The 71876-nt window shown below is 42.0% G+C and overlaps 1 protein-coding gene and 2 long non-coding RNA genes across 3 annotated transcripts in view; all 3 read left to right on the top strand.

Annotated features, from left to right (window-relative positions):
• Positions 1–7540, top strand: part of LOC125085869 (uncharacterized) — a 9291-nt gene extending 1751 nt beyond the window's left edge. Inside the window, exons 2-7 of the long non-coding RNA XR_007123024.1 lie at positions 358–711; positions 1087–1170; positions 2628–2736; positions 3379–3421; positions 5890–6030; positions 7479–7540. This is a non-coding gene — a long non-coding RNA (uncharacterized LOC125085869). The remainder of the gene's footprint in view (positions 1–357; positions 712–1086; positions 1171–2627; positions 2737–3378; positions 3422–5889; positions 6031–7478) is intronic.
• A 6017-nt stretch (positions 7541–13557) lies between these two features.
• Positions 13558–22170, top strand: LOC125085568 (cilia- and flagella-associated protein 251-like). Its single transcript, XM_047704050.1, has 4 exons — positions 13558–13695; positions 13959–14039; positions 20207–20284; positions 21924–22170. The coding sequence occupies exons 1-4, from the start codon at positions 13558–13560 to the stop codon at positions 22014–22016; spliced, it is 390 nt and encodes a 129-aa protein (XP_047560006.1). The 3' UTR covers positions 22017–22170.
• Positions 22171–31634: 9464 nt separating this feature from the next.
• LOC125085870 (uncharacterized) lies at positions 31635–38444 on the top strand. The gene is made up of 3 exons (XR_007123025.1): positions 31635–31646; positions 32496–32497; positions 38025–38444. It is a non-coding gene; the product is annotated as an uncharacterized LOC125085870 (long non-coding RNA).
• The last annotated feature ends 33432 nt before the right edge of the window (positions 38445–71876 follow it).

The raw sequence follows: 71876 nt of genomic DNA, 5'->3' as shown, positions 1-71876 counted from the left end.
TATTTTTTTTAATTATTATTATTTGTTAAGATTTTACTTATTTCTTTGACAGAGAGAGTGAGAGAGAGCACAATCAGGGGGAGAGCAGGAGAGGGAGAAGCAGACGCCCCACTGAGGAGGCAACCCAATGTGGGGCTCCATCCTAGACCTCAGGATCATGACGTGAGCCAAAGGCAAACACTTAACCAACTGAGCCCCCTAGGCGCCCCTCAGGTACCTTTTTGAAACAGTTCATAGTTCCAGTGTGAGAGGAACACTAAGGCTGGCTGAGTAGGAACAGAAAGAAAAGTAAAGGAGGGAATGAAGCAGCTATACACTGTATTTGGAATCACAATCTTCTTTTATTTCTTTTTTAAGAGAATCCTTGGCGAGTGAAAGGATGCGTTAGAATCAGAGCATTTAGAAACAAATGAGCCTTTAAGAGACTTGAGCTCAAGAGGAAAATTTCTTGATTTGGATCAAAGCGGTTCCGAGGAATCAGAGATTAGTTTCCCTGAAACACACCCCTCAAGCGAGCTTGGGGAGAAAATCGACCAGATGCCTTAGGATGAACTGGGATGGGAAAGGAGAGAGGAAAAAAGATGATCAGACTTAAGTGAGCAAGGAGAGGAAGAATTCCAGTCCAAAGCAGAGATCCCGGAGAAATCACTGGTGTCTACCAGTGAGGACATATTGTTTCGAAAGGATGACCGCACCAACGTGTATCCTTTGGTAAGGGAGTGTAACATGGTTTTTAGTGTCCTCTAGTGTTTTAAAAGCATTGTGAAATAAGGGGATTTTATGCATATGGAAGAAAAAATACCACCAGAAATATCCTTTTGAACTAATAATAGACTCGTATGTTTTAAAGTTCAGTTCAGCGCTCTGGAGGGACATGTGTGACAAGAGTGCTGCCTCTGGGCCTGACATCTGGGTCCGACAGTGTTGCTCCCCAGGCAGGAAATTCCAGACATAGGGTGCCCTATCTTGTGGGAGACTCAAGGACAATCTCTACCTCTCCTCCCCATCCCCCTTCTTTCTCACTTCCTCCTCCTGCTCCTCTATTCCTTTCCCCTTTCCCTCCTCTCCTCACCTCTTCTGCCTTAGATGGCTTGATACCTCTTCACAAGCTCCTAAAACCATTGCGGGCTCCTAAAACTGCACGTTCGGAGATGGACCAGATAGCAAAAGGTATGGAAAAAGTGAAAGCCACTGAGAAAGTCACCAGGAGGTCGACTGGCATCTGCCTTTGCCGCACAAATATTGCCATTTACCAAGAGAATAAGAGGAGGAGAGTTTTTTTCCTTCCTCCTCTATGTGCCACTGAAAATTGCTTCCTAGGATTCATCTCTATTTTTCCCTGTAGATTCTGCCTTTGGAAGATTTGTAAGCGATTGGATTCACATTAAGTGTTTAATGTAGTTCCTGACACACAGTGAGCGCTGGACGGGTGTTCACATCTAGATGATGATAGTGGTGGTGGTGGCAAGGATGGTAGTGATGATGAGGATGATGGCAAACTCCTAGTGGGAGATACAGACAAATGGCAGCCTCATTTCTGTAGACTGGGTTTACTTTGAGCAGTGGAGTTCAAGGTCAAAACTTGGGCTTGTCCAGTCTGAAAGATAGAACAAGTTTTAGAGACCGTGAAGACTTTTGGCTTGTTTAGCCAGCTAGCACGACATCCGGGGATATTGCTAATGAGAGCAAGTGTCCTGCATGCCAGGGGTTTGGGTCCCCTGTTAGCCTTGGGCTCACTGCAGAACTCAACTCTTCTAGACCACCTCCCTCTGCAAATTTGTTTAGCTCCTTGAGGACACCTTCTTTCTGTTCCTTTCTGTTCCCGTTCCTGTATCGGTTTTCTCTCTCTCTCCCTCTCTCTCTCTTTTTTTTAAATTTATTTATTTGACACACAGAGAGAGAGAGATCACAAGTAAGCAAAGTGGCAGGCAGGGAGAGAGGGGGGAGCAGGCTCCCTGCTGAGCGGAGAGCCTGATGTGGGACTCTAGGACCGTGGCATCATGACGTGAGCCAAAGGCAGAGGCTTAACCCACCGAGTCACCCAGGTGCCCCCCCCTTTTTTTCTTCCTGTTAAAAATAATAGGTGCTCTTTAAAAAAAAAAAAATTTAAAGCAGAGGCACCTGGGTGGCTCAGTTGGTTAAGTGTCTGAGTCTTGATTTCGGCTGGGGTTGTGACTGTGATCTCAGGGTTGTGAGCTTGAGCCCCGCATGGGGCTCTGCACTGGGCATGGAGCCTGCTTGGGATTCTCTCTGCCTCTCTCCCTCTGGCCCTCCCTGCTCTAAAAATAAATAAGGTAAAATTAAAAAAAAATTCAGGCAGATTCCTCTTTTCGCACAGACCACGCCTAATCCATTTCCTGAAAGTGACTACCATTCCAGTTTCGTATAACTGTATATCTTTCCAGACCTTTTCCTGGGCATCTACGGACACATCTGTGTGTGTGAGCACACACAGGACACATGCTACATTTTGTTTTCTTTACCAGTCAGATCTTCTGCATGACCACTTAGTATGTCTCAGAGGGTTTTCTGTATCAGGGTGTGTAGAACCACTTCCTAATTTAAATTCAACCAATGCCCTGTTATGGATGGCTGTTTTCGTTACTTCTGATTTTTTCTCACCAAAGGGGCTTCAACAAGTGTGTTCCTGCCTCTCTCTCTGCCTGCAGCATCCCCCTTTCCCTTTGGAGTCCCCTGCCTTACCCCAGAGGCCTGGAATAATTCAGAGTGCTCCTGGTAAGTAGGCATAACCATTGATACCGACTTCCACCAAGAAAACAAGGTGTCATGCATTTATGAGAAGGAATCTTTCATGATTGTCAAATGCAGTGAAATCTGCTTTGGACCATAGCGTTTTGTGTTCATGTTTGGAAGGTTGCTGTAAGAGCCGGCTAGCTCCATGACCATTCACCACGAACAGTAACACTAGTGCCCAGCATCAGCTGATACCGTGTGCTTTCAATGAGTGTGAGCGCTGCTGGAGCAAGGAGGTCCCGTTAATACTGAGTGAGTCAGTTACTAAAAGTTAGCCATCACTTTAGATGCTACCACATTCAATTAATTGGCCTCGGTTAATTTTTTAAATGGAATGTTTTTATTTTAAGTAATCTCTGCACCCAGCGAGGGGCTGGAACACTCCGAGATCAAGAGGCATAAGCTTTACTGATTGAGCCAGCCACACTCCCCTAAAAGGACTATTTTTTGGAGCAGTTTAGATTGATAGCAAATGAAATGAAAAGTACAGAGTTCCCATATACTCCCTTGTGCCCCCCACCAGGTTCCCCTTTTGTTAATATCTTTATTAGTGGGGGACATTTGTTAGAGGTGATGAGCCCATGTTGACCGTTATTATTAACTAACGTCCATATTTTACTATAGGGTTCACAATTGGGGGTGTGACATTCTCTGGGCTTTGGCTAAGGTATGATGAAGTATATCCACCATTGTAGTGTCCTAAAGACTTGTGTCATTGCCTTCAAATCCCTCGTGCCCCACCCTCCATCCCTGCCTTCACCCCCTCACTCCCCGGCCACCATTTCCCCCCCCCCCCATCTTCATAGTTTTGCTTTTCCAGAATATCATGTTGTTGAAATCATACAATGTGAAGTCCTTTTTTTTTTTTTTTAAAGATTTTAGTTATTTATTTGTCAGAGAGAGAGAGAGAGAAAACACGTGTCAGGGGAGGGGCAGAGAGAGAGAGAGAGTGAGAAGCAGACTCCTGGCTGAGCAGGGGGCCCAATGCAAGGCTCGATCCTGGGACTCTGAGATCATGACCTGAGCAGAAGGGAGACACTTAACCAACTGAGCCACCCAGGTGTCCCCACTGTGAAGTCTCCTAAGGTTGGCTCTTTCACTTAGCAAAATGTCTTTAAGATTTCTCCATTTTTCCTGGCTTGCTAGTTCATTACTTTTTATTTCTGAATAATACTCTTTTATATGAATCCATAGCTTTTATAAACTGTTTTAATCACTTCCGTGATTTTTATAAATGACTTTGCACACAAAAATATGCATAAGTAAACTACTATTGAATTAAAAGTAATAGTCAGATTTATAATACCTCAAATTTTTCATTTCAGAACATTTTTATCTTGGATTTATTCCTGGGAATATGGAATTTTTAATCATGCTTAGGGAATTTTGTATCTTTGTGCTTTATTCTTCCAGGGGAAATGGTATATGAGGACCAAATACAAATATTCCCAGCTGAATAATTGCCTTTCTTATGAAGTTCCTCAGTGACTATACTGTAACTTCCCCTTCCATATATTTTCATGAAGTAAATTGAATTTCACAATATTAAGTGCTCATTATGTGTCAGGTACTGAACAGTCTAGGTTCTGGGGATTAGGAGGATAGGACGTTCTTTCTGTTTACTGTTGACTTTCTTTTCTTTTTAAAGCAAGGTATAATACACATACCATTAAATTTACCTTCTTAAAATTTAAAATTGTGGCAAAATGCACATAAAGTAAAATTTAGCATCTTCAAAAAAAAAAAAGATTTTATTTATATATTTGACAGAGAGAGAGGCAGAGAGAGAGGGAACACAAGCAAGGGGAGTGGGAGAGGGAGAAGCAGGCTTCCCAAGGAGCAGGGAGCCTGGCATAGGGGTCGATCCCAGGATCCTGGGATCATGACCTGAGCTGAAGGCAGACACCCAATGACTGAGCCACCCAGGCACACCTCATCTTTCTTTTAAATATTTATTTATTTATTTGAGAGAGGGGGGGTGGGGAAGGGCAGAGGAGAGTCTTAAGCAGACTATTTCTGGAGCCCAATGTCGGGCTGGATGACACAACCCTCAGATCATGACCTGAGCCTAAGCCAAGAGTAAGTTGCTGATTGAACTGTGCCACCCAGGCACCCCTAAAATTTGCAATCTTCACCATTTTGAAGTGTACAGTGTTGTAGTATGTACATTTACATTGTGGTGCAACCAACGCCTGGAACTCATCTCATGAAATGGAAACTCCCTACCCATTGAACAACTCCCTGTCCCCAGCCCTGCCCCTGGCAACCACCATTCCACTTTCTGTCTCTACGGATCTGACTCTTCTTGGGACCATGTCCGTGGAATCCTACCATATTTGTCTTTCTGTGACCGGTGGATTTCACTTCTGTGATGTCACCAAGGCCCATCCATGTCGTAGAGCATCGGGTCTCCTTCCTGTGGAAGCCTGAACAACACTCACATGTTGTTCATCCCTTCATCCATCATGGGACACTTGGCTTCCTTTTACCTTCTGGTTCCTGTGAAGTATGCTGCTCTACACATGGGCGTGTGAATGTCTCCTTGAGAGCCTGCTTCCAGTTCTTTGAGCTAGGTATCCAGAAGTGTCATTGTTGCATGATACGGTAATTCTGCTTTCAGTGTTTGGAGAGCTCTCCCTGGGGTTTTCCACAGCAGCTACACGATTTCACATTCCCACCACGAGTGCCCAGTGGCTCCAATTTCTTTCTTCACATCCTCATAAAATTGACCCATTTAAAGCGTACCATCCATTACTTTTTAGCATGTTCACAAGGTTGTGCAGCTGTCTCCACTGTCTAGTTCCAGAACATTTTCATCCCCCACAAAAGAAATCCATATCCCCTAGCCGTCACTCCCCGACCACCTTCCCCAGGCCCCCAGCAGCCACTGGGCTCCTTTCTACCTCTATGGTTTAGACTGACCCTATACTGTGTGTGGCCCGTTTTACTCAGCGTCATGGATTCGAGGGTCCTCCATGCCCTAGAATGCGGTTGAGGATGTTCTTGAAGGGATTTCCCTCACTTTGGACTGATGATGTGAAATCCTTCCCCTCCAGAGACAGCACCAGGGTGCCTAGCATCACAGTCTGGGCTCCGTGCACTCAGTGTCTTGCTGGTCTTGACTTTGTCTTCCAGACCATGACTTGGTCTTTCAGATAGAACAGTTCTCTTCTTGTTTACTACATTTGAGATGAAAACCAGCGAGTTCTTCTGTACATCTGTGCTGACACTGCGTTCATCTACGATGTCTTCAAGAATACTCAGCACCATCTTCAGGTGTGCAAGTTTTTGTTGTTGCTTTTTAAGATTTTATTAATTTATTTGTTTGTTTGTTTGTTTGTTTATTTATTTATTTAAGAGAGCAAGCAAGAGAGAGCAATAGGGAGAAGCAGACTCCCCTGCTCAGCGGGAAGCCTGACGTGGGGCTCGATCCCAGGACCCTGAGATTAAAGCCTTAGCTGAAGGCAGACGCTTAACTGGCTGAGCTGCCCAAGAGCTCCCGGACATATATTTTAATAAGGACCTTCCTTAAGTCAATGCCTAGGTCAAAAACATCACAGAGCGTTTCCCAAAAGCCTAGTCCGTACTCAGGGATCTATGCCATGTAGGTGCAGAATTTGCTCTCTAGATGTCCAGAAACACACAAGCCCAGCAAGCAGCCCTTCTTGGAGCTTAGTTGAATGTGCAGCACTGAGCACAGTGCTGATGGGTGGGAGAGGGGGTAGTTTGTGTCTGCAGGGCAAAGAAGGAGCAGCAGGCAGAGGGGCTGAGAAATAGGGACCATGCCAGGCAGGTGTCCAGCCTCCTGCAGAGTCAGATAGCTGGGAGTGGCCTTGACTATCCATCCATCTATCCATTCATTACTTTGTTCATTTTTTCCATAGGTATTTATCAGAACCTCTTTGTTTCAGATTCTGGGCATATAGTCATGAACAAAAACATGGAGCTTATAGTCTCATAAATACACAATTATGAATTAGAACAAACACTCCAAAGGAAATGTGGGCTGCTGCAGGAGAGAGATCAGGAGTGAGAGATGGCCCTTCAGTTGGTTGCACTGGCAAACATGCCCTTTGTGCTGAGATCTGACTGACTGAGGAGAATGAACCACCCAGGGGCAGTTTGCGGAGGAGCAGTCCAGACCCAGGGAGCTCCAGGTTTGCAGGCCTGCCCATGGGGCCCAGAAAGAAGGCTGGTATGGCTGACACGGAGTGAGCAAGGGAAGAGGAAGGAGGGAGGAAATGGGCTATTTCCTGACAGGGAGCACTAGTATCTTGTTTGTTTCCAGAAGGTTCCTGAGTTACTGGGAAAGGATTGTGGTGGTATGGGAATGAAAGCAGAGAGACCAGCAGAGAGGCTTTTGCTCCAGATCTACTCAGTGGCCTGAGTGGACACTGTTTAAGGGAGATGAGGCCAGCGGGGCTTCAGGCGGGCTGGAGGTGGGGCAGAACCCCAACATTTATTCCCCACCTGGGTTCACAGTTGGGCACATGCCTAGATCTGTAGGGAGCCCTTGTCCTTGTGGGGAGCGTGGCTTGCCCTTCAGGGGTTTTGAGGGAGAGAAAATTGGTAAACCACTGGTTATGGAGAAATGCCAGGGAAAGGCCATAGGAGTGGAATTTTCAGCCTGATGAACCTGGAAGGGGAGCTTAGTTCTCTCTGTGGGGCTCCAGCCTCTCTGGCCATCCTGAATGTTTCAGAGCATTTTCTCTGCATTTCTGCAGGGCCACACTAATGTGATCTCCTGCCTCTGCATCGGGGAAGACAGGCAGTGGATTGCCACGGCCAACAAGGGGCCCGACTGCCTGATAATCACATGGGACTCCTTCACAGGGTAGGCATGGCACAAGCCTCTTTTTCCCTACTCAGTGTAGCGTATCTGCAACAAATGAGAAATGCTGGTCTGGGCATGCAGAAGGCAGCGGTGGGATGCCGGGGGAGGGTCAAGCAGCCTGGGGAGGCTGGCCATCCTGTTGCCTTGAGGTCCGGTCAAGTAATATTACCTTCATGAATTTCCCCAGTTACAATTCTTGGCCCTTTAGGCCGAGAAACTTGGTTTGGCGATGTCCCAGGGTAGATGAGGGAGGTTAACACTAACCCAGCTTGGAGGTCCAGAGAAGTGAAGTGATTTTCCCCATCTACAAAAAAAGAGGCTAATCATACCCACTGTTTTCATTTCCTTGGGCTGCTCTAAGAAATTACCACACCCTGGGGCGCCTGAGGGACAGAGCAGGTTAAAACCTCTGCCTTTGGTTCAGGTCATGACCCCAGAGTCCTGGGATCCAGCCCTGCATCTGGCTCTCTGCTCAGCAGGAATCTTGCTTTCCTCTCTCTCTCTGCCTGCCTCTCTGCCTACTTGTGTGATCTGTGTCCATCAAATAAATAATTTAAATCTTTAAAAAAAATTACCACATGCTGAGAGGCTTAAAATAACAGAAAGTTACTCCCTCACAGTTCATGAGGCTGGAAGTCTGAAATTAGGGTGCCCTAAGGGGTGGTTCCTTCTGGGGCTCTGAGGGAGAACCTGCTCCAGGCCTCTCTCCCAGCTGCTGGTGGTGGCTGGTAGCCCTTGGTGTTCCTTGGCTGGTAGACTAATCACTTTATCTCTGCCTCTGTCTTCACATGGCATTGTGCCCTGTGTGTCTCTTTGTGTCTGCGCTTCTATGAGTTCCACAGTCATTGGATTTATGATCCATCCTAATCCACCCTTATCTGAACTATTGCATCTGCAAGGACCATATTCCCATGTAATGCTCACATCCTGAGGCTCTGGGTGGACCTGACTTCTGAGGAGGCCCTCAACATACTACACTTACCTTACGGGACTGTCATGAAGACCAGTAGCACACAGTACGTGGCCCATGATAGATGTTCATGTGTGTTTTCTTTCTTCATTCCTGGTCCTAGAGGCAGAGTGCAGTGCTAGATTAATTGATAAGATTGTAAGGCCCTGGTTGAATTGTGGGGTTGGTGACATGGGGGTGGATGAGTCCAGTTGGGGACGAGTAGTAAGAAGTTGTTTAAAGCTCTTGGGTGTTCTGGAAAGTTAGGTTGAATGTTCTAAGATACAGGTCCCCCAGGTTACTGGTATACATCCTAGGGCCCTGTTACTTAATCCTCGTCCTCAACTTACTAGACATCTCAGTGGCATTTGACACTTGTCATTTCCTTGGCTTCTTTGATACCACGTCGCCTTGGTTTTCATCTGCCTTCTGAGACTCTGCTTCCTCTGGCCCAAGACGGTGAGGAGGATGCGGTTGGTCCTTTTCTCCGGCCAGGAGGGAGCAGACCTGGGGTGGTAATCACACCATCTTCATCTCCCTAACCACCTCATAATTCCTCTTTTCATGGATGAGGAAGCGGCTGGAGAACATTCCACCTGGATGTCCCGTGGATATCTCCTGCTAAAATGTCCCCAAGCCCTGTTGCATCTCCTCCCAGAGGCTTTCTAAAGCCACCTCTGCTGCCCCTGCCCACCCACTTCTGCCTGGCTAGCCTCCTCCTCTGCAGCTTCACTCTGCAACCCAACCTCCAGGATGATACATGATACACATATACATATACACATATACATATACACATATACACAGGATGATACATGATACACATAACATGAAATTGACCATCTTCACATTTTTAGAAAAGATTTCTTTATCATTTATTTAAGAGCAAGAGAGTGTGAGTAGGGGAAGGGTAGAGGGAGAGGGAGGGAGAGTCCTCAAGCAGACTCCTCGCTGAGTGCAGAGCCCAACATGGGGCTCGAACCCAGGACCCTGAGATCATGACCTGCACTGAAACCAGGAGCCAGCCGCTCTACCAACTGAGACACCCAGGTGTCCCATTGTAAAAATATATCTTTTTTTTTTTTTAATTTGACAGAGAGATCACAAGCAGGCAGAGAGGCAGGCAGAGAGAGAGGAGGAAGCAGGCTCCCCGAGAGAGCAGAGAGCCTGATGCGGGGCTCGATCCCAGGACTCCGAGATCATGATCTGAGCCGAAGGCAGCGGCTTAACCCACTGAGCCACCCAGGCGCCCCAAAAATATATCTTTTTTAATTTAAAGATTTTATCTGCTGGAGGCAGAGGCTTTAACCCGCTAAGCCACCCAGGTGCCCCAAATTATGATTTTTAAATGTCTAATTTGGTGGCATTAATTAAATTCACAATGTTGTGTGACCATCGGCACTATTTCTGGAACATTTTCATCACCCCAAACAGAAACTCTGTGACAGTGAGCTTCCTATTCTCCTTCCTTTTTGCCCCTCATCAACTTTCTGTCTCTATAGGTTTGCCTGTCATCATTTTATGTCTGTGAATCATATGTAGCTTTTTATGTCTGGTTTTTCTATCAGAATAACGTTTTCAGAGTTCTCCCGTGCTGTGGCATCAGTCAGTGCTTCCTTTGTTTTCAAGATTCTATCACATGGATATACTGACTCTGCTTATCTACTCATCTGTTGATTTTTAATAATCTTTTAATTGAAAGCTAAGGTCTCCTTTGGCCACCATCTCCAATCTTCGCCCTCTTCCTGGAGGTAGTTAATTTGGTGTGTTTCCTTCCAGAACATTTGCTGTTTTCCTAAGTACAGATACATGGACATCAGCGTGTAGCATCGTATGGTTGTTTTCCACAGCATTTTGTGTGACCTTTTCCCAAAGGCAAAATCTGTTTGTGTTACTCCCCTGCTGAACACCCTTCAGAGGCTCCCTCTTGCCGACCCAGCCTGAGATAGAGGGAAAAACGCATCTTGCATCCTAGTCATGGGAACTCGTCCCCCAAAAAGTGGAATTCCCCTTCCGTGTGCCTGGCTGTCATCTGTGGCTGTCACATGCTTCCAGCTGCAAGTAGTGGGATATCCAACTTACACATGAGGGAAAGTTGTTCTATCCCGTGTCAGAGTCCACAGGCAGGAAGGGTGGGTGCCTCACGTGTATCTCCTCTCTGAAACTGTTGTTGATATCTCCCCTTCCCCAGGTGCGGCTGGCCCCCTAAAAAGGCTTTATTCTTTGCTTTTTTCTTTTCATTTTTCTAAGATTTTATTTATTTATTTGACAAAGTAGAGAGCACAAGTAGGCAGAGAGGCAGGCAGAGAGAAAGGGGGAAGCAGACTCCCAGCTGAGCAGGGATCCTGATGTGGGGCTCGATCCCAGGACACTGGGATCATGACCCAAGCTGAAGGCTTAACTGACTGAGCCACCCAGGCGCCCCTCTTTGATTTTCTCTTGCTTATAAAGCTGTCTCCCCGACTAGACTAGGGGTGACTCTGGCAGTGATTTTTTTTTCTTTTTAATTGCAAAGTAAAGTGCATCTTTGGTTAACAATTCAGTATGTCAATGTGAGTTTTATGATATAGTAACTGATGAATTTGGGACCCAGAAAAGATTAGTTGGTTTTAGAATTAATATTCACTTTATTAAAGTTATAAACTAAGAACCATAGCTTTCCCTTAAGTTTTTTATTCAACTTATAAACCTTACTCCTTTTATAAATCTAGCAGATTTTTATAATTGCCTTTAAGGGGGTTTTGATTAATGTTTGGCCCAACTCACAAATTTGATTATTAATTCCTTTTAAACATTTTTAAACTGCACTTAGAAATTGAATGTATTTGGTTTTATCTCTAAGTTCTTTGGTCGTCTGATTAAAAAATAAACCCTTCACCCATACTTAGAGAATTATTGTAAATCTAATTAATTAGACATAACTATGGCAAATCTTAAGTTCTCATAAGTATTCTAATAGTGTTTATAAACCAGTGTGCTTTGAATGTAAAATCACAAGTCTGAATCAATGACAGGCTTTAAATTAGAGTCACAAATTTAATCCATCAGAGGCTCTGATATGTTAAATTCTTTTAAACACCACCCATTCCTACACAAAATAAACAGATTCTCTTCCACCATTATGTTTACAGAACAGGTCCAGCTGACATCACTGGCTCTCTGTTTAATTCTGGAAAGCCACAGGGATAAGATGCTTTTCCCCACTAAGGACATCACGTTGTCATTCACAGCAATGTTAGGACTGCCTTCTCTCAGGAGGATGAAGTCTTCTCCGGTGACAGAGAATGAGCCAGGTCCTCAGCTGGGGCACAGATTTGGTCCCAACCAGTTGGGGCACCGGAGTGACCTACGAGGCCTGCTGATATTTCCTGGAACAAGGGCTCTGTAATGAAAAACAATGTGGAACCACCAGCCCGTGGTCCTGGATTAGGACATCCTACCACCGGCCTTCACTCCCCTGACCCCCGTGCTGCTGCCCACTCACATCACCACAGCCTTGCTTCTGTTGTGTTTCTCTGGCTCGCTTAGATATTAAAGTATCTCATTTAATTCTGCATGTGACAAGGTTTTTCCTGCTTCTTAGGGTTCTACAGTCTTGCCAGTGACCCGGTATAGTAGTGAATGAGGGAAGAAAAAATGAGTCCTTCCTTACCCAAACATATCTCCAGAGTCACCCTTGTTTAGTTTAGAATCTGTTCCTCTAGACTCTTCTGTGCACAGAAATATGTGTGCTCTCTCTCCCTCATGCAGGATGAAGCTAACTACACTGTTTGGCAATTTGCTTTTTTCACAAAATTTTGGTCACCTTCCACATCGGCCTCATTCTTTTTTTTTTTTTAATGATTTTATTAATTATTTTGCAGAGAGAGAGAGAGAGAGCATAAGTAGGCAGAGGGACAGGCAGAGGGAGAGGTAGAAGCATGCTCTGCACCCAGCAGGGAGCCTGATACAGGACTTGATCCCAGAACCTGAGCTGGAGGCAGCCCCTTAACCAACTGAGCCACCCAGGCACCCCTGCCTCAATCTTTTTGCAAGTAGCCTAGTTTTTCATTATATGGTTATGTCATAATTTTTTTTTAACAGTCCCCACATCCGTGGATATTTCTGTTTCGAGATTTTTTTGCCATTAAAGCAGTGCCATGATGAACATGATTTTATATTTATCTCTGTTTAATTTCACTATTATTTTTCTGGGAAAAAAAACTGTAGAAGAGGAATTGTTCAGTCCTAAGGTGTGTGCATTTAAAATTTTGACAGATGCAGCTAAGTTGCTGTCTAGAAAGCCTGTGCTTATTTTCATTCCCACTTAGGTGGGAGGGCGCTCATTTTCCGGAGAGCTGGGGTATTGTCCTAGGCATCTTCTTTTCCTTATTTGCATCCTTCATGCCTGGCCCAGAATCAGCGCTCAATAGTGGGTGACAGTCAACTTCAAGAAGAGAACAAACAGCACGTTTGCATAATGCTGAGTTAGTTTTATTATATTTTAAAATGAGGTAAAATTCGCATGAGGTAAAATTCGCCATCATGAAGCCTGCAATTCAGTGGCCTTGAGCGTGTTTACAATGTTGTGCCATCGCTGCTTGTATCTAGTTCCAACTGCTGTTTTAAAGTCATCTCTATGCCCAACATGGGGCGGGAACTCACAAACCTGAGGTCAGGAGTCACATGCTCCTCCAGCTGAGCCCCCTGGGTGGCCCTAGTTCCAAAACCCCAAAGAGAAAACCTAAAGCCATCAGTAATCCCTCCCATTCCCCCTGACAGCCCCTGACATGCCAGTCCGTCCCTGTGGATTTTCTAATTCTGGACACTTCATATCAATGAGCTCGAACAACGTGTGGGCTTTGTGTCAGGTTTCTCTACTTCACCTGATGTTTTGGGGGGTCCACCCCTGATACAGCAGGGGCCTGCACTTCCTTCCTTTGTATGGGTGCACTGCAGTCTGTTGTATGGATGGACCACATTTGTTTCCTCCATAGCTTTTGAAGCGAGTCCCTCTGGGGAGCAAGGTAGACCTCCACAAATGGGTGTTACTGGTCCTGTTTTGCAGCATTCCTGTGCACACAATATTGACAGCTGCCCAGAAGGCAATGGCATCGGGACCATAGCCATCACCTGGGATGCCAAATATCTGGCAACCATCTCCGATGCTGAAATCCAGGTATGGGGCATGTGGAAGCGGCCTCAGTGGGCTGGCCGGCCTGTCAAGTGGGTCCTGGTGAGCAGCTCTGCTCGGGCCACGTAGTGATGTGATGCTCTCAGGGAAGGACTGGACCCCATGGTCCCTCGTTGGGGGTTCTCTTCCTGGGGTTTAGCTCATGGTGCCATGTTCCCGAGCCAAAGTTACATAGCTACCACGAGAGGTGTGTTTGTCAACAGCCTTCAGGAACCTTCTCATTCTCCTCTATCTGCTGTCACTCACAGGACGTTTGCATCTGGAGGTGGACCTTAGCCGTGGAAATGCCAACATGTACCCTCAACCTCCTCAAAGAGTATGGTGTTCAGGTGAGCTCAGTTTGAGTGTGCAAAGCTAGTTTACAGTCACACCGAGCCCAGGTCCAAACCTACTTTTGGTTTTGCTGGCGTTCAGTTATGGTACACTAGCGCTTGTAAAAACAAAAACAAAAACAAACAAACAACAACAACAACAACAAAACACGGCCATATCCTTGATCTCATTTTACTCTTCTTGATAGTGAGCAATATTTTTTCGAGCATGTATTATGTGCCAGGTTCTGCTACGTTTGTTACAGCAAGTATCTCCCGCAGTCCATGCAAATGTGCTGGGAAGGAGTTCTTTAGTAACACAATGGACAGCTACTGTTAAGTACTAGGTAATTTCTCTGAAGTCATGGGCCAGCGGCCTTTCCTGTTCTAGACATGCTCTTAATTGCTCCTGAGACCCAGAAATTATTAGTCTCAGTTTGCCTGAAGTGACTTGCCAAGGACACCCACCAAGTCTACTCTTCCATTCTATGTCGTCTTACTCATCCTTGCACCCTTCGCTCACCATACGGCTGCTCAATCCCTACAATATGCCAGACAGTGCAAAGTGCTCACCTCGGTGCAGGACCCTGAACCCAGTCAGAGGGCCTGGGTGACTGGGCTCAGCCGGGCACATGTCATGCTGCAGCTTCATGTCCATGTCTCTCCTTCTGGACCCCATCATCCCTCTAGGTCTCTGCAAAAAATTTCCTCACAGCTTTTATAAGCTGAGCTGATACAGTAGCCACTGGCCATAGTGAGTTTTTCTGCTGCTTCAAGAAACCACTCTGGGACTTTTTAGAGCTTGTGTTGAATCTGTGGACTGCTTGGGGCAGTTGTCCTCTTAACAATCCATGAGCACAGTAGCACCTGTGTGGCTCAGTGGGTAAAAGCCTCTGAGCTTCGGGGCGCCTGGGTGGCTCAGTGGGTTAAAGCCTCTGCCTTCGGCTCAGGTCATGATCCCAGGGTCCTGGGATTGAGCCCTGCATCGGGCTTTCTGCACAGTGGGGAGCCTGGTTCCTCCTCTCTCTCTCTGCCTGCCTCTCTGCCTACCTGTGATCTCTGTTGGAATAAATGGATAGAATCTTAAAAAAAAAAAAAAGCCTCTGAGCTTCTGCTCAGGCCGTGATCCTAGGGTCCTGGGATCGAGCCCTGCATCAGGCTCTCTGCTCAGCCTGCCTCTCTTCCTACTTGTGATCTCTGTCAAATAAATAAATAAAATCTTTAAAAGCAAGCAAACAAACAAAAAAACAAAAGAATCCATGGGCACAGGCTGTCTTTCCATTCTCTTACATCTTCTTGAGTTTCCTTCAGCAGTGTCCTTTGCAGCAAACAAACCCTCCACCGAAGGTTTATTCCTAGGGTTTTTATGCTATCATAAGTGGATTGGTGTTCTTCATTCCCTCCGTGGGTTTTCATTGCTAGTCTACAGAAACACAACTGCTATGTGTAGGATTTTGTGTCATGAAACTTTGCTGAATACATGTGGCTACTTGGACTTAAGTCAGTTAGAGTTAGATAAAACTAGAGATTCAGGGGCGCCTGGGTGGCTCAGTGGGTTAATCCACTGCCTTTGGCTCCGGTCATGATTCCAGGGTCCTGGGATCGGGCCCCGCATGGGGCTCTCTGCTCAGCAGGGAGCCTACTTCTCCACTCTCTCTGCCTGCCTCTCTGTCCACTATGTGATCTCTGTCTGTCAATTAAATAAATAAAATCTTTAAAACAAAGCAAAAACAAACAAACAAACAAAACTACAGATTCATTTCCGTGGCGTCACTACATTTCAAGTACTCCCCAGTCACCTGTGACCAGTGGCTGCCAGGTTAGACAGAACAGATGAACCAACATCTCGGTCCCGAGGAATGTGCTGTGGACAGCGCTGCAAGGCCCCAAGTCTGGATGGCTTCTGCCATCTTCTGCCTGCTCTGCATTCCTGCCCGCCCAGCAGGACTGAGCCCTTCGATTTGGGCTTGAGTCACAAAGGGTGAGCGAGCTCTCAGCACAGCCCAGCTTTCTAGTAGGCTGGCTATTTCGTTTCTAGAGTGAACTGTCTCACACCTTCTCTTCATCCCTCCCCATCCCTTCCTCTTCCTCTTGGCTGATGACCTCTCTCATTTTGTGTTGAGAGAATGGGGGCCATCGGATACAAACGCTGGCCTGTTCTCACTCCCAGCCTACAACCTGCTTCATCCTCACCACCGTCTCTTGCCCCTCTGCGTGTAGGAGCGGCCAGTGCCCGAGATGCCACTCCTCTCGGGCACCCGAGGCGCCACTCCTCTCGGGCACCCGAGGCCCTCTCCTGCAACAATCTGCTCTCCCTCCGCTAGGTGGCTATACCCTGGGCAGACACACATGCGTTCATTTCCCCTGTCTCTGGGGGACACCACTCATGGCACGTCTCCTTCCAGCTCTGGCTCTCTGTGCCTCCTCACAGTTACATATCTCTGAGGTGCCGTCTGTGCCTGCTTTCTGACTTCATCATGTCTCATTTATTCTTTTGTGCCCAAAATATTTTATCTCTTTATATTTTCATTGCTAAAGGAGGCATACATCCAAAATGTGTACATTTTAAAGCATGAAACAAAAGGCACCTGTGTGTTTACTGCCCGATCAAGAAAGAACATCACCCAAACCCTAGAAATCCCTTTGTCCTCCTTCCACAATCCCATCTCCAAGTTAACTAGGGTTAACTAGTTAACTAGTGTCCCAGATTTTGTGTTACACATTCCCATGCTTTCCTGTATACTTTTGTCTAGCAAGTATCTCTCAGTACTTTCCTTTTTTTGTTGTTGTTGTTTTTTTCTGAGTGAGAGAGAGAGAATGTGAGCAGGGAGGGGCAGGTGGAGAGGGAGAGAGAGACTCTCAAACAGACTCCATGCCGAGTGCAGAGCCTGATGTGGAGCTCGAACCCAGGACTCTGAGATTCTGACCTGAGTCAAAATCAAGAGTCGGATGCTTAACCAACTGATACACCCTGGTCCCCGCCACCACTTTTTTAAAGTAGGCTCCACAGCCAGAATGGGGCTGGAACTCAGGACCCTGAGATCAGGAGCTGTGGGCTCTACTGGCTGAGCCAGCCAGGCTCCCCTCCCTCAGCACTATTCTATTTTGTTTTCCTGTTTTGTTTGGTGCATATCGGGAATCATAATTGCTTCATTTTGTCTGCCTTCTTTCTGAGATTCATCCATTTTGATTACTGAGCTATGATTCACTATTTTCATGCTGATCTAGTCTCTTCTACTCTGAGTATAATATAGCTTATTTATCTATCCTACTGATGATGAACATTTTGGTTCTTCTGATCTGTCTTCCACCTACCCACAGCTCTACCAAGTCTGTGCTTATCACAGTCACTGGCATTTCCAAGTGAAGTGAGCACTATTACATCGGCATGAGCACCGTTCCCAGTGGGTGCTGAAGACACCTTCTCTGGGCTCACAACCTTCCCTGGGCTCCTCTGTGGTTTTGTCCTCTTTGATTGCACACTTTCTAAATGCTGGCCATCCTCAGGGTTGAGTTGTGGAAGCTCCTCTTATGGCGACACCTTCTTCCTGGGTGTTCTCATCCATTCCCGTGACTTTTAAGTCCTGTGCACTCCCAAGATGCACCCGAAATCCTTCCTCCCATCTCCATTTCCACGGCCACCACAGCTCCCTGCATAACTACAACATCCTTCCAGCTGAGCTGTGTACACTCTTGTCCCAGTCCTTCCTGCCTTCCTGCAGCAGCCAGAGCAACAGTTCTTAAGTGAGCTGGACAGATCCTATCACTCTCTTACTTAAAGTCTTTGAGTGGCTTCCCTTGGTGATGGGGATAACACTAAGCTTCCCTTCCATCCATCTTCCAGCATCTACCCTCCTGTTAATTAATGTCTGTCCATTTGTATTCCCTGGCATTTTACACAAATGGACTCTTTTTGTGGAGGGAGCTGAATTCTTTTATTCAATTTAATTTTTTTTATTTGATTTAATTTTTGAGATCCATCTATGTATGCAAAAATAGTTTATTCCTCTTTATTCCTCTTTATGTGTCCTTTAAAATGTGAATGCTGAGTAGTCATTGAATGGATATGTCACAATTTGCTGACTCACCTGTTAAAAGACATTTGCTCTGTTTCCTGTTTGTGGCTGTTGAAAGCGAAGGTGCATGAACTTTCATGCACAAGTCTTTGTAGGATATATGCTTTCATTTCTCTTGGTAATTATCTTTGTTTCTGAAGGCTATTTGCCCTAACTATAGGGCTGTAGGGTGGTAGTTATTTCCAATTGTTGAAGATATTATTGTCTTCAGACTTAACACCATTTCCATTGAGAAGTCAACTATCAATCTTATTGTTCCCTCTTCTGAAAGTTATGTATGTCTTCCCCCTCCTGCCCCATTCTGGCTGCCTTTAAGGTTTTCTGCTAATTGTTAGCAGTTTTTAAGGATGTGTCTCTATGTATATGGATATGTTGTTGATTTTTTTAAAAATCCAAAATTGGTGCCTTGCTGGCTCAGTCAGTGGAGTATGTGACTCTTGATCTTGGCTTGTGAGTTCAAGCCCCATGTTGGGCAAAGAGATTACTCACAAAAAAAGGAAAAATAAATACAAATGAAAATCTAAAAAAAAAAAATAAAAACAAAAAACATATCTTCTGGAGTTCTTTGAACTTGGAATATCATATCTTTCTTCAGTTTTGCAAAATTCTCTCCCACTACTTCTTTTAACATCACTTTTATCACCTTTTTTTCTTTCCTCTCCTTTTGGTACTCCAGTTATACAGACATTAGACCCGTCTTGTGCTCTATGTCTCTTATTGTCTATATTATCTGGTCGTTTGCGTCTTTATCCTTCAGTGTGGACATTTTCTCCTACAATTTATCTTCCCATTGTACTGACTAATTATTTCTTTGGCTATATTTTAATTTCTGTTAAATTATCTTTTGAAGTTTTTTAAATCAGTTTTTTTTTTTTTTCAGATCTGGAATTTCCACTTGATTCTTTTTAAAAATAGAGTTACTGCTGAGATTGCCCATCTTGCCCTCTACTCTCTGGCACATCGTGACCACAGTTATTGTCAAGTCTGCATGTGTCGATGTTATCCCTGCATCTCCTGGGGTCTCTTGCTGATGATTGCTTCCCTCTCGATTGTCAGTCGTTTGGAAATGTCTCTTTCATATGCCTGGTTGTGTTTCATCGGATACCCAGGGTCATGCTTTAAGAAGTCTAGGAATAATTTGAGGCTCAGGACGGTACCTTCCTTCAAGGAAGACTCACTTTTTCTTCTTGCTGTGGTCTGGCAAAGTTAACGAGATTAACTGATTAATCGCATCGCAAATTGCAGTGATTTGAGGCTGATTTCAAGCCTTTTTGAGGACTTGTCCAAGCATTTGCTTCCTACAGTTCTGCCCACCCCCAGCCACCCTCCCTGGCCACCACCACCCCGCCCCTGCTGAAGCCGTTGTGCTGTCCTGAAATTACTTCTCAAACATTGGCACTGTTCCTTCACATTCCTGGAGCAGGCAAGGGGTAGGTGATGATGTGGAGGTGGCAGGAAGGGAACTTAAGTCATGTTTCTAGAAGCTGTCTCCCAGGGCTGCCCCCAGCATCCCTTCACCTCAGGCCGCAGCCACCCCCTCCCACACACATACCCCCACAGGACATGTGCCTCAGACTCCCCAGGGAGCTCCATGGTGGTATGGCTGTTGTTCAGCTTCTGCACTTTGTGGTTTCCTCACTTGCATAGTTACCACAGGGTTGATTTATGGGAAGGGAGCCAGGCAGTCCATGCTATTCACCGTGTTGGCAGGAATCAGAAACTCTTTCCAGTATTTGGCATTCACTCCAAGTTATCTTGTGGCCTTGTCAAATTTAGAAATGTGTATGTAGCAGTTTTTGTCCAAAAGGACACAGAGTAAAGGTTATCAGTGAATATTGTGCTACTTTTGCTTGTTTCAATTTACAGGTGGTGAATTATAATAAATAAGACTAAATAAGAAAGGGGACACATTTGAGACCATTAATTTTAACGTTCAGGGTTTCAATTCTATTCCTATTGCTTGCAAAATGTTGTTGTCTTTTCTGTTTTATATTCCTACTCAGCTATTTAATATAATATAAATATTATTTATTTTTTAACGTTTAGCTTAGCCATAGAGAAACAGAAAATTTGTCATAATGTAATATATTTCCATACTTTGTATTTCAGAACTATCTTACTATTAATCCAACAAATAATAAAGAATTGGTGAGCAACAGTAAAACACAGGCAATATATTATTTGTGGGTAAGTAGAAATATTTTGACTTGTCTTAAATGTAGGGACAAGTATATGTTCATTCCCCGAGTAGAGATGTTTTGGTAATGTAACCATACAGTATCTTCTTAGGAAGCAATAAATATGTGTTAAAATGTTTTGATTTAATTATAGCATTTACTTTAGTCTCATTGAAAACTAGTGTATTAAATCAGAAGCAGATAATTTAAATTTCATTTAATTTTTTAAAGTAATGAGGCAAATATTTATTTGGATGTATTTAACATGTTTAAAAAATACAGGGTTTTTCAAGACCTTGGTTTTTACCCCCTTTTAGAAAGGAATTAGCAAAGAGATCAGCAATGTATATACTGACACAGGGCAGAATCATGAGATTAAAAAACATCAAAGTTAAACATAAAATTACCACATGACCCAGCAATTCCTAAATCCAAAAGAATTTAAAACAGGCATTCAGACAAATACAAACATACAAACGTTCATAGCAGCAGTATGATTGTCAGTAACCAAAAGGTAGAAGCCAACCACATGTCCCTCAGCTAATGAATGCATAAACAAAATGTGGTCCATCCATACAATGGACTATGATTCGGCCATACAAAGGAATGAGGCACTGACACCCACTACGACATGGATGAACCTCGTATACATCATGGTAAAGGGAAGAAGCCACACACAACAAACCTTGTGCTGTATGAGTCCATCGATGTGAAATGTCTGGAAGAGGAGAATCCATTGAGACAAAGTACGGAATGGTGGACTGGGGGAGGGGCATGCATGATAACTTAATGGAGGGGGTCTTCCTTTTGGGGTGATGAAAATGTCCTGAACTAGGCAGAGGGGATGGTGTCCAGCATTGTTGGTGTACTAAGTGTCCCTGAATTGTACACTTTAAAATGACTAATGGTTGGAATGCCTGGATGGCTCAGTCAGTGGAGCACATGGCTCTTGATCTTGGAGTTGTTTGGTGTAGAGATTACTTCAAAATGAAATCATTATTTATTTATTTATTAAGATTTTATGTATGTATTTGACAGAGATCACAAGTAGTCACAAGAGGCGGAGGGGGAAGCAGGCTCCTTGCTGAGCAGGGAGCCCGATGTGGGGCTCGAACCCAGGACCCTGGGATCATGACCTGAGCTGAAGGCAGAGGCTTAACCCACTGAGCCACCCAAGCACCCCTCAAAATAAAATCTTTATAATTAATTGAATTTAAATTTTAAAAATATTTAACGCATAAAATCTTTAAAAAATAATAAAATGATTAATGGTTAATTTTATGTTATGTGAACTTTACCTCAATTGAAAATGCAAAACAAAAACAAAAACACTGATTCAATCACCAATTTTCAGTGCTAGTTGTTACTTCTGGTACTTATTGTAGCTTTAATGCCTTAGAAATGTAGCATTCAGATTTTCATTTACTACCATTTAAAGTCACAATCATTTGTGGCATTTTATAAAAACATATTTGCTTTTCTTTCCGAATGCTTTCAGATGTTCCTTGAAGCAGGTTCTCTTATCTGAAGAGGTTGCAAAGCTCTGACCCTGTTTAGATGCATTGCTCTTGACTTTGTGGTTATAGTAGTTCTTTCTTTTAAAAACCAGGTCTTTTTGTAGGAGTGACTATTTTTTCTGTACCCCTCAGTATGAAGAGGGAGATATACTTGCTCACAGGGCCCCACATTTAACAGAAAAAGTGAGTAATGCTTCCTGCATTTTTATATGTCAGATGTTGTAGAGAGTAAATATGTGTAAGCTTAATCACTTCGGGCTACTCTTTGTTTGTCTTGATAGTACACCATGGGCAAATTATTTGACATTTTTACTTGGGTCCTTTACTGTATTGAATTGTCAGCTGAAAATAATGGAACTATTGTTCAAAATAAAATATTATGGAAAAGAAATTTGACTACCCTGAGAAAATACCCCCCCAAAAGTGATGCCTGTACTAATATATGTGTGCATATGACAAAGAATGAAAAGTTATTTCGGAGTGATATAATAAAGAGTTGAACGTGAGTGGCTCATTTTTAGGCTACCCAGTTTTCAGAATAATAAAACATGATGTTAGGTATTTAGACGTTTCAGAGCCAGTACAAAGGTGGTGCGTCAGGTGCGTCAGGCAAGTTATCTTGCCTGCCTGCTCACCTGGAGCCATTGTCGCATCTGAGGTGGACTTCGGGTCCCGTCTCCTGCCAAAATTTCTGCATTTGACACCCATGTAAGCTGCCCTCAGTGAGCACCTGATGGTGTTTCTTCTGCTTTCTTTCTTCACTCTTGGTAGGATATAGAAATTTATTTTTAAGAGGGCATGCAAAAATTTTTTTTGAGATGGATGAATACAAAGATGATCTGTCCAAATCTCTTTTTCATAAATCAAAGTTATCAAACAATAAAGTCAATTATCAATATGTGTGGCAGTTAAGTTTCACAAAGTCTCTGCAGAATTCAGCGAGTACAAAATCATTGCTCCTAGGAGAAGTATAGGATTAGGTTCCTGCCAGCCTCGGGCCAGAACAGTTTCACCAACAGATAGATACATGACCTTGTCTTATGTGTGTTTTCACTTGAAGACACTGAATTTAATACATAATGTTGATGCATTGGCGCTGACTCACAGCCAGCAGCTCTGAAATGCATGCCTGAATGACGTTTATCTAACTCAGGTATATTCTTTGGAAGGTACATCACTAGACTGCCTTTCAGTACCATGTTTGCATTAGTTTAAATACTGCCCTCACCAACAGAAAGCACCTCAAAAACGTGACCCACGTGGCACTAAGCAGACCCTGGAAAGACACGTGTTTACAGTTTGAAAGCTGGAATAAGAAGGCAGAGCATGTCCTCACCGGACTCAGCTAGGAACGTGTGCACAGGGAGAGTCAGGTTTTTGCCACTCCGCATTTGCACATGTCTGTGAACCATCATGAAAGGGCCACAAGGGTTGATTTGGGGGTTATAAATTTTAGTGAGTAGGTGAGTTTGCAAATACAGAGCCCACAGGCCATGACAATGCCTTGTATGGAAGCAGAGAAGCTCTTAGGAAGAACTTGATGGCCTCCCTTGACCAGTTATTGTTTTTCTGACCCTCCTGTGTTCAGGGCAGAAGAGGTGAGCCCTAGGGTCTTCTCTGTGTAGTTAGAGAAGGGGGCAGGAAACTTGCTGTATCACGCGACAAATGAAGGCATTTCTTTGATTGATTCATTCTCTGTACATTCATTGTGGGGCTCCACTCACCACTCTGGGTTCTTTCTACAATTTGTCTCCAAGACATTGCCTAAGAAAGATGGCTCTCATGCTTTATTTTATGTAGCACAGATTTCATGAGGTGTCAGGGGCATGCCTGTGCACAGTACTTAATTTTTACTGATGGGAAGATAGTTTGTGGGAAAAGTTTATAGTTATAAGACTGGGATAATTATTCTGTGATATCTAACAACTAGAGCATGCTTTTGCACAAGACAGACATTAGTTTCTTTTATCAGTCTCTGAAACCTCGGTAAGAGAAGTTGAACAGGTATAAACAAGTGGTTAAACACTTATTCATTTGCTTGAAGCAAACAGTTTAATGAACCCTGTACACAGCCCTTCACTTGCTCCTAGCAAACCTTCAGAGGTTCAGAACGGCCTGCACCATGGCAATTCATGGGGAAGAGATTTCCTAGTGATTGGTTTTTAGATTTGATCTTTTTTCCTACTGCAAATCAATGTAATATTATAAAATATGCTATACTGACAAATGCTTTGTTTTATATTTATCACCAACGTAATGTGTAATCTGTCTTCTGAAATGCAAGCTCATGGGAAAATTTAGCCAGTCAGTCTTTCATTTGAATTTAACACAAATACTTTCCACGACAATGGAAGGGAAGCTGGTTGTCTGGGACATCCACCGCCCACCGTAGCTGATCTCCACCTCTGTGGGCTTTCCTCAAATCAAACCTTGTAAATTGGTTCATTTTCAGAAAGAGGGTATCACTGGGCTCACTACAGTAGATCTGTAATTAACTTAATAAAAAAGCAGCTATCAGTGATTACCAAGGTATATTACAACCCTTTTGGATATATACACATATTTTGTATATGCTGTGAATATTTCTGGAGAAATTCCTTATTAACTGGGAATGTTTGGTGCCTCTGAGGAAAAGAACAGAGAAGGGGAATCAAGGGTGGGGGTGGCTTCACCTCTTCTTATGATCTCATTTGTACTAATTGGCTTGCTTTTTAATTTTTTTTTCATTTTTATAAACCTATAATGCATTATTAGCCCCCGGGGTAGAGGTCTGTGAATCGCCAGGTTTACACATTTTCCCAGCACTCACCAAAGCACATACCCACCCCAATGTCCAAACCCCCACCACACTCTCCCTAACACCCTCCCCCAGCAACTCTCTGTTTTGTGAGATTAAGAGTCCCTTATGGTTTGTCTCCCTCCCGGTTCCATCTTGTGTCATTTATTCTTTCCTAGCCCCCCAAACCCCCAACTTTGCATCTCTACCTTCTCATATCAGGGAGATCATATGAGAGTTGTCTTTTTCCAACTGATTTATTTCACTAAGCATAATACCCTCTAGTTCCATCCATGTCGTCGCAAATTGCAAGAATTCATTTCTTTTGATGGCTGCATAGTATTCCATTGTATATATATATACACCACATCTTCTTTATCCATTCATCTGTTGATGGACATCTAGGTTCTTTCCATAGTTTGGCTATTGTGGACATTGCTGCTATAAACATTTGGGTGCATGTGCCCCTTCGGATCACTACGTTTGTATCTTTAGGTTAAATACCCAGTAGTGCAATTGCTAGGTCAAAGGGTAGCTCTATCTTCAACTTTTTGAGGAACCTCCATGCTGTTTTCCAGAGTGGTTGCACCAGCATGCATTCCCACCAACAGTGTAGGAGGGTTCCCCTCTCTCTGCATCCTTGCCAGCATCTGTCATTTCCTGACTTGTTAATTTTAGCCATCCTGACTCGTGTGAAGTGCTATCTCATTGTGGTTTTGATTTGTATTTCCCTGATGCCGAGTGATGTGGATCACTTTTTCATGTGCCTGTTGGCCATCTGGATGTCTTCTTTGCAGAAATGTCTGTTCATGTCCTCTGCCCATTTCTTGATTGAATTATTTGTTCTTTGGGTAGTGAGTTTGATAAGCTCTTTATAGATTTTGGACACTAGCCCTTTATCTGATATGTCGTTTGCAAATATCTTCGCCCATTCTGTCAGTTGTCTTTTGGTTTTGTTAACTGTTTCCGTTGCTGTGCAAAAGCTTTTGATCTTGATAAAATCCCAAGAGTTCATTTTTGCCCTTGCTTCCCTTGCCTTTGGCGATGTTCCTAGGAAGAAGTTGCTGCAGCTGCGGTCGAAGAGGTTGCTGCCTGTGTTCTCCTCAAGGATCTTGATGGATTCCTTTCTCACATTGATGTCCTTCATCAATTTTTAGTTTATTTTCGTGTGTGGTGTAAGGAAATGGTCCAGTTTCATTTTTCTGCATGTGGCTGTCCCATTTCCCCAATACAATTTGTTGAAGAGGCTGTCTTTTTTCCATTGGATATTCTTTCCTGCTTTGTCAAAGATTAGTTGACCATAGAGTTGAGGGTCTATTTCTGGGCTCTCTATTCTGTTCCATTGATCTATGTGTCTGTTTTTGTGACAGTACCATAATGTCTTGATGATGACAGCTTTGTAATAGAGCTTGAAGTCTATAAGGGTGTTGTCCCCAACTTTGGCTTTCTTTTTCAATATTCCTCTGGCTATTCAAAGTCTTTTCTGGTTCCATATAAATTTTAGGATTATTTGTTCCATTTCCTTGGAAAAAAAATGGATGGGATTTTGATAGGGATTGCATTAAGTGTGTAGATTGCTTTAGGTAGCATAGATATTTTCACAATATTTGTTCTTCCAATCCAGGAGCATGGAACATTTTTCCATTTCTTTGTGTCTTCCTCAATTTCTTTCATGAGTTCTTTATAGTTTTCTGATTATAGATACTTGTCTCTTTGGTTCGGTTTGTTCCAAGGTATCTTATGGTTTTGGATACAATTGTAAATGGGATTGAATCCTTAATTTCTCTTTCTTCTGTCTTGTTGTTGGTGTAAAGAAATGTAACTGATTTCTGTGCATTGATTTTATATCCTGACACTTTACTGAATTCCTGTACAAGTTCTAGCAGATGTGGAGAGGAGTCATTGGGTTTTCCAATATAGTATCATATAATCTGTGAAGAGTGATAGTTTGACTTCTTCTTTGCTGATTTGGATGCCTTTAATTTCTTTTTGTTGTCTGATGGCTGGGGCTAGGACTTCTAGTACTATGTTGAATAGCAGTGGTGATAATGGATATCCCTGCTGTGTTCCTGACCTTAGCAGAAAAGCTCTCAGTTTTTCTCCATTGAGAATGATATTTGCAGTGGGTATTTCATAAATGGCTTTGATGATATTGAGGTATATGCCTTCTATCCCTACACTTTGAAGAGTTTTGATCAGGAAGGGATGCTGTACTTTGTTAAATGCTTTTTCAGCATCTATGGAGAGTATCATATGGTTCTTGTTCTTTCTTTTATTAATATATTTTATCACATTGATTGATTTGCGGATGTCGAACCGACCTCACAGCCCTGGAATAAATCCCACTTGTTCGTGGTGAATAATCCTTTTAATATTCTGTTGGATCCTATTGGCTAGCATTTTGGTGAGAATTTTCACATCTCTGTTCATCAAGGATATTGGTCTGTAGTTCTCTTTTTTGATGGGATCATTGTCTGGTTTTGGGATCAAGGTGATGCTGGCCTAATAAAATGAGCTTGGAAGTTTTCCTTCCATTTCTATTTTTTTTTTTTTTTGGAACAGTTTCAGGAAATAGGAAATAATTCTTCTTTAAATGTTTGGTAGAATTCCCCTGGGAAGCTGTCTGGCCCTGGGATTTTGTTTGTTTGGAGATTTTTGATGACTGTTTCAATCTCCTTACTGATTATGTGTCTGTTCATGATTACTATTTCTTCCTGGTTCGGTTGTGGTAGTTTATATGTCTCTAGGAATGCATCCATTTCTTCCAGATTGTCAAATTTGCTGGCATAGAGTTGCTCATAATATGTTCTTATAATTGTTTGTATATCTTTGGTGTTGGTCGTGATCTCTCCTCTTTCATTCATGATTTCATTTATTTCGGTCCTTTCTCTTTTCTTTTTGATAAGTCTGGCCAGGGTTTTATCAATCTTATTAATTCTTTCAAAGAACTAGCTCCTAGTTTCATTGATTTGTTCTATTGTTTTTCTGGTTTCTATTTCATTGATTTCTGCTCTGATCTTTATGATATCTCTTCTCCCGATGGGTTTAGGCTTTCTCTGCTGTTGTTTCTCCAGCTCCATTAGGTGTAGGGTTAGGTTGTTCATTGGAGAACTTTCTTGTTTCTTGAGAAAGGCTTGTATCGCTATATATTTTCCTCTCAGGACTGCTTTTGCTGTGTCGCACAGATTTTGAACCATTGTGTTTTCATTATCATTTGTTTCCATGAATTTTTTCAATTCTCCTTTAATTTCCTGGTTGACCCATTCATTCTTTAGAAGGATGCTGTTTAGTCACCATGTATTTGGGTTCTTTCCAGATTTCCTCTTGTGATTGAGTTCTAGCTCCAGAGCAGTGGTCTAAAAATATGCAGGGAATGATCCCAATCTTTTGATACCAGTTGAGACCTGATGTATGGCCCAGGATGTCATCTATTCTGGAGAATGTTCCATGTGCACTAGAGAAGAATGTGTATTCTGTTGCTTTGGGATGGAATGTTCTGAATAGATCTGTGATATCTATATGGTCCAGTGTATCATTAAGGCCTTTATTTCCTTGTTGATCTTTTGCTTGGATGATCTGCCCATTTCAGTGAGGGGAGTGTTAATGTCCCCTACTCTTTTTGTATTATGGTCAATGTGTTTCTTTGATTTTGTTCTTAATTGGTTTATATAGTTGGTTGCTCCCATGATAGGGGCATAGATATTTAAAATTGTTAGATCTTCTTCCTGGACAGACCCTTTGAGTATGATATAGTGTCCTTCCTCATCTCTTACTATAGTCTTTGGCTTAAAATCTAATTGATCTGATATAAGGATTGCCACCCCAGCTTTCTTTTGATGTCCATTAGCATGGTAAATTGTTTTCCACCCCTCACTTTAAATCTGGAGGTGACTTTGGGTCTAAAATGAGTTTCTCATAGACAACCTATTGATTTTTTTTTTATCTTATCCATTCTGATACCCTGTGTCTTTTGATTGGGGCATTTAGCCCATTTATATTCCAGGTAACTATTGAGAGATATGGATTTAATGCCATTTTATTGCCTCTGCAGTGACTATTACTATATATTGTCTCTGTTCCTTTCTGATCTACTATTTTTAGTCTCTCTCATTGCTTAGAGGACCCCTTTCAATATTTTCTGTAGAGCTGGTTTGGTGTTTACAAATTCTTTGTTTTTGTTTGTCCTGGAAGGTTTTTATCTCTCCTTCTATTTTCAATGATAGCCTAGCTGGATATAGGATTCTTGGCTTCATGTTTTTGTCATTTAGTGCTCTGAATATATCATGCCAGTTCTTTCGGGCCTGCCAGGTCTCTGTCAATAAGTCTGCTGGCAATCTAATGTTTTTACCATTGTATGTTACAGACTTCTTATCCTGTGATGCTTTAAGGATTTTCTCTTTGTCTCTAAGACTTGTTAATTTTACTATTAGATGACAGGGTGTGGACCTATTCTTGTTGATTTTGAGGGGGGTTCTCTGCACCTCCTGAATTTTGATGCTTGTTTCCTTTTTCCTATTAGGGAAATTCTGTATAATAATTCTCTCCAATATACCTTCTGCTCCCCCTCTCTTTCTTCGTCTTCTGGAATCCCAATTATTCTGACGTTGTTTCATCTTACGGTATCACTTATCTCTCGATTTCTTTCCTCGTGGTCCAGTAGTTGTTTCTTTCTCTTTTGCCCAGCTTCTTTATTCTCTGTCATTTGGTCTTCTATATCACTAATTCTCTCTTCTGCCTCATTTATCCTAGCAGTGAGAGCCTGAATTTTTTTTATTGCACCTCATTAACAGCGTTTTTGAGTTCAAATTGGTTAGATTTTAGTTCTTTTATTTCTCCAGAAAGGGCTTTTATTTCTCTTGTGTTTCTCTAATATCTTCCATGTCTTTTTCAAGCCTGGATAGCACCTTGGGAATCATCATTCTGAACTCTAGATATGACATATTACCAATGTCTGTATTGATTAGGTCCCTAGCCTTCGGTACTGCCTCTTGTTCTTTGTGTGTGTGTGTGTGTGTGGTGAGTTTTTCCGCCTTGTCATTTTATCCAGATAAGAATATATGAAGGAGCGAATAAAATACTAAAAGGGTGGCAAAGACCCCAGGAAAATGTACTTTAACCAAATCAAAAGAGACCCCAAATCATGGGGGGAAGAAAGGGGGTAGGTAAAAAGAAGTTCAGACAAAAAAAAATTTAAACAGTAAACAAATAAAGAAAAAAATATATTAGACTGTTGAATAGAACAGGGTCACCCACTTAATTTTGGGAGTATTTTGGTCTCTTAGAAGAAACTATCTCCCAAAATTTTAAAGAATGAAAAACATATATAAGGGTAAACACAATGAAGGGATGGAATATGATGATAAAGATGAATTTTTTTTTCTAAATTTCTATAAAACGAGTTGATAAGGATAAATTGGTTGGGAGAATAAAGAAAAAGAAATTGGAGACAATTTGCTCAGGCTGGAGATGATAACAAAGCCCTGTGCTAGATTTAGGGTGTATTTTGATCTATTAGAAGAAGTTGTAACCCAAATTTTTTTTAGAAGAAAAAACCCTATGGTAAACAAAAAATAAAGTTAGATACAATGAAGGATAAAATATGACTTTAATAATGAAGTTTCCAAAAAAATATTTTTTTAATGAAAGGTATTAAGCGAAACTAGTTAAAAACGTTAAAAGAGGAAAGGAAAAGGGTAAAAGTTAAGAAAAAAATTAGAAGAAAAAAATAAAATTAAAAAACCTTATTAACTTTGCAAGTCTAAAGAATCATGGGAAGAAAGCCATGAATTCCATGCTTTGCTTTCTCCTTCTCTGGAATTCCGCTCTTCTCGGAACAGCGGAACTTGTACATGAACTTGGTCTTGGCTGGATTTCTTGTTGACCTTCTGGGGGAGGGGCATATTATAGTGATTCTCAAGTGTCTTTGCCCAAGGTGGAAATGCGCCGCTGTTACCAGGGGCAAGGCTAAATAATCCGCTCAGGTTCACTATCGCTGAACGCTTTCCGTAGAGTTCCAGAGGTCAGGAATGAAAATGGAGCCCTCCCAATCTCTGGCCCAGAGGAACCGAGAGCCTGGGGCCCTACTCCTCAGTGCACCCTTGGAGAAAAGCGCTCAATCACTCCCGTCTCCCTGGCCTCCAACCTGTGACCAAGCTTCTATGTCTCTGGCACACAGCCCTGCCTGGAGTCTCTGAACCCCGCTGATCCCTGAGTTCTTCTAGGGGGGTCTCCCCGGATCCTTTGGGTCCCTGCTCACAGAGCAGTGGCCTGTGCCACAGATCACGATAAGGTAATCCCGAGTTGAGAGCTTGATCCTCGACTCCATCTCTGCCGGCTTCCCCACTCTAATACCTATGAGCTCTGCAACACTCAGACAGCCCTGATCCTTCTGTGAGCCTGAGGGACCTGAGGCCACGCTCTCCTGGCATGGGCTTCACCCCGGCTTAGCCTCTGGAGCGATGTCACTCAGTGGAGTAGAATTTTAAAAGTTCTGATTTTGTGCTCCATTGCTCTGCCGCTTGCCAGGAGCCGGCTCCTCCCCCTGAGGTCTATCTTCCCATCGCTTTGGATTCACTTCACCGCTGGTCCTACCTTTCAGAAAGTGGTCAATTTTCTGTTTCTAGAATTGCTGCTCTTCTTCTATTTGGTCTCCTGTTGGTTTTGTAGGTGTTTGGGATGGTTTGATAAGCTATCTTGCTGATCTCCTGCTATCTGATGTTGTCTCAACCTGCTACTTCTCCACCATCTTGCCTCCTCCCTGGTTTGCCTTTTTTTTTTTTTTTTTAATCATGCCCATGTATTACTTTTAAAGAACCCCTTTGTGTTGGTGAAACAAAAACTTGGTTTTTTCCTTCCACACTAATTAGAGTCATTTTAACCCTAAATATTATGTACTTTAATTTTAAGGAAATGACATAAAAACTATATTGTTTCTTCTGATTACAAAACAACACTTACCCATTATGAAAAGATGAAATAAACAGAACTTTATAAAGTTTGCTGACTGAAGAGGCTGTGGGGGCTCAGAGAGGGTCATTAAAGGCCTTAGTCTCAGACAGAAAGGGGTTCACATCCCAGACGTATCCCTGCCTTGCTGAATGACTCGAGGCAAGGGACTTGACTTGGATGAGCCTCCATTTTTCCACGTGCAAAATGAGCATGACGACACTCTCCCTCAGAGTGGTTTTATGACAATTTTTGTGAGACAAGCCGCATAAAACTCTAGCACCTTGTCTGGCACAGGGGAGCTCTAGATGAAATCATCATTATTAGTATGCTTGAGAAGATCCCAAGAGGGACAGAGGACTCTGCCTCATGACAGGGACCATGCGCATGTGTTTGGAGTCACTGTGCCATCTGCTTCCAAAAGCCCTGCTTTTTTTTTTTTTTTTTTTTTTTTTTCATTTCTTTTAATACAGAGAGCGGCAAGGTCCTGGCATGTCTTTACAAAGAGAAATGCAAATTGTCCTCACTCAGGGGTGTGGAAAATACAGTAGAAGAATTGCAGCTGATGATGAATCAGCCTTTAATTAGTTGGGGGGCTAGGGCCCAGTGAAGACCAGGTCTGTACTCCCCTCTCTCCATGGTAAATAAAACCCAGCCAGGACCAGGGAGCCCACCAAGGATCTTGAAAACACTTGGCCTGTTTTGCCATTTCTTTCCAGCAGAGGGCAGTGAAAGATGTTCTCGCCGATTACTCTGCCCACCTGCCTTGCTGATCAATCAGAAACTGCATTTAATCACTTGCATCTATAAGAGGAAATTTATCCCCATTTCTGCCCCCCCCCCCCACCGTGATTAGACTTATGCCAGAAGCTTAAGAAAAAACCATTTGGGATGGATCTGAGAACTGGAAATAAAAGCCATTATGTCCCATGACACTGCCTTTGGCTGTGACCACTGGACAGGGTTTTATATGGGTCTGAGAGCAGTGCCCTCCTGTAAAGTGGATTGTGTGCTTTTGCCAAGCTGTGTGATTTCAGAGGGCTGGTGGACTGACTCTGGTGTCTTCTGTGGTCTCGTGGCAGAGAATGTCAATCAACGTCCATTGCCGCTGCATGTGGCTGATGGGAGAGGGCAGGGAGAGGAGAGCGAGACAGAGCATGTGCTTTGCATTAGGTACACCTGGGTCCCTGCACAGTGTAGCCACGGGGCCTGATGGGGCTGCCGTGTGTAAGTCAGTCCCCAGCAGTATTTGGGATGTACTTCTACTGAAAGATTACTGCTTGTTTCACTGAAATTCAAATTTCATTGGGCATCTTGCATTTTTTATTTGCTAAATCTGGCAACCCCAGACCTTGAGCAAATTTCTCACCTTCTCTGAGCCTTAGTTTCCCAGATGTAAAGTGGAACAACTGTAAAATCAGCCTCGTAGGACAGTATTAAAGTGAAATTTGTACAACAGCTGGAGTCCAGAGCCAGACACAAAATGAGCTGTTCAAGAGATGGTACTTACTACTGTTTGTTCCCAAACAGATGTTTTTCTCCATTTCAGCTATATTGTCACAGGTGATAATAGAGGTAACATTAAGTTCTACGATTGGACCCTGTCCATTCTTACCTGGTAAAGCAACTTCAGACTGAGCTCCATAAGGACCCTGTCATTTTCCAAGGCCCCAACAGCTCACCCCACCGAAAAATCAAACTATCCTCCAGACTGCACTCTAAAAGGTGACCTTTTTATTGTAAGGTAACTTGTTAATGAATCTAGGGCACCTGGGTTGCTCAGTGGGTTATTCCTCTGCCTTCGGCTCAGGTCGTGATCCCAGGATCCTGGGATCGAGCCCCATATTGGGCTCCCTGCTCAGCAGGCAGCCTGCTTCCCCATCTCCCTCTGCCTGCCTCTTTGCCTACTGTGACCTCTCTCTCTCTCTGTGTCAAATAAATTTCAAAAATCTTAAATAAATAAATAATAAAAATGAATGATAAATAAATTAAAAAATAAAATTAATAAAATAAAATAATTTGCAAATAAAATATTAAAAATTAATAATAATAAGATAAATAAATTGAAAATTGCCCAGGTTACATTTCAAAGCAGAATTTTCAGGACACCCGACTGGTTCAGTGTGTTAAGCATCTGCCTTCTCAGGTCATGAGGCCGGCGTCCTGGAATGGAGTTCCGCATTGGGCTCGCTGCTTAAAGGGGAGTCTGCTTCTCCCTCTGCCTCGGTCCCTCCTTCCTACTTGTGCTCTCCATCTCTCTCTGACAAATATGTAAATAATATCTTTAAAAAATTTTAAGGCAGAATTTTAGAAATAACCTTTAAAAAGACGAGCTGCCTGGATGGCTCATCCAGTGGAGTGTGTGATGCTTGGTCTCAGGGTTGTGAGTTTGAGTCCCACCCTGGGTGTAGAGATGAATTCAGGTATGAGAAATAACCTCTAAAAACAAAGAATTTTGTCATTTTCCTCTACGGATAGATAAAAATCTATACCCACATATAAAAATATGTGAGCAATGTTATCTTGGGACTCCCATTATTGAACAATTGGAAAGCATGTTCAAATACAGAGGATCTTTGGTCAAAGCAAACTCTTGGACTATTACCGATGGGATTACAGTTCAGTATTTCAGAAACCCACCTCCCAGGCTTCCCAAATGGGGTGGGGGGTTGTCCTGCTGCTCCATGGCCACAGACTATCCAAGAACACAGCTGGCTCCTGGCCTGGGGGTAATTGTTTTCAGCAGCAAACGCCAGGGAAAGAAATTCTCTTCCCGGGCCAAGTTTTCAGCCTCCTGAGCCCCCAGCAGCATGTCTGTGGCCTCAGTAGCTGTGATTGCTTGAAGTTTCTCTGTGTGCCCCTGGTGTGGGTTGGGCCCTGAGCAGATGAAAACTCTGGTACTAGGCCAGGCCTGGACACAGGGGACGGTAGATGCTACCCACTCGTGCAAGCAGGAACAGGGTCCCACTAAACTGCTATGCAGATGAGGAAGAGACTGACTAGGACACAGCGGGGGTGACCTGCCCACTGGGGACCTGACATGCAGCCAGGAGGAAGGGCAGGATCTAGATGGCCTCACTGTATCCCTGGGTCGCTGCTCCTCCCCTCTTTCCTATCTACCCTGTGTCTCTGTGTGTGCATGTGCGTGTGCGTCTGCGTGTGTGTGTGTGTGTGTGTGTGTGTTGTCAGTCTCCTCTGTTCCTCTCCCCTCCTACCTCCTTCTGCAGTGCTGCCCCTTCTCTGCTTCTCTGTCTGCTTGCTGCCTCGTCTTTCCCAACTACCTGCCACTGTGTCCACAGCAGTCAGCGTCATCTCTCAGCCCCCAGGATACCTTTCTTGCATGCTCAGGCCAGCATCATTAAAGCCCAAGCCATACTTACTGGGAGAGTGGCAAAAGGGGGCCCTGTGGGGGACAGGGGTCCACCTGGCCTATGGGCCACACTGCAAATATAGCTGTCGGGGTCAGGGCCAGGGTACAGGGAACAGGCCCCACTCAGGCCCCAGTCCCAGTGTGGGGACTGCTCAGGACCTTCTCCCCCTTCCCACCCTTCTCCAGCAAGCTCTAAGACCTATACGGATGAGGGAAGGTCAGGGCCTGAGTTCTAGCCAGACCTGCAAGCCTCTAGGACCCAGCTCTCAGCATGGACTCAGGCTGGCACCAGCCTACCAGCTGGGTGATCTGGGAGAGGTAGTGAATCATCTGCGTGTCTCAGCGTCCCCAACTATGGAACAGGGAAGAGAAGACTCCCTCCTTCTTAATGTGCCTCTGAGGACTGGCTAGGGATGAACAGACATGAAGAACTTGGTACAGCAGTTGCTGCAGTCAGTGGTGAGAATTCGGTTCTGAGTGGCAGCAGCAGCAAGAGAGAAAAGCCCAGAGACCACCAGGATCACAGCTGTAGCTGAGCGGGGGGCTTACCACCCCTTGCTGTGTGGACCCACAGGCGCCAGGGGACCACTGGGGTCTCTGTGAGAGGGTGTTACCAGAAACAATTGCCCTTTGGGTTTCAGTGGGTGCTTGTGGGGACTGTCCAAGGAGACTCCACACCAGGTGCTGTCAGAAAGTAAGGAAAGTTCTGTGAATGGAATCCAGTCTGTGGGATCTTCAGGGAGAGTAGAGGAGAGACTCAGCTGTAGGTGTAACCCCAGACGTGGGTGTGCCAAGTGTACACAAAGAGCATGGCAAGGGCAGGCCAAGGGCACTGGAACAAGAATGGTGGACAAAAGGCAAGATGGAAAGCCCACTTGAACCTTCACTCTGTTGCTGGATTAATCAAAATGGGGAAATAATCCTAAAGGTCTTCAGAGAGTCTCCTAGGGGCCAGAGTCTCACAACACAGTGAGCGCACTGTCCAGGATGTCACCCAGAACCAAAGGGCCTTACACCCAGAGAAGGCAATGCGGGCACTTGCCAAGAGAAGAGAGGATGCATGCAGCCCTGCCATGCCCGCCTGATGGGTCCACAGGGGTGCCGCTATGGGACCAGCTCTTGTCCCTTAGTGCTTGGGGCCCAGCCAGGGGAGATGGCTGGCACCCACTGCACCCCCAATCCTCTCCCTCAGTTCAGCCTTCAAGCCCGAGAGATCTGTGAATCTCCTGAGGGTGGGGAACGAGGGAGTCGACCCCTCCAGGATGCCTCTGCAGGCCTGATTCTTGCACTAGGCAGTGACGCAACAGAAGCTGTGCACGTGCACAGGGGTTCCTGCACGCGCGCTCGTTCCTCAGGTTCCAGGTTCCAAAGCTGTGTCCTGGCAACAGGCCCCGCGTTGTGCTCTAGGCCTTCTGCCTCGACATGGCAGCTGAAGGAGAGTGCTGCGAGCCTAGTTCACCATCTTCAGCATCTGGCCTTACCCGACTGCTCTAAGTTTATGTCCTTGAGCAGGCCTTGCCCCTCCTCCCAGCCCCGGTCTCTGCAGGGTCCGCACCTGTCAGGAGGGCTGGTCCGCCCCCACCCATCTCACTGTGGCCTGCAGACTACTCTTGGCGCCCAGGGCTTGCCCAGTGGTCCACGCCCCGGGGTCCACTCACAGGCGGTCCTCCAAGTACCCCACGAGTTGGCAACCGCGCTCAGTCCTAGCAGCTTGCAGAAGGTACTCCGGGATCCTGGCGATCCCCCGCTTTCTTCTGGGGCTCCTCAACTCCTCCTGCAGGTGGGGCTGCCGGCTGAAGGCGATGCTGTCTGCTGCCAGATCAGAGGTGTCCTGCCGCCACCGCTGCGAGTCCATCATGGACACGGTAACCCCCTGTGTGCTGCAGAAGCGGGTCGTCACTGGGCTGCCGCCCTCAACACCCAGGAATGTCCACGATGTCTCCACAGTGGAGCAGGTGTGCAGAGACCCCAGAGAGAGCGGCAAAGGGATGGCCCAGGTAGAGACTCAGACAAAGGACCCTAAAGGCCCTGGGGCCCCACTGGGGGCATTTACGCCCCTGGGGGTCCATGGAGGCCTCTCTTCCTTTGTGCCCAGGCCTGGGACTCTGCTGAGAGCCCTCCCCCGGGAAGAGAGCTCAGAAGACCCATGCAATAAGAAGTCCCCAAACTCCCATAGGAGCTCCTGTCCCACTAAAAATGCCATCACGAGTTCCTACAATTCCACCAGGAGCTGCCACCCGGTGCAGAGGAAGAGGGGTCTGGCCACAAGTCAGGCCTTGTGGCCCCCGAGGTCCCCCAAAAATGTCAGCCAAGAGAGCCCCTTGTGTTCTGCCGGAGTGCCTGCACTTTGCCAGAAGAAGAACCAGCTGGAAAAGGATGCCGATACCACCACCGGGCAGACGGCAACGCAGAGGAACTGCTCATCCCCAGCTGACTGTTCCCGAAAAAGGCCCCAAAAACGCAAGGTTTGTCTGCTGCCACACAGGCGAGGTGAGCCTCTGAGGCTGCCGCCACCCCCTGAGCTGGGGTTTCGAGTGACTGCTGAGGACCTGGACTGGGTAAAGAGAGCTGCTCTCTAGCACCTCCAAGATGCTCTTCGAGGTGACAAGAGGTCACCTGCAGCTGTGGCCCAACTTGGCCCTCCAGTGCCTTGGCCCAGTCTGCTGCAGTGGCTGCTCCCTTGCCAGCCTCTGACACCCAGGTCACCTCCATGGACAGCTCCCCTTCTTCTCAGCCTCTCCTCTTGGGGTCTCACCCTGGCTGCAGTGGGAGCAACTTTGCATCTACCCAGGCCCTCTCAATGCCGCCCAGGGACAGCATGGCCTCAGTCACAGTCCCCCCAGGGCTGCCTGTGCTGCCTGGGGGTAGGGCAACCTGGGATCCACCACCCAGGCCCCACTCAGGGCGGTTGGTGGGCAGTGGCCCAGAGCCAGCGCCCTTCACAGCTCTCCCCCGCATGGACAGCTGGCAGCTCAGGCTCCGGACCCACTCCAGGCCCTGAGCACAGCTCTAGCCCAGCTGTCCTTGGGCAGTGGCACCCAGGCGAGTTATGTGGTTCCCTTACCTGCATCTGCCTCCCGAGGCACCCGTGCCAGTGCCCAGTCAGGTTCGGCTACCTCCCCTGCTGTACTCGCCCCTGGAGCGGCCGCTGCCCCTGGCTTGGCAGAGGCCTTCCAGGTGCCCGGCGCCGTGTCCCATGCTGGGCCCAACAGCCAGCAGCCCCGCCCCCCAGGTGGCAGCACAATGCCGGCCCCCATCAGCATGGTGCTTTCGGCAGCACCCCCAGGTTTGGGGAGAGGAGATGATGTTGCAGATCTGTGCTCCAGCTTTGGGGCTCTCAGCAACACAGCAGGAACGAGTATGCCCCAAGTGGCTGGCAGGGCTCCAGGGCAAGCCTGGGCCTGAACACAGGGGGCTGCCCATGCCAGAGCACCCTGTTGGGGATTGTTGGAGCCAGCACGATGAACCATCCTGTGTCGGGAGCCCCGAGTGCCCCTCCCTTCAGTCACATCCCCAGGCACCTGACCAAGCAGAGGTCTAGCTCAGATGGCTGCAGCACTGACAGCAAGGACACCTGCGGGGGCAGGGGCGTCCTGACCTCTCCTCCTAGAGGCCCCGCTTCCCTGGTCAGCAAGGCCCAGAGCAACCTTGCCACCAAGACCCCCTCATCCCCTGCCCAGTGCCTGATTGGACGCAAAAGAGCTGCACCGTGCAACAAGTCATTTTCCTCCACATCACAGCCCACTTCCTTGGGGCCCAAGAGGCAGAGGCTCGGCTAAGCCAATAGCTTCCTGGAGAAGTAGCCGGTGTTGCACTTCCTTCCAGGTGACACTGGTGCAAGACTAGTGTAGAATGGGAGACACAAAGCAAGCCCGGTGCTGGAACAAAACCGGGCTCCCAGCCTGCCAGCCAACATTGGGGAAACTTCGAATCCCTGACCCACCATTCTGAAGGAAGGTGGGGGCGTGAGGCCTCATCTGTGACCCAAGGGGCCATGGGCTTTGGGAAAGTACACAGAGATCCGTTTCCCTTTGGCCTCCAGTCCCACAGTTCCTGGGACTCCTGCCGCTGCCCACAGGTTTCCCCTCCCCTCTGCCTATGTTCTTCGTAGAACCTTTAGGTAGTGTTCATTTCATTAAATAAAGCCTGTTCTAGTTTCTCTGCATAGCTCTCCTGAGTCTCTTCTGTGGGTCAAGTGTGCAAAAGTTGGGAGTCGAATGGGTGCTGGCATGGGAAGCCAGACGCCATCGTTTCCAGGTTCCCGTGGCCCAGCAGAGCGGGTAGGGCTAGAAGGATGGACCCTTGAAGAGTGAGAGTAGGTTTTCTGTTTCGGGGATGGGCCTGGGAGAACACTGGCCTGGGGAGGGTAAAGTGGGAGAGACTCCCCCTTGCCTATTGGAAACGCTGCTTCTCTCCCACTGGGTACCCCATGGAATCTTTTTGCTTCACAGCCCTAGGGTAATGTAAAGACACTCCTGGTCTAGAGTATGGGTCTGGCATCAAAGATTGTGGCTCAGGGCAAAGGAGGGCAGCTTTGCCCTGAGGGTGTGATAGCTCCCAGAGCGCTGAGTGACATCCCACTTCACACAAGCACCAGGCCTCCCTCCGTGCATCTCTTCCCTCTGCCAGGCATTTGGGGGCTGCTTCCTGATGGCACTCAGGAGAAGAATGAGGAACAAACAAGTCACCTGGGAGAGGGAGGGAGCAGGGATGACAGCTGAAAGGACTGTCACCCCAAAAAACTCCTCAGTCCCATATTTATTAGATACAAGGTCACAACCAACAAAGGAGGAGGTTATACATTAGTCATGGGTCTTGTAGGTCAACCAGAAGGAATAGGAGTCCTATGTCGACCATAGTCTTGTAGGTAAACAGAGAAGGTTGTGCCTGGCCCAGCAGCATGGAATTTTGGATTGAGCAAGGGCACATAAAGGGATTTTCTAACAGCAGGCTTTCATGAGGCAGGGGAGACAATGGAAAAGGGAAAACAGGTGATGTTCTACCCTGAGAGCCCAGGGCAGCCCCATCTGCTGGGCTTCAAGGACGTGTATCCACTTCTCCACCAGAGGCCTGCTGCTAGTACAGGTTTTCTCAAGGTCATCTTCAACTATGCTTGTATGACCAGTACAATTTCTCATTAGTGATATTTTAAGCAGCCTATCATTCTGAGGGATGGTTCCATTTCCCCCTTTTTGTTAATGCAGAAGCAGCAAAATCCGTTTTGCAAGTTCTCGAACCATTAGTCGTCAGAAAGATTTCTGTGAGCATCTGAGGACTAAGAATAAAATGATTATAGCAATAAAAAGTGTCACCATTCCACCTATAATGCCAAGACCAGTGTTTTGATCCAAGCAAAGGGGTTTCCATCAGACAGAATATCATTAATCCTTTGTGCGAAACTCACACTGGGAACTGATTGTAAGGATAGCAAGGAATGCCCTGACTAGAATTTCGAAGCTGTTTAATATCCACAGTTAAAGTACCGCCATAATGACTAGTAATATGGTGAAATCTTGTTCCGCAGTATTTCTTATTCATTATAGGTGTAGGAGAAACACAGAAGGAAGAAACATTCTAATCACACAGAAGGTGAAGCCTTATATTTGGAAGATCTTCTCTCCTATATATTTTACGGCTTCTTCTAAATCAGAGACTCTTTCATGAAATCTTTGATCTAGGACTGTTTGTTGCTTCCACGTCTTGCTAGCATTCTCGTGTCATTTTTGCACAAATTGTGTGGTTTGTACAGTCTGATGCAAGGCCATTCCCGCAGTGGTAGCTGTAACAGTAATGGCTATAATTCCTAGAATAGTTCGGTCGGAGGCACAGGTGACAACCCGGATTTGTGACTCTTTTCTGAAGTATGTAATATGTGTGTGGTGGGGGGACAGTTTTGTGGGACTGAGCCCCTGCTATCTCCAGGTATCTATGTCCACATAGATAGTGTCAGATTTGAGTTACATTGTAGCACACCTAGCTGGTGTCTGAGAATTGTTGGTGAGTGGAACACCCCCACCCACACCCGTGGTGGAGTTGGGCACAGAACCCTTATGATTCCAAATATAAGAATGTCCAAAAACAAAACAAAACCTCACCCTTTTTGCTAGTTTGGCTAAAACAGAAAGTCTAAAGTCAAAGCCTGGCTTACAAATGCACGATGTTATGAGAAATATTGTTTTATGACGGTTTCATTTCACAGGCAGGATTGATTACATTATTGACTATTTTCCATTGATCTTCATGTTCAGCTGTCTTCTCTCCCCAGAGGTCTGGCTGGTGGGGCTCAAGGGTCCATGCCTCTAATCACAAGTTGACCCCACTGCCCACCAGCCCCAGTTCCTAGGTGAGGCCCCAAAGCCACCTTATTAACATAACAAAAGAAACCTTTATTGCTATCCTCATTGGAAATTACAGAGGTTTTATGCCTGAAATGGAGACACAGAACAAATAGTTCTGTTATATTTCTATTTCAGATAGATAGAAAGCAAAGGAATAACCTAAAGAATTTTTTTAAAAAACCCTAGATCAGTGAATAAACTTGATGTATTTTTCTAAGTTTTCAATAACTTTCTTTTTGTAGCATGCTTATAACATATTGTAAACATAAATATAATCTCATTTGGTTATCAGTGATATTTAAAACACAGGGATATGCAGACTATATTAACTTAAATATTGTCTTAACTCTCTAGATATTTTAGTCCAAGAACATCCATTTTTAATTATATATGTTGTTTTGAAAATTTAGCAACTGAACTAAGAAAAAAACTATGAGTTCTTTCAACAAAGTGAATATTTTTTTTTAAAAAAGACTAGAAAAATTGTATAGTATTAAATACCAAAATCTTATCTCATAGAACTTACCAACTTAAAAATTCTTAAAAATTTAGAAGATTAAAAAAAAAATTTAAAAGTGCGCCAGGGTGGCTCAGTGGGGTATAAGCCTCTGCCTTCAGCTTGGGTCATGATCCCAGGGTCCTGGGATCAAGCCCCACATTGGGCTCTCTGCTCTGCAGGGAGCCTGCTTCCTCCTCACTCTTGGCCTGCCTCTCTGCCTACTTGTGATCTCTGTCAAATAAATAAATAAAATCTTAAAAAAAAAGAAATTATACCATACTCCTTTGCACATAGCATGAGAGAAAATTGAGGAGCTTAGCCATTCACTTTCTACTTCCTTTGCCCTAAATCTAGGTATCTTCTTGCTATTCACATTAATCCTGAAGAGCAATTCCCTTTAAGCCAGTTCTTCTCAACTTTGTATGTCCTTGCCTTCACTGTCCTTAGCAGGAAATCAGGAGTCATATCAGTAGAACAGGGAGGCATGCCCTAAGGAGTGGTTAAGAATCACTGCTCAAGGGATGCCTGGGTGGCTAAGAGGGTTAAGCCTCTCCCTTTGGCTCAGGTCATGATCTCAGAGTCCTGGAATCAAGCCCTGCATCAGGCTCTCTGCTCAGTGGGGAGCCTGCTTCCCCTTTTCTTTCTGCCTGCCTCTCTGCCTACTTCTGATCTCTGTGAAATAAATAAATAAAATCTTATAAAAAAAGAATCACTGCTCAATATACTGATAGTAACATTTCATATGAGTACAAATATATACATAATTACATATATACATATATATATTTATGTATATATACAAATAGAACTATTTTCTTATTGATGGAAGCATGAGAATCAAAGTTGGTCTTCTGTTTATGCTCCTGGTGCCATAAATGTGTGATTATTTTTACCTCGCCTGGTCCGAAAAATGATTTGAGATAGCCTGTACAATGAAATCAGTCCAATGGTATAAAGGTAATACAAAAAAAAAAAAAAAAAAAAAAAAAAAACTTGTAATAAAGGAAAAGGTCAGTAAAATAATATAAATTCAATAGTATGTTTACTGTGTAAAATACATGACAGTAACACATTACATTAAAGAAAGATTTAACCCAAATATTCAAAGATGATTTATCATTAGTATATCAGGCGATGTGTCATGAAAACCATATGTATCTTGATAGATATCATAACATTTTTTTAAAGATTTTATTTGAGAGAGAGAGAAAAAGCACAAGTGGGGAGAGGGGCAGAGGAGAAGGAGAAGCAGGCTCCCTGAGCAGGGAGCCCTACATGGGGCTCCATCCCAAGACTCCCAAATCATGACCTGAGCCAAAGGCAGATAGATGCTTAACCTATCAAGCCAACCACAGGCCCCATAATAACATTTTTTAAGCTCAATATTTGCAATGATTACAAACTTTTAAAACACTAGGCATAAAATGGACCTTTTTTTAGCACAGGAAAACCTGCATATTTAAAGACATCATATGTGTAATGAACAAATTTTAAGACGTTCCATCCCTTGCCAGTTGCTCTTTTGTTGAACTTTTTTCTCTGACTTTTCAGGAATTCCACATTTGGAGCTCTCTACTTTACTTTCCAACCTTGGTACTCAGAACTCGATACCATTCAACTAATAATATTCCCTGTTTTGTTCCTATCTGTCACCTTTGGAGGCTAAAGAGATATATACTTTCTAAGGAGATAATTAGCCATTCAAAAAAAAACCCTCCAATTTGCTAATAGGCCAACTAGAAATTTATGAAAATCTGTACAATTTTAATTGATTTGGACAGTTCCTTCTTTGTAAACTATCTTCATAGTTTGTTTCTCAATTTGTATGTGTACTTTATATTCTTGTTTTTTTTTTCTTTTTTCTTTTTCTATTTTAAAAATTTATTTTCAGCGTAACAGTATTCATTGTTTTTGCACCACACCCAGTGTTCCATGCCATCCATGCCCTCTCCGATACCCACCAACTGGTTCCCCCAACCTCCCAACCTCCACCCCTTCAAAACACTCAGATTGTTTTTCATAGTCCATAGTCTCTCATGGTTCACCTCCCCTTCCAATTTCCCTCAACTCCCTTCTTCTCTCTAACTCCCCTTGTCCTCTATGCTATTTGTTATGCTCCACAAATAAGTGAAACCATATGATAATTGACTCTCTCTGCTTGACTTATTTCACTCTTATTTTTATAAGAATATGAGTATATAGTATACAGGTATGTGCACATATTATGTGAACAGAGAAATGTCATAAATTATGATTCTCAAATGATATTTATGAGTACATTGTTTTTAGTTTTATTTTTAGAACATTATTAGAAATACTAGAAATACAGATTCTTCTAGGATATTTGTGACATAGAGTGTTGTTCTCTGATCAATAGATCAGACAGATCCCTATAAAATAATTTGGGGAAAGGAAGATACAAATGGAAGAAATAAGCAGAATTTGGAGTCCTTGAGATTGCAAATAATAATGACAGTTCTTTTTTTTTTTTTTTTTTTTTTTTTTTTTTTTTTTTTTTTTTTTTTTTAAAGAGAGGCAGGCAGAGAGAGAGGAGAAACAGGCTCCCCGTGGAGCAGAGAGCCAAATGCAGGGCCCAATCCCAGGACACCAGGATCATGACCTGTGCCAAAGGCAAAGGCTTTAACACACTGAGCCACCCAGGTGCCCCAATAATGACAGTTCTTAATATGTTTCTTATAGGCTGTGAAAACTAGATCACTGTGTCTTTATCATAGCTGTGAATCTCAGTTCTGTTGAAAGCTTATTTTTGCTTTTTGTATTTTTTTAATTTTGTTTTTATTTTATTTTATGTCTGTTTGTTTAGTGTTTTGATTTTTTTTTCCTTTTTTTTTTTGAAGGTATAGTTTTTTTTTTAATAAACATATAATATATTTTTATCCCCAGGGGTACAGGTCTGTGAACCGTCAGGTTTACACACTTCACAGCACTCACCATAGCACATACCCTCCCCAATGTCCATAATCCCACGCCCCCTCTCCCAACCCCCCTTCCCCATCAGCCCTCAGTTTGTTTTGTGAGATTAAGAGTCCTTATGGTTTGTCTCCCTCCCAATCCCATCTTGTTTCATTTACTCTTCTCCTACCACCTTAACCCCCCATGTTGCATCTCCTCTCCCTCATATCAGGGAGATCATATGATAGTTGTCTTTCTCCGATTGACTTATTTCGCTAAATATGATACCCTCTAGTTCCATCCACGTCATCACAAATGGCAAGATTTCATTTCTTTTGATGGCTGCATAGTATTCCATTGTGTATATATACCACATCTTCTTTATCCATTCATCTGTTGATGGACATCTAGGTTCTTTCCATAGTTTGGCTATTGTAGACATTGCTGCTGTAAACATTCGGGTGCACGTGCCCCTTCGGACCACTACGTTTGTCTCTTTAGGGTAAATACCCAGCAGTGCAATTGCTGGGTCATAGGGTAGTTCTATTTTCAACATTTTGAGGAACCTCCATGCTGTTTTCCAGAGTGGTTGCACCAGCTTGCATTCCCACCAACAGTGTAGGAGGGTTCCCCATTCTCTGCATCCTCGCCAGCATCTGTCATTTCCTGACTTGTTAATTTTAGCCATTCTGACTGGTGTGAGGTGATATCTCATTGTGGTTTTGATTTGTATTTCCCTGATGCCGAGTGATGTGGATCACTTTTTCATGTGTCTGTTGGCCATCTGGATGTCTTCTTTGCAGAAATGTCTGTTCATGTCCTCTGCCCATTTCTTGATTGGATTATTTGTTCTTTGGGTGTTGAGTTTGCTAAGTTCTTTATAGATTTTGGACACTAGCCCTTTATCTGATATGTCATTTGCAAATATCTTCTCCCATTCTGTCAGTTGTCTTTTGGTTTTGTTAACTGTTTCCGTTGCTGTGCAAAAGCTTTTGATCTTGATAAAATCCCAAGAGTTCATTTTTGCCCTTGCTTCCCTTGCCTTTGGCGATGTTCCTAGGAAGATATTGCTGCGGCTGAGGTCGAAGAGGTTGCTGCCTGTGTTCTCCTCAAGGATTTTGATGGATTCCTTTCTCACATTGAGGTCCTTCATCCATTTTGAGTCTATTTTCATGTGTGGTGTAAGGAAATGATCCAATTTCATTTTTCTGCATGTGGCTGTCCAATTTTCCCAACACCATTTATTGAAGAGGCTGTCTTTTTTCCATTGGACATTCTTTCCTGCTTTGTCGAAGATGAGTTGACCATAGAGTTGAGGGTCTATTTCTGGGCTCTCTATTCTGTTCCATTGATCTATGTGTCTGTTTTTGTGCCAGTACCATGCTGTCTTGATGATGACATCTTTGTAATAGAGCTTGAAGTCCTGAATTGTGATGCCTCCAACTTTGGCTTTCTTTTTCAATATTCCTTTTGCTATTCGAGGTCTTTTCTGGTTCCATATAAATTTTAGGATTATTTGTTCCATTTCCTTGAAAAAAATGGATGGTACTTTGATAGGAATTGCATTAAATGTGTAGATTGCTTTAGGTAGCATAGACATCTTCACAATATTTATTCTTCTAATCCAGGAGCATGGAACATTTTTCCATTTCTTTGTGTCTTCCTCAATTTCTTTCATGAGTACTTTATAGTTTCCTGTGTATAGATTCTTAGTCTCTTTTGTTAGGTTTATTCCTAGGTATCTTATAGTTTTGGGTGCAATTGTAAATGGGATGGACTCCTTAATTTCTCTTTCTTCTGTCTTGTTGTTGGTGTAGAGAAATGCGACTGATTTCTGAGCATTGATTTTATATCCTGAAACTTTACTGAATTCCTGTACAAGTTCTAGCAGTTTTGGAGTGGAGTCTTTTGGGTTTTCCACGTATAGTATCATATCATTTGCGAAGAGTGATAGTTTGACTTCTTTGCCAATTTGGATGCCTTTAATTTCCTTTTTTTGTCTGATTGCTGAGGCTAGGACTTCTAGTACTATGTTGAATAGCAGTGGTGATAACGGACATCCCTGCCGTGTTCCTGACCTTAGCGAAAAAGCTTTCAGTTTTTCTACATTGAGAATGATATTTGCTTTGGGTTTTTCATAGATGGCTTTGATAATATTGAGGTATGTGCCGTCTATCCCTACACTTTGAAGAGTTTTGATCAGGAAGGGATGCTGTACTTTGTCAAATGCTTTTTAGCATCTATGGAGAGTATCATATGGTTCTTGTTCTTTCTTTTATTAATGTGTTGTATCACATTGATTGATTTGCGGATGTTGAACCAACCTTGCAGCCCTGGAATAAGTACCACTTTGTCGTGGTGGATAATCCTTTTAATGTACTGGGGAATCCTATTGGCTAGTATTTTGGTGAGAATTTTTGCATCTGTGTTCATCAAGGATATTGGTCTGTAGTTCTCTTTTTTGATGGGATCCTTGTCTGGTTTTGGGATCAAGATGATGCTGGCCTCATAAAATGAGTTTGGAAGTTTTCTTTCCATTTCTATTTTTTGGAACAGTTTCAGGAGAATAGGAAATAATTCTTCTTTAAATGTTTGGTAGAATTCCCCTGGGAAGCTGTCTGGCCCTGGGATTTTGTTTGTTTGGAGATTTTTGATGACTGTTTCAATCTCCTTACTGGTTATGGGTCTGTTCAAGCTTTCTATTTCTTCCTGGTTCGGTTGTGGTAGTTTATATGTCTCTAGGAATGCATCTATTTCTTCCAGATTGTCAAATTTGCTGGCGTAGAGTTGCTCATAATATGTTCTTATAATTGTCTGTATTTCTTTGTTGTTCGTTGTGATCTCCCCTCTTTCATTCATGATTTTATTTATTTGGGTCCTTTCTCTTTTCTTTTTGATAAGTCTGGCCAGCGGTTTATCGATCTTATTAATTCTTTCAAAGAACCAGCTCCTAGTTTCATTGATTTGTTCTATTGTTTTTATGGTTTCTATTTCATTGATTTCTGCTCTGATCTTTATGATTTCTCTTCTCCTGCTGGGTTTAGGCTTTCTTTCTTGTTCTTTCTCAAGCTCTTTTAGGTGTAGGGTTAGGTTGTGTACCTGAGACCTTTCTTGTTTCTTGAGAAAGTCTTGTACCGCTATATATTTTCCTCTCAGGACTGCCTTTGTTGTGTCCCACAGATTTTGAACCGTTGTTTTTTCATTACCATTTGTTTCCATGAATTTTTTCAATTCTTCTTTAATTTCCTGGTTGACCCATTCATTCTTTAGAAGGATGCTGTTTAGTCTCCATGTATTTGGGTTCTTTCCAAATTTCCTCTTGTGATTGAGTTCTAGCTTCAGAGCATTGTGGTCTGAAAATATGCAGGGAATGATTCCAATCTTTTGATAATGGTTGAGACCTGATTTAGGACCAAGAATGTGATCTATTCTGGGGAAAGTTCCATGTGCACTAGAGAAGAATGTGTATTCTGTTGCTTTGGGATGAAATGTTCTGAATATATCTGTGATGTCCTTCTGGTCCAGTGTGTCATTTAAGGCCTTTATTTCCTTGTTGATCTTTTGCTTGGATGATCTGACATTTCAGTGAGTGGAGGGTTAAAGTCCCCTACTATTATTGTATTATTCTCAATGTGTTTCTTTGGTTTTTTTATTAATTGGTTTATATAGTTGGCTGCTCCCACGTTAGGGACCTAGATATTTAAAATTGTTAGATCTTCTTGTTGGACAGTTCGTTTGAGTATGATATAGTGTCCTTCCTCATCTCTTATTATAGTCTTTGGCTTAAAATCTAATTGATCTAATATAAGGATTGCCACTCCTGCTTTCTTTTGATGTCCATTAGCATGGTAAATTCTTTTCCACCCCCTCACTTTAAATCTGGAGGTGTCTTCAGGTTTAAGATGAGTTTCTTGTAGGCAACATATAGATGGGTTTTGTTTTTATATCCATTCTGATTCCCTGTGTCTTTTGATTGGGGCATTTAGCCCATTCACATTCAGGGTAAGTATTGAGAGATATGAATTTAGTGCCATTGTATTGCCTGTAAGGTGACTGTTATTGTATATTGTCTCTGTTTCTTTCTGATCTACTACTTTTAGGGTCTCTCTTTGCTTAGAGGACCCCTTTCAATATTTCCTGTAGAGCTGGTTTGGTATTTGCAAATTCTTTCAGTTTTTGTTTGTCCTGGAAGCTTTTAATCTCTCCTTCTATTTTCAATGATAGCCTAGCTGGATATAGCATTCTTGGCTGCATGTTTTTCACGTTTAGTACTCTGAATATGTCATGCCAGCTCTTTCTGGCCTGCCAGGTCTCTGTGGATAAGTCTGCTGCCAATCTAATATTTTTACCATTGTACATTACAGACTTCTTTTCCCGGGCTGCTTTTAGGATCTTCTCTTTGTCACTAAGACTTCTAAATTTTACTATTAGGTGACAGGGTGTGGACCTATTCTTATTGATTTTGAGGGGGGTTCTCTGCATTTCCTGGATTTTGATGCTTGTTCCCTTTGCCATATTGGGAAATTCTCTCCAATAATTCTCTCCAATATACCTTCTGCTCCCCTCTCCGTTTCCTCTTCTTCTGGAATCCCAATTATTCTAATGTTGTTTCGTCTTATGGTGTCACTTATCTCTCGAATTCTCCCCTCATGGTCCAGTAGCTGTTTGTCCCTCCTTTGCTTAGCTTCTTTATTCTCTGTCATTTGGTCTTCTATATCGCTAATTCTTTCTTCTGCCTCATTTATCCTAGCAGTGAGAGCCTCCATTTTTGTTTGCACCTCATTAATAGCTTTTTTGATTTCAACTTGGTTACATTTTAATTCTTTTATTTCTCCAGAAAGGGCTTTTATATCTCCCGAAAGGGTTTCTCTAATATCTTCCATGCCTTTTTCGAGCCCGGCTAGAACCTTGAGAATCGGCATTCTGAACTCTAGATCTGACATATTACCAATGTCTGTATTGATTAGGTCCCTAGCCTTTGGTACTGCCTCTTGTTTTTTTTTTTTTTTTTTGTGGTGAATTTTTCCGCCTTGTCATTTTGTCCAGATAAGAGTATATGAAGGAGCAAGTAAAATACTAAAAGGGTGGCAACAACCCCAGGAAAATATGCTTTAGCCAAATCAGAAGAGATCCCAAATCGTGAGGGGGGAGAAAGTGGATGAAAAGAGGTTCAGAAAGAAAAAAAAAAAAAGAAACAATTAAAAAAAGAAAACCAATAAAGAAAAAATATAAAAAGGAAAAAATATATATATATTAGATAAACTAGTTAAAAAACGTTAAAAAAGAAAATAGTAAAAGTTAAAAAATTTAGCAGAAGAAGAGAAAAAAATTGAAAAAGAAAAAAAATTAAATTAACTGCAAGGCTAAAGAATCACGTGGAGAAAGCCATGAGTTCCTTGCTTTGCTTTCTCCTCCTCTGGAATTCCGCTGCTCTCCTTGGTATTGAAACTGCACTCCTTGGTAGGTGAACTTGGTCCTGGCTGGGTTTCTTGTTGATCTTCTGGGGGAGGGGCCTGTTGTAGTGATTCTCAAGTGTCTTTTCCCCAGGCGGAGTTGCACTGCCCTTACCAGGGGCTGGTCTGAGTAATCCGATCAGGTTTGCTTTCGGGAGCTTTTGTTCCGTGAGCACTTTCCATAGAGTTCCAGAGGGCGGTAATGAAGATGGCAGCCCCCCGGTCTCCGGCCTGGAGGAGCTGAGAGCCCGGGGCCCCACTCCTCAGTGCGCCCTCAGAGAACAGCGCCCAATTACTCCCGTCACCCTGCCTCCGGCCACGCTCTGAGCTAACCAATCCTGCGACCGGTTCAAGGTAACCCCGAGCTTAGAGCTTACTCCTTGGCTCTGTCGCTGTAGCCGGCTTCCCCATTCTAATACCTGTAAGCTCTGCGACACTCAGACACCCCCGATCCTTCTGTGACCCTGCAGGACCTGAGGCTACGCTGACCCTGCATGGGCTTCACCCCGGTTAAGCCTCTGGAGCAATGTCCCTCAGCGGAACAGACTTTTAAAAGTCCTTATTTTGTGCTTCGTTGCTCCGCTGCTTGCCGGGAGCCGGCCCCTTCCCCCGCGGTCTATCTTCCCGTCGCTTTGGATTCACTTCTCCGCCAGTCCTACCTTTCAGAAAGTGGTTGATTTTCTGTTTCTAGAGTTTCTGTTCTTCTTCTCTTTGATCTCCCGTTGGAGTTGTAGGTGTTTGCAATATTTAGATAAGCTATCTAGCTGATCTCCAGCTACCTGAAGTAGTCTCAGCCTGCTACTTCTCTGCCATCTTGACTCCTCCCTTCTATTTTTCCTTTTTAAACGAATGTTTTCCTTACCTTATAATTACTAAATCAGAATCTCCAGTAACGATACTAAGTAACTAGAAGTTTTAAGTCTCTAGTATTCTCTAAATATACATATGACAACAGAAATACTTTTTAAAAGATATCATTAAGTATAAACAATGCTTAGGCACAAGACAACTTAAATATATAGATATATATGTATATGTGGATATACATATATATAACTCAAAATTTTGAGTAAAAGTCATAGCAAAGGAAATCCACCAGAGTGGATTTGAGGATGGGTTGATAATGGGTCTTGTAATCAGAGACAGAGAGGGAGACATAACATAAAATAATAGACATTGTGCATGAGTTAGTATTTGTGGTAGAGTCTGAGTCTTCATTCACCCATACCAGTGCCTCCTATGAACACAATGGAAGACTGTGTCTTTTAGACTCCATATGAGTTGATTACAACCATGTAAATGAGTTCTGAATGATGAAATGAAAAACAGCACTTTAGCCTAATCATTACACCTTGTGCATAATCACCCCTTTGTTCTCTTCTTCTGCTTGTGAATTCAGCATCACAGATGAAAAGATCTTGGATACCTGACTTACCACAGAGAGTCTGCCTGGCTCATCACACTGGATTATGACTAGGTGAGAAATAATCATTTACGCTGCTAAGCTAGTGATATGTGGTGTCGTTAGAGTACCTAGCAATAATCACCCTTAACAGGATGATGATGGGGTACCATGAAGCATGAGATTCAATAAAAGTCGTTTCTGTGGAGAGAAATGTAAAAGAATAAGGGAAAAGAAAAACAGAAGAGTAAAGGTTCCACATAACAATATTTTACAAAGCCTCCATACAAATCAGTGTTCATTCATATTATTATATAAGCAAAAGCAGAGAAGAGAATTTTTATTTCAAATATTCACAAGTTCAAGTTTTGTCCATATTAGAGTTACTGGAACCAAATATTCCTTTCTGCTATTAAAAACCATAAAACCCAAACAAAAGAGTTGTTTTCAGAAATTGGAAAACACAGAATGGGAGTGTGACACATAAGGCAAGAAAAAAAAAAAAGATGTTAAAGTCATGGTTACTTCATTTGCTATCTAAAAACACTTTCTGGATCATGGCACTGGGAGGAAAAATCCAATGGTAACTGTATTATCTTGTAACATTGAGAAAACAGAAATTACTTTGGGGAAGCCACCTGCTCATGCAAGACAGAATACTATAAAGGATGGAGGTAGGCAGAGAGATCCTTTTAAATTGTGGGCGCATATTAATCTGTGCACACAGGAGTAACCTTCATGAGGCTAAGGAGGTGAAAATTCTCAGAACCTCTGTGCTGGCTAATTCAGAGATCACACAGACTTGGGAGGATAACTGGGGTGTTCAGGAGAGACACATAAAATACTTTTTTTTTTTTTTCAGCAGGAATGAACTAACCTAGAGTAAAGGCTATTTTAGACCTTCCATACAAAGCTTAAAAAGAAGTGTCCAACAGACCAAAGTAATCAGTTAAAATGTATATTTTCCACAAAATTATCTATGAATTAAATCAGTCTCCATCAAATTCCAGACAGACACCTTAGAGAAACTGAAAAGTACATTCAAAATACATGAAGGAATGAAGAGAACTTAAATAACCAAAATAATTTAAAAAAATAGGAACAACTTTGGAGATTTACACACTTAAATTCAAGATTCATTGTAAAGGTCAAAAATCATGACAGTGTAGCATGAGCATAAAGGTAATACAGAACTGAATGAGGGGTGCCAGGCTGGCTCAATTGGTGGAGTATATGACTCTTTATCTCAGGGTTGTGAGTTCAAGCTCTGTGGTGGGTACGGAGACCTTAAATCTTAAAAGGAAAAAAAAAAAAAAAAAGATAAAAGTGAATGGACCAGAATAGCAAGACCAAAAATAGAACCACATACATAAAGCCAAACTTTGTCAATAAGGTATCTCTTTTTGGAAATATTAATCCATAAAAGAAGAAAACATATTCCTATATGTTTGAGATATTTCTATATAAAACAGCCTACCTCAGATAAATTGAATCTTGCTAGGTAAAAAAGTATATTTGTGTCTATTTGATACGAAGTCCTGATTATATATGCAATAACAGTACAGCTAAACATTGCAGTATACTTTTACAACTATTAAACCATCAAAGTTATGGTGGTACAAATTTTTAAAATACTAGTAGCTATTTGGAGGTAGTTATTAGATAGTGATGTTTAATGAGATGGAATGAATGGCAAATGCAAAATTAAATTCTCAAATAATTTTAAGGAAAATTAATGTCAATTTATTGGAAATCTTAATATAAGAATTATTTTTAAAAGTCCATGTAAGGAAATGCTGGAGGATGGTCAGTTGTAGAAAATCAATAACTAGTAGCATTAAATTAAAATTTTTGTCACCATGCTGGGGAGTGAGAGGACATATGGACAAGATTTTAAAGATTTAAGGAATTTTTTCAGATGTCAACAGGTAATTTGCCTTTATATTGGACAATTATTTTAGTCCATCAACCACTGATACAGAAAAATGGTACAAAAAGTTTGGCTTTTCCTTGCAGACATTAAATAATGTATCTTTGTAAGAAATACTCAAACATGAAACATCATTTAGATTCAACTAAATATTACAAATGTTAAAAACTGGCATTTTCACATAGATCATCTTTTTTTCAAGATTTCACTTGTTTATTTGAGAGGGAGAGAGCATGGACACAAGCAGGGTGGAGCAGGAGTAGGGGCAGAGGGAGAATGACAAGCCAACTCCCCACTAAGCAGGTAATGCAGGGCTTGGTCCCAGGACCCTGAGATCCCACCTGAGCTGAAGGCAGCCACTTTATCAGACTGAGCTACCTAGGCACCTCTCCATGTGGATTATCTTAGGTCATCTTCACAAGGACCTTGTGGAGCAAGTGTTTCAATTTTAAAGATAAGCAAATTAGACTTAAAAGTCTAAGGAACTTTTTCAGAATCTCAGCTACTGCATGGTCAATGTGAACCTTAACTGAGCTCTTCTACCCCAAGTATACTGTTTTTTCTACTACCTATGTTAACTGAATATAATTAACTGAAATAATTAATAGCCTCATTTGGATATCTCAATAAATCTCTTATTTGTTCAGTAAATATCTACAAGATTTCTAGTATTTCTGACATCTCGGTTGTTACATAGTGGAGATTGAAGAGTTACCTTGAATGATCTCAAGTAAATTTTGTTCTTCTGTATGTTGTTTAATATGTTGTTTTTCGCTGGCTGATGTCAAAACTTTTAAATGAAGTATAAATTTGATTGTATGTGAGTAGATGCTATTTTCCTTGCATTTACTATGTTTGTGTTCTAATGAGCTTGAATTTGTACATTTATGTTTTTCACCAAATTAGAGAAACAAACCACATTTCTTCATCCATTTATTCTGTCCCTTTATTTTTTTTCTCTCCTGGTACTATCACTGCATATATGTTAGACCATCTTCAATTGTTGCAGTTTTTCTGAGTCTGTTCATTTTTTGCATTTAATTGTCTTTCTTATCTAATTTATTATTTATCTATCTTAAAGTTCATTTACTTTATCTTCAATATGTTCTTAATCCCATTATGTGAAATTTTAATTTCAGTTTGTGTTTTTCACTTTTTAATTTCTTTTTTTATTCTAATTTTATAGCTTCTATTCCTTTGCTGAGATATGTCTTTTTATTCATCATCATTGTATTTCCATATCCATGAAGATAATTCCAGTAGCTTCTTAAATTCTGTTCTGATTCCAACATCTTGATCCATCTCTAGTTTTGTCTTCATTGGTTGTTTTTTTGAGTGTGGCATTTTTATGTTTCGTTAAAATTTGTGTAATTTGCACTTGTGTTCTGGGTATGAATTATACATTGTAGAGATTCTGGGTTAGGTTATATACTTTCAAAAATGTTGATTTTTATTTTTTGAGTTTTCAGTTTTTTTTTTTTTTTTTAAGATCTTATTTATTTGACAGAGAGAGATCAGAAGTAGGAAGAGCAGCAGGAAGAGAGAGGGGGGAGGCAGGCTCCCCGCTGAACAGAGAGCCTGATGTGGGGCTTGATCCCAGGACCCTAAGACCATGACCTGAACCGAAGGCAGAGGCTTAACCCACTGAGCCACCCAGGTGCCCCAAGTGTTCAGTTTCACAGGACTCAAACTACAATTTTTTCCATGCAATGCATCCAAGTTCAGCCAAATATTTAGGTATAATGCAGTCTTTCTGCCTTATCTCTCTTTTTAGAGATCCTCCCCCAACTCCACTCTGCCCCTTCTTAATTTCTCAGCTTTGTAGTTGTTCCAGACTCTGCCCTTCTTGTTTCATCAGTCTAATATAAAAGTCTTATAACTTCCATATTGTAGTTGCACAACATTGCACTAATGGTGTCTGCCCTCAGGCTCTGAGTGGTAAAACTAGGAAGTTTATTCTCTTCTAGCAAGTGTTGAATTACCTGTAACTTCTCCCTGCTTTGCTCAGTCGTCAGTGTCCTTAGATAATTGTCTTTCTGTACACATTACACTGTAGTTTATGGAATCATATAACATGTGGTTTTGTACCTGGCTTCTTTTATTGTGTTGAAATGATTCTTTACATATTCTTGATACAAATCCTTTTTGTATCTATGGTTTGCAAATATTTTCTCCCCAACTCTTTTTAGCATTTTCTTATGAGTGTATTCTTCAGAAAAATAGTTTCTGATCTTCAAAGTGTTGAACTTGACAGGTTTTAAAAATACTTTGTCTCCCTCCCAATCCCATCTTGTTTCATTTACTCTTCTCCTACCCCCTCAACTCCCCATGTTGCATCTTCTCTCAAACCATAAGTGACTCTTAATCTCACAAAACAAACTGATGGTTGATGGGGGGAGGGGGGTTGGGAGAGGGGGGTGGGGTTATGGATATTGGGGAGGGTATGTGCTATGGTGAGTGCTGTGAAGTGTGTAAACCTGGCGATTCGCAGACCTGTACCCCTGGGGATAAAAATATATGTTTATATAAAAAAATAAAATTAAAAAAAAGAAAAAAAATACTTTGTGATTTTTAAAACTAAACTTTTATAGTGCAGTTTTAGGTTCATAGCAAAGTTGAGCAATGGTAGAGATATTTCCCACACACCCCATGCCTCCGTCTTTGTAAACATTTTTCGACGAGAGTGGTATATTAGTTACAATCTGTGAACCTACACTGACACATAATTACCCAAACCAATCATTTACACTACAATTCTGTCTTGGTATTGCATATTCTATGATTTTGTACAAATGTGTAGTATCTGCTATTATACATATGTAGGTATATGTATATATCCACCATTATAGTATCATACAAAATAGTTTCAGAGGCTAAAATCATCGGAGTTCTGCTTATTTACCTTTCTCTCTGCCCTCACTTCTAGAAAACCACTGATCTATTTGCAGTAAACATTCTGGTGTCTGGATGTATCACAGTTTATTTGTCCATTCACCTTATGAAGGGTATCTTGGTTGCTATCAATTCTGGTAATTATGAATAAGACATATACATTTGTGTGTAAGTTGTTCTGTAAGCATTGCTTTAAGCTTGTTTGGGGGAAATACCAAGTTCTCTAAGGTATTTATTTTAGAAATATTTAGAAATGTTTTATTTAGCAATATTTTTAATATTTCTTGCAAGGCAGGTCTGCTGGCAATGAATTTCTGTAATTTTTGTTTGAGAAAATATTTATTCTTCACTTTTAAAAGGTAATTTTGTAGGGTACAAAATTATAGATTGATGGGTTTTTATCCTTTTCAACACTTTAAATATTTTACTCCACTCTCTTGTTTGTGTGGTTTTCTGAGAAGTTGGATGTAATTCCTATCTTTGTCCCTGTATAGATTAAGTTTTCTCCCCCCGCTCTGGCTTTTTTTCTGAATTTTTTCTATATCTTTGATTTCTGTAGTTTGATTATGACATGCCTTGATGTAGTTTTTGGCATTTATTCTGCTATTTCCATGATTTGGTATCGGGTATTAATTTGGGGAAGTTTTCAGTCATTGTTTCAGATAGTTCTTCTATTCCTCTCTTTCATCTTCTGGTATTTCCATTACTTGGATTATCTACTGCTTGTAATTATTCCACAGTCTCTGGATAGTCTGGGGTTGGTTTTTTGTTGGTTGGTTGGTTGGTTGGTTGGTTGGCTGGTTGGTTTTTCAGTGTTTTCCCTGTGCTTTTCATTTTGCAAGTTTTCATCGTGATACCCTCAAACTCACAGATTCTTTCGTCAGATGTATTAGTGTCCAGTTTTCTAATAAGCTCATCAAAGGCTTTCTGCATTTCTGTTAGAGCAGTTTGGTTTTTGTTTGTTTTTGTTGTGGTTTTATCTGTAGCATTGCTTTTTGACTCTTTATTAGAATTTCCAAATCTCTGTTTACATTGCTCATCTGTTCTTAGATACTGGTTACTTTATCCACAGAACCCTTAGCATATTAATCCAGGTTGTTTTATATCCTCGGTCTGATAATCCCAACATCTCTGCCATGTCTGGTTCTTATGCATGCTCTGTCACTTCGAATGGTGCTTTTTGCCATTAGGTATACATTGTCATTTTTTTCTAATATTTCTCCATGATAAAACAGGTAAAAGGAACTTCTGTAAATAGGCCACTGGCAATATAGTGGTGAGGTACGGGGAATGGGAGTGTTCTATAGTCTGTGGTTAAGTCCCAGGTTTTAGTGAGTCTCTGCCTCTGGAATGTGAACTTCACAAGTGTTTCTCAGGTTTTTCTCACCCCTTATGTGGGAGTGGCTAGCAGGGTGAGCTGGGTTTTGGTATTTCCCATCCACAGGTCTAATAAGTTGATAACACCCCAGCAGCTTAGGTTCCAGTTAACCAGTGTTACCTAAGGAAAGGCCTTATTAAAAGACTAGAATGTTCTGGAGTATTTCAAAGTGTTCTGGAGTGTTCAGAGTCTTTCCTCTCTCCTTGCCAGAAGCAAAGCGGGAATGTTCTCTGATATTGACTGGGGGATTTTGGTCAATCTCATAGAACTGTGGGAACCTATCTGCTTCCCTATCCTCCCAGGAAGATTTCAACCCTCAGACTTGTCTGCACTGCGCCTCTAGCCATTCCTCAGTTACACTTCATGTTTTCCTATCTCAGCACAGGTATCCATAGCTATTCCTCTCTCAGTCTCTGCTCCAGTAACCCTCAACTCCCTTTATTCACCTGTCTAACTCTTCAGTCTTGAGCAGTGATTTGTATGACCTTCCCTCTCTCATAAATTCAAGATTTGTTAGAGTCTAAGTCTGTCATGCTTTATAGTTGTTAGGAAGGAGTTGCAACTTCTACGCTCTTTATATGTGCAACTAAAAACCAGAATTCCACTTAATTTCTTGTATGGAATAATTCAGAAAATACAGAAGTCATGTGTAAGTGTGTCAAAATTATATAAAGCCACTAACAAAAAAATGGTACTTGAATGAGTATTTTGTGATTTCTTTTTAAACCAAATTACCTAAAACACTGAATTTCCATCAAGGTTTCTGGTACTTTATTCTTTATTTATTTACTTACCTTCTGGTACTTTAACCAGGGAAATTACATTGCTATATACTGTATTTAATTACAAAAATTACATAGTCCTATTAAGATCTGGAACAAGACAAAGATGCTGCTATTACCAATAATTATTAACCTTGCACTGGAGGGCTTGGTTAGCATTATAAGATACAAAAGCAAAACTTACCAAAGCAGGTGGTCGTTACATCAGTGTGACTACTCCATATGCTTTCTAAGACACCTTGTCAAGAATAAACTTGACACTTGATATCATCCCTTTACACTGAGTTTTAGATAATTCTGCTGCTGATTTACTTTTATAGACAAATCTTATATCCAGAAAACTCTAAAAACTAAACACTTGGGGGAATTTGTGGTAAAATCCTCTCCTGACCAGTTCTTATTTGTCATCAATCTCTGAAATGGACTCATAAGAAGCTATTTATAGGGGTGCCTGGGTGGCTCAGTGGGTTAAAGCCTCTGCCTTTGGCTCAGGTCATGATCCCAGGTTCTGGGATCATTCCCTGCATTGGGCTCTCTGCTCAATGGGGAGCCTGCTTCCCTTCATCTCTCTGTCTGCCTCTCTGCCTACTTGTGATCTCTGTCAAATAAATAAATAAAATCTTTTTTTAAAAAAACATGTAGTGTATAATCCTTATTACTTTACAATCTGAATTACATGGCACCTATGACTCTGAGGATTTCATGTAAGTAAACTATTAAAGCAAACACTTATCAGTAGTATATTTTTATAATCTTTAAAACTGTGCTGCTGTAAGATAGATACTAATACTATTGCCATTTAAAAGATGAGAAAAATGAGTGGCAGAGAGGTTAAATAAACACCTAAACGATACAGAGCTTTTAGGTAGTAGAGGTTTCACTCTGGTAGCCTGGATCGACAGCTCATACTTTCTACTGCTGCTCTCACTAATGGTCGGTGGGGTGGGGCGGGGCAATATTTTCTTGTCAGCCCGGTTCAACCCTAAGATAACTGTACCTTGCCCCTTTTCATTAAATTGAAAGAGAACTCTGTCCTCTGATTTAAAATTTGGAATCTATGCCAAGCTACTAAAATATGAAGGCCCTTTGTGTATTGCTTATTCTTATCTATCCCATTGTCAGTATTACAGACAATGGTTTCCTAACTGAAACTTCCCTTCTTGTCATACCTGAGCTGGTTTGGTCTTCTTTCTTTTCTTCTGTGAATATTGCTTTTGTTTTTTGCTTTCCCTTATGCCTCAAAAAAAAAAAAAAAATCCAAGTATTCAACAATGCAAAGCTTATACTACTTTAATTTTCTATTTGGACAGTCTCTCAGTAATGAACTCTCAGTTTCTGGCTTCGACAAAAAGAAGCCCCATCCTGAACGGTTCTAGATGACTCTTCCCTCATCAGCTGGTGAGCTCTGAGACTTGTCTGTGCTTGATATCTAAGAAACACAGTCAAAGAGACCATAGAGTATTCCATGGAAGCTGGAAATAGGCTTACTTTCTTCTTTGGCAAGTAGCACAAATTTTGCTCTTTCTTAGTCTAACAATACAGAATCTTCAACCCATTGAAAAGAATTTTGGCTCACCCCAGGCAATTTGAAAAATCAGAATACCTATCAAAAGGTGTAACAGACAGGTCTGATTGACAGGATGTTGCTATTGTAAACTCGGCCCACTTGATGGTAAGCTCTTGGCAGGCAGGAACTGATCATTCTATCCTGCATGTTTGTTTTTCATTCAGGAATTAAACATACCCTGGATGTCACAATGCTAAAAAAATTTCTTTTATTATAAATTAAATACATTGGTCTAAGACAGAAGGTAATTGGTAGAACTGAGAGAATGGTGCTTTGCAGAATCCATGCCACTTGGTTCCTTGACAAGAGGAAAACTCCAGAAAAGTTATTCATCAAATGTTTGTATGCTAACTTTAGCTCCCAAGCAACCCAATGGGTAAATGTAGAATAAATCAATTCCCTTATATGTAGCTTTGTTTATTGACATTGAAAAATTCATGAATTAAGAGAAATCTATCAAATTTCCAGCATCTACAGTGAGTTTGAGCACATGATATACTTTATTAAAGGATATATATAAATATATTAAAATAAATATTTGATCATTTCAGGGTGGCCCAAATGTATCATAATAGGAAAAATATGCAATATATTATACATATATATAAATCTATACACATAGATATGAACTCAGTTCAATAAAATCATCTGCAAGTGTATGTGAAGTGTATAGAAAAGAATAAATTTTTAGAAGGAAAGCAAATTTCTTATAAATAAAATAGTTACAAAGTTCAATGAAAGAATCTTCAAAGTAATAAAAATCAAAAAATAAACAGAACAATTTATATGGCTAGGCAAGTAAGATTAACACCTATGGTAGGAAGGCTACTAGTGCATAACTATGTCATAAATAAAAATGAAGTTTCAATACAGAAGTGCAGCTTAATTCCAATTTGAAAGCAAAGGGCATCATAAAATTCCATTACCACATGGCAACAATTGCATTGGTGCATCCCTTTTTCATCTGAATATGTGCTCCACTGATTATTTGTTGTTCTTATTTTTAGCAGAAGGGAGATTTTTAGAGTTTAAGCTCAGGCATGGAGAATTTTAGTATTAGCTTTTCCTATACAGTTAAGCATGGGTACCTATAGTAAGAATCTATCAAGATCTACTACTACACTTTTGTGAACAGATTGCTTCTCACATGCAAGAATTTTGAGTAGGTACTACTTTGTTTTGCACTTCTTCCTTTTTAAAATTTGTGCATATACATTTGCATGATTCCGAGTTCACAGTGATATAAAAAGGTATATACAAACAGCAAGTTCACAACTTTTCTGGACCCCATTGGAGCACTGAAGTTGCAAGGCAGTCAACTGGTTCCCCCTCCCCCCCCAAAATTAGAAAATACTGGAGGCGTCAGGGAAATACAAAATAAGAACAGTGACTTATGAAGACAGGATGCAGCTGGACAGCAAGAAGGGGTTATCTGTTCCTCATTGGCAAATCAGCTGGGGTTATTGGAAAATTGGTGGAAAGCAAATGTGCATGGCAAGTGGTGAAGGCCCTGGAAACTGCAAATACTTGGAGGTCTGCCAGTTGAGGACTCATAGAACATTGTGGTCAATTTTTGAGAAAGTCTCCCTTGGGGTGCAGAAGTAGAGGAGGGAAACAGGAAGTTGCTCCTGTGGATATGGGGATGGGGGGGATTCACAAGTTTCAACTGAGACATTACTCCTCATCTTCCCTACAAAACTAAAATACCTAAACCTGTAAGGGGGATGGTCAGCATATCCTGGTGCTCTTGGGGCACTGGTGAAAACCCATTGCAGCTAGGGAAAGGAAATAGGAGAAAAGAAACTTGAAACCATGGAGGAAGGGCATAAAGATCTACTAGACTCAAACTGCAAAGTAAACTGCAGGTCTGAGAAGTAGAGACACAGCACCCAAGACAAAGATTTATATTTTTATTTATTTTTCATTTTTTAAGATTTTATTTATTTATTTGACAGACAGAGATCAGAAGTAGGCAGAAAGGCAGGCAGAGAGAGGGGGGAAGCAGGCTCCCCACTGAGCAGAGAGCCCAATGCAAGGCTCGATCCCAGGACCCAAAGATCATGACCTGAGCTGAAGGCAGAGGCCTAACACACTGAGCTACCCAGGTGCCCCTAAGACAAAGATTTAATCAGAGTAGAGAACAACTGCGGATGTGGTCCCCCGTCCCCAAGCACATACAGCAGGAAAAGAAGCATCAAGGAACAAGTAATTTACAAAAGACAGACCCTCACTGAGGTCCAGTATGAAGGGAAGATTAGCATGGATCAAGCATTGAAATAAAAAGCCCTCTGAAAACCCCAACCCTAAACACAGGGTAGTATTAGAATTTGAACCCTGTGGTACAAATCTGAAAAATCAGGTTTAATGGGTTCACCAAATGGATCCTCCCACCAAAGTCCTAGCAGGAAGAAGAGCATGCCCACTTCCAAGTGTGAAAACGATTTCCCACAATCTCTTCTGTCCTACAGAAGATGTATGTCTTTCAAGAATAAGCTAGAAAGCATCCAAAAAGGTAAGAGAAAAAAAAAAAAAAACAACCCAGCACCTTCCTAAGAAACAGAGCAATCATTAAAACCAAACTCAAATATGATAGAGATGTTAGAAGTACCTGAGTGGGAGTTTTTTTTTTTTTTAATTTTTTTATTTTTTTCAGCATAACAATATTCATTATTTTTGCACCACACCCAGTGCTCCATGCAATCCGTGCCCTCTACAATACCCACCACCTGGTGCCCCCAACCTCCCACCCCCCACCACTTCAAAATTCTCAGATCGATTTTCAGAGTCCATAGTCTCTCATGGTTCACCTCCCCTTCCAATTTCCCTCAACTCCCTTCTCCTCTCCATCTCCCCTTGTCCTCCATGCTATTTGTTATGCTCCACAAATAAGTGAAACCATATGATAATTGACTCTCTCTGCTTGACTTATTTCACTCAGCATAATCTCTTCCAGTCCCGTCCATGTTGCTACAAAACTTGGGTATTCATCCTTTCTTTTTTCTTTTCTTTTCTTTTTTTTTTTTACAGCTTTATAAACATATATTTTTATCCCCAGGTGTACAGGTCTGCGAATCGCCAGGTTTACACACTTCACAACACTCACCATAGCACATACCCTCCCCAATATCCATAACCCCACCCCCTCTCCCAACCCCCTCCCCCCATCAACCCTCAGTTTGTTTTGTGAGATTAAGAGTCACTTATGGTTTGTCTCCCTCCCAATCCCATCTTGTTTCATTTAATGAGTGGGAGTTTTAAATAACTATGATTATTATGTTAAAGGCTTTAAAGGAGAAAAGTAGACAACATGTAAGACAGGTGGTTAAATTTTGAAATTATAATAAATATTCCAAAGAAACTCCAAAATTCATAACACAGTGTCAAAGAATTTTTCAATAGGTTTAATAGTAAACTGGGCATAGCTAAAGAGAGAATCCATATACTGGAAGACAGGTATACAGAAGTCACCCAGGCCAGAATGCAGACCATGACTAAGAAGTCTTCAGATGAATGAAATAAACTCAGTGAAGTGAGTGGGGAAGAAAAACGCAACCTAAGCAACTGGAAAATAGTGTTTTGACTAGAGAACATAAAGCCTTAAGGCCAAAAGAACTAAAGGGATATTGCCTTCTAGTTTGTAACCTTGTTTCACATGCACTTGTGGGACATATTATCAAATTGCTTTATATGAGTACTAGGCTTGAACAAATGAATACATTTTAGTAATGAGAATCGGAGAACTCACTATTGGAGCAAGAAAGGGTCTATGTCCCAAGGTCACAGGAGCCACATTTAAAAAGAGCTCTCAGTGACCAATGCTGAAATAATCGAAGCAACACAATAAATAGTGATAGTATTAGGTTATAACCCCCCCAATAAAATAAATGCCATTTAATCTGAAGACTTCAGTTTTTAGCCCAACATATAAAATAATTGGAAATCATTACTCTTACTCTTACAATGAGAAAGCAAAGCTAGACAAGCTGAAATCGGTGTTTCTCAGACACACCAAAGAAATGAGTTTGTAGGACAGACTGCATCCCCAAAAACTCAAGGGTCTGGTTCATCCAGAGAGATAAAGCTCCTGAGACTGGCTTACCTGGAGCAGGAGCTGCCAGTTAAGGATCATTTATGCAGTATGCATTAGGAATTACCAGACTGCAGAGAGACTGTAGGTGGTGAGAAGGTCCCCGAGGCTGCAGTTAGAAGGGCCCCCCACACCTTCCCAGGCTTTTCCTCAAGGAACCCCATCAGGTTTTCACTGGGAGATCAGAGAAAGCTCCTAAGGAACTTGTCCTAGTTCTTCCAAAGTTCTTTTTCTCCCCTGTTGTATTCCATTCCATTCCATTTCCCTGGTCCTGACAGAGAAAGAGGGTATAGGTGTCGCGAAACTCTCAAACCCTTCCTCTCTAACAAGGGCTTAATCTCCATGATGGAGGACATCACTAGAGCATGAATTGGAAACACAGCCAGTTTGGGGAAAGGAAATACACTCTACCCTATACCAGTCATACCTTCGCATGCCACCTAAGGTGGGGTCAACAAAGAAAAGGACATGAGGAAACATATTAGAAATATTACAGCTGGAGAGGAGACTAGCGGATAGGAGTGACCAAATCTCTGCTCCCGGTGGAGAAGGAGAAATACCTCATAGGCCAAATCCCCAAGATAGTCATGTTAAAAGATGGACACTTAATCAGAAGATTAGAGCACATCCCTTTTTTCCTTCCACAACCTATCACAATACTAACAAACCTCCAGAGGTAATAAAGGTGGATTATAGCAAAAGGGCTGTAAGACACACAGACTCTCTAAAAACAGTACAAAAGGAAACTGAAAGCCGAGAGGGAAGAAAAACACGATCACCAGAGTAATGCAAAACCTCTGGTGCTTACCGCAAAAATAAACATGCAGTGTACCCAAACTCCTAGAGAGATTAACATAAATCCTCATACTAATGACCTACTTACCTCAGTTACTGTTACTTTGTACAATATGTCTGGTCTCAACAAAATTCACAAGGCATTCCAAAAGGCAAGAATAAACACCATCTGAAGAGACAAAACAAGTATCAGAACCAGACTGAAATATAAAAAACATGTTGAAGTTATCTCAGGAAATTTTAAGTAACAATGACTAATATGGTCAAAGCTATTGAGGGAAAAGTAGATAATGTGTAAGACCAGATGGAATGTCAGCAGAAAGATCAGAACTATAAGAGAGGAGAAAAAGGAAATGCTAGATGTGAAAAAACAGTATTGGAAATGAAGACTGCCTTTGATGGGTCCCATCAGTACACTGGACACAGCTGAGGAAAGAATCACTAAGCTTGAATATAAGTAAATAGAAACTTCTGATACTGCAATGCAAAGCGAAAAAAAAAAGAAGGAAAAAAGCATAGGATGGGATGAAATGGAATGGAATAAAGGAGAACGTCCAAGAACTGTAGAACAGTATCAAAGTTGTGATATACATATAATTAGGAATATCAGAGAAGAAAGAATGGAACAGAAGAAATATTTGCAGAAATAATAATGCATGAGAACTTTCCAAATCAATGATAGATACCAAACCATAGAAACAGAAGTTTAGAGAAGAGAATACTCAAAATACATGTAGACACATCACAGAGTTAAACTGCAGAAAAACGAAGATAAAGAGAAAATACTGATGGAATCCAAGTTATTGGGGAGCACTTTCCATACAAAAGAACAAGATAAAAATTACAGAAGACTTCTCATTTAAAAAAAAAAATAAAAGGTCAAACAGACGAAATGAGATCTTTAAAATGGTTGGGGGGGGGGGTGGAAAAAACTCTGCACCATGAATTCTATATCCATTGAGATTATCCTTCCAAAGTAAAAAAAGAAATACTTTCTCAGATAAACAAAAACTGGGAGAATTCCCAGACAGCAGACTTGCCCTGCAAAAAATGTTAAAAGAAGATTTTCAAGCATAAGGAAAGAGATATAGATCAGACACTTGAATTTCCATAAAAGAAAGGAGAGCATCGGAGAAGGAATGAATGAAGGTAAAATAAATTCTTTTATTTTGTCTTATTCTTAACTGATCTGAAGGACAACAACTTGGGCAGTAATAGTATTTTGGTTATTTATATGAATAAATGAAATAAATAATATCACAAGAGAGAGAAGGGAAGATTTGGGATACATTTAAAATACATTCTAATGTATTTTTACTCTGTGTAAAGCAGTAAATTGTTACTTAAAGATGTATGTCAATAACTTTAACATGTATATTGTAAACACTAGGAAAACCACTAAACATAGTTTTTTAAAGGAAGTTTAAATGAAAGAAACAGAGAAGAATTAAAATGAAGCCATATAAAATATACAGTGAGTTTATACTCACATAAATAAGATATTAAATAAGTAAGAGGTTGAGAAGGAACAACTCCTCCTAACAAAAGAATTTGAATTAATAAACATAGACTGAGGGAAATAAAAAGCCACCATTAGAACACCATGGTAGGAATTGCTATAGTCAACATCCATTGGTGAATGCTAAGATTGGTTGACAATAGAAGAAGAAACAGATTTTTACATTGTCTCATTTAAGCTTATCTTTCTTAAAACACTTAGTATTACAAAGGGAAAATAATGACTTTACAATGAAGAAAACGTCAGACTCCACCTTAGTGCGTGATCAAGATTAACATCATTGGTAATGAGACATATCCCATGTGCCCCCTGATAATGATGTACTAAGAAGGGTTCATTTTCTGTGGTCTTCTTCCCCAAAGTGCATACCTTTAAGATCATTGTGGAAAAAAAAATAATGGAAACCCGAATTAGGGTACATTCTTTAAAATACCTGACCAACACTCTTTAAAAGTATCATAAAATCAGGGGGAAAAATAAGGACTTGTCAGATTAAAAAAGACTGAAGAGTCATAACAAGTAGACGTAAGAGAATTCTTCGTTGGATTCTGAAACACAAAGTGAACATTTGAAAAACTGGCATCATCGGAATAAAACTTGTATTTCAACTAATAGTATTTACTAATGTTAATTTTTTAGCTATGTGATATAATACTATTTGGGAAAGCTTGGAGAAAGGGATATGGTATTCTGTGTATTATTTTATAACTTTTCTGTAAGGCAAAAGTATTTCAAAATAATTTGTTAAAAGGTATAGAAAAGTCCATCTCAGCTTCATTTCTCTTCAGCTCTATTCTTCCCTCCTTCTCAGCTTCATGTTTATCTTTTCAGTGACAACTTATGCAGATACAAAGAGATGTCAATATATGCTTAGTTTTCCCTTTTCTTACATACCAGTAGCATAGTGTATATAGAATCCTAAACATCAGTTTATTCACTTATTCACTGGTTCTTTGAGGTCTTCTCATTTATTTTCACAGTAGCATAGAATTCCACTGTGTGAATACACCATAGTTTATTCAAATAAAAATTTGGACTCGTGGGTATCTCTAATCCTTTGGACTCTCAGGTATCTCTAGTCTAATAAAGTTAATATACTGTGAATAACCTTGTACATTACATATGCCATCTCAGACATGGGAAAATACTTCTTTGAGATATATTTCCAGAATTAAGACTACTGGATCAAAGAGTAAATGCAACTATAATTGTGGTAGGTATTTTCACCTCCCTTGCACAATAGTAGGATCATTTTTCATTCCCACCAAGACTATAATAAATACATGTTTACTCCAGTTTCACTGTGAGGATCCAAAAGTTTTCAAAGTATTTTATTATATATTATTTTATTGTTTTTCTAATAACATCATGATGCTACTCTTCCTCTTACAGTTGAAAAATTCGGTCTTAAAGAGACTTATCTTCCTCATATAAATAGCTAGCATCACTCAGTGATGAATCCATAGTCTTGTTGCTATGGAATCAAGTGAACCAGGGCAGTGCTTTGTGTCAGCAAACTGGGCAGATGCTCTATCAAACTGCTGCATTGGTAGCAATTGGCCAGATAACATCAAATAACTAACCCACTTTATTTATTTTCCTATTCTTTCATTTGTTTATGTTATCAATCTGTTAATTTTTTATTTTTATTTATCTAGCAATGAGCTTGAATACCTATCATCTCAAAATATAGAATCCACAACTTGAAACAGGCAAAATTAGATTCTAGTAGAAGAAATCTAGATAGTGGTTACCCTTGGTAGAGTTTACAATTGGCAGAATGCCATGGAAAGCTTCTAGGATATTGGTAATGTCTTGTTTCTTTCTTTCTTTTTTTTCTTTTCTTTTCTTTTCTTTTTTTTTTTTTTTTTTTTGGTAATGTCTTGTTTCTTGAGCTAGATTCTATGTATGTGTTGTGTGTTTTTTCTGTGTGTATCCTAGAATTCAATAAAATGTTTACAAAAAAGCATTCCATGGCTTAAGCCCTTACCAGATAGTTAATTTAATTGATTGCTGTTCTTTTAGTTAGTTGAGTTGAGTTAGTTTAATTAATTAGTGTTCTTTTCTTTACCTTAGTAAGGAGTAAGAAGGATATTCTCATTCACTCTTCTCTATGGCCAAACCTTGGCATAAGGATATAATTTCCATATTTAGATGTACAAGAAATATTTTTTTGTATATAAGTAATGACTTGATTTCTGTTGATTCTAGGATGGCACAAAAAGATGGAATATCAGTTTGATATAGGAAAGTCATGTAAAGGTCCGTGGGTTTCCTCCCATTCATCTTAGTAACTGCAGATACACTCAAGGTTCAACCTTACTGCATAGCTCTGTGAAAGTGGGCTTCCGACAGAGCCCAGGAAGAGAAATCCTTACCCAGGATGTGAGTCTTGAGTTGCAACCTCCCTAAGTGCACCATATAACTGATCTGCATTGAGTTTGGAGGGTTTCTCTCTGTGTTGCCCAGTGTGTATGTCAGTGTTCTCCAGATTGAGAGGATAGGATATTTTAATTATGATAGAAGATATATATTTATAGATATAGATGATATAGATGATATAGATATAGACATAGATATATGATAGTACATCTGTAGTTATCTTTCTAAAAAGAGACAGAGGGAAAAAGAGAGACTGAGATTCATTACAGGAATTGGGTCATGCAATTAAGGAGGTTGAGAAGTCCCATGACCTGCTGTCTGCAAGTTGGAGAACCCAGGAAGGCTCTGGTATAATGCAGTCCACACCCAAACGCCTGAGAACGAGGAGTGCCCATGTCCAAGGACAGGAGAAAATGGATGTCCCATCTCAAGTCAAAGAGCAAATTTGTCCCCTCTCTGCCTTTCTGTTCTATCTGGACCCTTAGGAGATTGAATGGTGCCTGCATGGATTGATGAGAGGCATCTTGTTCACTCACTCAAATCCTAATCTGTTCCAGAAACACTCTAACAGTCATGCTCAGATCCTGTGTCTTACCAGCTCTCTGGGCATCCCTTAGCCCACTTAAGTAGACACATCAAACTAACTATCATCCCAAAATAGTGGACTGGGCTCTTGATTTTTTTTTTCAGGACTGGGAGACCTCTCCTTTCAAGTCTGGAAAACATCACCGGTTGTCTTGCTGTGCTTGTCCCAGAGCACACCCTCACTCTAAAGCCTCAGAATTCTCTCTTCATGCTTGCCACCAGCAATGCATTCCATTGTCATAGGCTTATAAAATAAAAACTTAAATATCAGGAAAGGAACATGTCCTCAAGGGACACTAGAAAGGCATTCAGCTAACTGTACAGAGATATTTAAAAAAATAGAAATTGAAAAGGGAAAAATACAATCTGAGAAGAAAACTTCAGTAAACTACCCTGTTATATATTTTCCAAAGAACCAAACTCTTATTTCAAGTACTATACAGGACCCCCAACAGGTGTGAACATAGCAATTTTTGTGCTTCTTAAACTACCAAGATGGAGAATATTGCATCCATCAGAACATTTCTGAAAGACTGTCCTTTTGGTGATTGGAAAGAATACTTCGATAAGCTGTCTTTTGGGGGAAAGATGGAGAGTAATGATGAAAACCTCAAAAGCCATCATAAAGTAACAAGAAACTACCTTCAAAGACAAATAGATCCAGTTACTGATAGAGAATATGTTTTAATAGGTACAAAGTAGTGGTTGCCCGTACCCTGATTAAATATTACTCAATGATGTTTCAGAACACAAGGTAAAAAAGTGCTCATACTCACACCTAATATAAATTTGTCATTCTCCATAAACTGAAGATATTGCCTCCCTTTCCCACAGACGTTACGAAATTTACATTTAACATTTTAGAGATTTACAGTTTAGTTTTTTAAATATAGTTTAAGTCATTCCTGTAACCTAAGTTCATAGTAAATACTACAGTGAAGCCACTATACTTACTTAACCACGTTAATAGTCATGAGTCATGTTTTAGGTTGGTTTTATATATATATATATATATACATACATACATACATATATATATATACACATACATACACATACATAAATAAATAAATATATATATATATATATATATATATATATATATATATATATATGTATATGTATACAAAAGTTGGAGGATGACGCCCAACCACAACCCTTCCCACAACTCTGCTCCAGGAAAGCTCCCCTGTGCCGGGGCCCTGAGTGGACCCCAACATCTCGGCGCATTTTCCGGGTGGCTGTGACATGCCCTGAACAAGAAAAGGCCTTCAGCCACGGGGAACAGGGCGGTCCCCAGGGCCACCCAACGCTGGCCAATTCTCACCAGCGTTCTACCCAAATTGATCCCGATTTGGGCAGAACGCTGGTGAGAATTGGCTGGAAAACCTGGCGAACTCACTCGGGCATGACACGTCTGCAGATCCTCCCCCTGGGTCTGGTCCGGGATCCCAGTGGTCGCGTCCCAACCCCGCCAGAAAGCCCTCCGTGAGTCAGGCAAAGGCGAGGCCAACCCCTCCTGCTCCTCAGCCACTGGGGATCCACTCCCTGATGCCTGCCCATTCTGGGGCCTGGGCACAAAGCCTCGCCTGCTTTCCCAGCCTTCTGTTTCCAGGTTCCTGTCCCTCGGGGCCTCCAACTGGGGAACACTGAGACCTGCATTACAAGTCCTACTACCACCCCAGAGGAAACAATGCCTTTCAGAGCTGCGTACAAGCCTTTGAGTGAGAGATAATATTCGTTCACCCACAGAGGCCAGCCCCATCCCTGGGCTCCCCACCGCCCAAAAAATCGGAGGCAGATGCCCGGCCACAACCCCTCCCTCAACTCTGCTCCAGGAAAGCACCCCTGCACAGGGGCCCCAGGTGGGAGGCGCCATCTTGGCGTGTTTTCCAGGTGGCCATGACATGCCCCAAACCACAACATGCCCCGGCCGCGACATGTCCCCCGGGGGACAGGGCGGTCCGCAGGGCTGCCCGACGCCAGTGTATTCTCAGGAACGTTCTGCCCAAATCGATCCCAATTTTGGCAGAACGCTTGTGAGAACTGGCCGGAAAATGCCTGGTGAACTCGCTTTGGGTGCTGCACATCTGCAGGACCACATCCTGGGCCTGGCCCGAGGTACCGAGTGGTCGTGTCAGAATCCTGGCAGAAAGCCCTCCAGGAGTCAGGCGCAGGTGAGGCCAAAGCCTCCTCCCCCTCAGCCTCGTGGGGTCCCCTCCCTGGCACTGGCAGATGGGGCTCGCAGCCCCGAGGCCTGGGCACGAACCCTAGCCTGCTTTCTCAGCCTTCCGTTTCCAGGGTCATGTCCCTCGGGGCCTCCAACTGGGGAACCCCGAGTCCCACACCACCAGTCCCTGTGCCATCCCAGCAACAATGGTTGCCTGGGAGCGAGTGAAACTTTGGTGTCCCCCTGAGGCCACCCCTGGCCTTGGGTGCTCAGCAGCCCAAAAAGCTGGAGGCAGATGCCTG

This window comes from Lutra lutra, chromosome 15 (genome assembly GCF_902655055.1).
Source record: "Lutra lutra chromosome 15, mLutLut1.2, whole genome shotgun sequence".
NCBI lineage: Eukaryota > Metazoa > Chordata > Mammalia > Carnivora > Mustelidae > Lutra > Lutra lutra.
This window is presented reverse-complemented; position numbering and strand designations above follow the sequence as displayed.

Bases quoted from the DNA above. Each gene is read 5' to 3' on its own strand.
- LOC125085568 (XM_047704050.1), top strand. From the start codon at position 13,558: ATGGGTGTTACTGGTCCTGTTTTGCAGCATTCCTGTGCACACAATATT. The intron at 13,696-13,958 runs GTATGGGGCATG...TGTCACTCACAG, and splicing joins TCTCCGATGCTGAAATCCAG to GACGTTTGCATCTGGAGGTG. The intron at 14,040-20,206 runs GTGAGCTCAGTT...TTTGTATTTCAG, and splicing joins TCAAAGAGTATGGTGTTCAG to AACTATCTTACTATTAATCC.